This window comes from Hyperoodon ampullatus (assembly GCF_949752795.1).
Source record: "Hyperoodon ampullatus genome assembly, chromosome: 10".
NCBI lineage: Eukaryota > Metazoa > Chordata > Mammalia > Artiodactyla > Ziphiidae > Hyperoodon > Hyperoodon ampullatus.
In genome coordinates, this window is record NC_136923.1 from 41,759,661 (window position 1) to 41,829,471 (window position 69,811).

A 69,811-nucleotide genomic window follows, 5' to 3' on the forward strand; every position below is an offset into this window, starting at 1 on the left:
GGAAACAAGGTTGATCAGAGGCTGGGCGACAAGGTGCCAACACCAGTCCAGGGATTTGGATGTGCCTTCTCCGGCCAGGTTTTGGGGGACAGTCACCCACTTAAGGCACTTGGGGGTACTTCCATGGGACTGGCCACCGTGAAGGCAATGACAGGCCCCGGGATCTGCAGTCATCTTCAAGGAACCCGCACGAGGTGGGGTACCTGCAGAGGAACGTTCAGCGTTCCAGGGGCACCGTCATGGGTCTGCGACGTCATCACGTGCCGGAGGGGCTGTCACGTGCCGGAACTCCGTCACGTGCGTCATGTGCGGGAGACGTAGGCGCGGCGTTCGGGGGTCGTGTGAGCCGTCCCTGCTGCCGCTAGCGGACGCCTCAGGGGCCTCATGGCCGCATCGTTGTCCTGCCTCAGCGCTGGGCCTGCAGCCTCGAGGCCCTCGGGCCTAAGCTGCCACCTCCTGCTGCTGCTGCTGCAGCTGAACTCCGGTGAGGCGGCGCCTGCTCTGCGCCGCTCCCGTTCTGGGTCCTTCTTCCCCGACGCCACCACCCCCCACAAAACCCACACTCGAGGCCAGGACAGGCCCCGCGGCACCCACCCGCAGCCCCTTCTCCTCTGCTACCCCTCGGGGCATCTCCCAGGGCGGTTCTGGGGATACCAGACTCCCGCGCTCTCAGCTTCCGCCCTCAGACCCGCCAGCCCTGTAGCCTCCTGGGGCCTTGTGGTGCGGGGGGCACCCCTGTGTTTCTTCCTGGAGGCGAGGATGTCGCGGCTGAGACCCGAACCACGCTCTTGACGGCATCCTCAGGCCTCTCACCCTCTACACTCCCAGCCCAGCCTCGCTCATCTTCCCACGCAGCAGGGCACTGCTGAAGACCCCGCTCCAGGCAGGCGGTCCGGGCCAAACTCATGGTCTCCGAACACTTAAACGAATGTTCCTCACCTCACTTGCTTCCTAGACCCTCAGCTCCTACCGAGGGTGCCTCACTAGCAGTGGCTTCCTTCCCTCAGGAAACGAATGCCCTCAGGTGCTGTCCCCTTGACTCCCTCAGCCCGGGGGTCCCTCCAAACCTGACAACTCAGTGCCACCCGCTCCCCTTTCCTTAAGAATCAGAGACAGGCCTCCTGTTCAAGGTCAGCCTGCTCACCCCTGCTCTGGACTCTGGGCCTTTCCTGTGCTCTCATCGATCTCTATCCTCTCCCTTTCTATTTGCTGTGTTTCTTCACCCTTCTCTTCCCCTCACTGCCACATTTCTCAAAATAAGTTTTCACTTCATGTTTCCTTCAGGTGCTTCCTCACTTCTTACTTAAACTTTAGCCCATTCCTGGCATGTCTCTGTCCTAACATCCCTAACCTTTCTGCTCCTCCCTCTTTTTTCATTTTCTCTAGTCCCTTGGCTTCTCTCAGGCCATGCCTCCTAATTCTCCTCTACCTCAGGGTGACTCCCTTGCCCTTCTGTGTCCCTCCCAGGCCACCCATGCTCTGTTCATCCCTGACGTAGTGGTGTTCCCTAAGATGCTGTCTGGGTTCCTTCTTCACTGCTCCCTGGGTGAACTCACTTGCTCTGGGCATTGAGCTGCCATGTATGTGATGCTGCCTCACAAAACAAAGTGCATGGATGTGCAGCCACTTACTGGACATCTGTACCTGGATGACCTAGAACCATCTCAACTCCTTGGGTTCCAAAGTTGAGGCCCTCTTCTTCCTGTAAACTGGGTTCTCTTACTCAGTGGATAGTAGTCACTCTTCTCTAAAATCAGAAACTGGGGGGTCATCCTAGACTCAGCCTTCTCCCTCAGTCCCACATCCAGCTCACCAAGTCTGTTCTCACTGCCACTTCTTCATTCAGCCCTCATTTCTTGCCTGGGCTCTGCAGAGCCTACGGTGGGATCTTACTGCGTTCAGTCTTATGACCTTCCTATCTGTTCTCCATACTGCCTTCACAATACAAGTCCGACCATGTCAAACCTCCACTGGCCTCCCTTCTCCCAGAGTGTCTCACTCAGGCTTCTTGGCCTGGCTTATGAAGGCACTTGTGATTGACCCCTGACTTCCTTCCCCTGGCATCATTTCTTGTCATCATGGGCCTTGCCCTTTATCCTCTGGAGTCTCCAGCTTACACCATGGTGTTTCTTTCATAAAGAATGTCGTTGTCATTTTTCATTTCTGTTTTACCTTCTCATCTTTAAGATCTGGCACAATAACCCCTCTTCCTAGAAGCCTCCCTCTCCACCACTTCTTCTGGGCTTACCTGACACCTGTGGCCTTGTCCCCGCATTGATCGCACATGAGTGATTGTGTGTTTACTTATGTCTCCTCTGCTGGGCAACCTGCTCCTCAAGGGCAAATACAGGATGTATCTGTCTGATACACCTCTGTACCCACCCGCTCCCTTCCCCCAGCCCCCTGGCCTTGGGCTCCAGGCTGGGAACAGAGTGGGAGGTGGGGAAATATTTGGTGAATGAATGAATTAACTAATTAATGAAGAATGCACCTCTTCACTGTCACCCTGTTACAACCTCTTACTTCATCTCTGTCCCCCTTTCTCCTCCAGGTTACAAAGGAGACAACACCAAACCAGGTGGGTAAGGTGAGCCCCTGCTTCAAGAAAACCTTGGATCCTGGGAGGGTATGTTCTGAAGAGGGTCACAGAGATAATGTTTCTGGGTCTATATCTAAATGGCCTGCCTTCTAAAGAACAGCCTGTGCTGTTCAGGACGTACAGACTCAACAGTGCACATTAAAAGAGTATTTGGGCCTCCTGTGGGAATGCAGAACCTCTTCAAGTTCAACCCAGGCTGCATCCCATCAGGGAACATGTCCAGGTAGCTGATGCAGATCCTTTTCCACACAGAAACATTTTGAGCTCTAAACTGTTCATTTGCAAATGGAGCCTCTTGGGCCCTGTGGCAGTGTCTGCAGAGCCTGGCTCTTCTGGGGTCTTCCTGTCTTTTTCCTTAGACCTCAGGGGTGGAGGGTTGGGTTGCTCCTGCTTGTTTGCAGGCTTCCTTTGTCACAGGTGCACCCTAATTTGTTATGGATTGTTTGGTTGAGTAAGTTAGTTATTTCTGCTTGTGTCCATGCCCCACCCCTATTCCCCCTCTTCACCCTTCTCCCAGCCTTTCTTGTGTATTTGATGTGTATCTTTCCGTTTGTGTGTGTTTTTATAAAAATACATATTGTGGTTTTGTGTGCATGTATTTCTAACTTAGGCAAATAGTATGTTCTCTAGATCTCTTTCTGTTTCCTCCTCTTTTCATTCAGTCCCATTTAAAAAAACATTTTATTTGGAAATAATTTTAAACTTACAAAAAAGTGCAAAAATAGTACAAGGAACACGCACACACACAAAATTTTTTTCAGAATCAGTTGAGGGTAACATACAGCATGGCTCTTTATCTCTAAATACTCTGGTGTGTGTTTTCTAAGAATATTCTCTTAGATAACCACAGTACAAGTTATCAGTTTAAAAAATTTACATTGGTAGCATATTTTAATCTATTGCCCATATTCCAATTGAGTCAGCCCTCTGCATTCCTACCAGCAGTTTGTGAAGGTGTATATATTGCTACAGACCTCCCACCCCTTGGCATGATCCAGCTTTTACATTTTTTTTTTTTTTTTTTTTTTGTGGTACGCGGGCCTCTCACTGTTGTGGCCTCTCCCGTTGCGGAGCACAGGCTCCGGATGCGCAGGCTCAGCAGCCATGGCTCACGGGCCCAGCCGCTCCGCGGCATATGGGATCCTCCCAGACCGGGGCACGAACCCGTATCCCCTGCATCGGCAGGCGGACTCTCAACCACTGCGCCACCAGGGAGGCCCAGCTTTTACATTTTTGCCTATCTAATAGACAAAAAAATGACTTCTTAGTTTAATTGACATTTTTCTCATTACTAATGAGTTTGAGCATGTCTCAATGTGCTGTTGGCTTCTTGAGTTTCCTCTTCTAATAAATTGACTGTCTTTATCCTTTGCATATTGTCTGTTCTTTTTTCTTGTTGATTTCCTGGACTTCCTTGTATATTCCTAATAAAAAGTCTTATATTGATTTTAGATATTGCAAATATTACCTCCTAATCTGTCATCTGATGGTTAACTTTGTTCCTGGGGTCAAAAATCCTTGATTTTGATGTAATCAAGTTAATCAGTTTAATACTTTATGGATTGTGGTTTGAGGTTTTGTTTAAAGAGTCCTTTCCCATCCCATGCCACATGGTTAGCTGTTAACTTTACGGTTTTACCTTTCACATTTAGGTCTTCAAGTACTACTAGAGAGGAATCCAGTTTTGTTTTTCTTATTTCTTTTATAGTGAGCGAGTTTTCCCAGCACCATCTACTCAACAATCCATCCTTTACTCACTGATTGTGGTGGCTCCTTTATTTACGTTAAGTTCCTGTATTCCCTGAAACAATCTCAAGCTCTCTATTCCTTTTTTTTTTTTTTGGTCCACTTGTCTGTCCTTGTCAATACCACACTGTTTTTGTCACTATGGCTTTGATGTGTGCCTTACTATCTGCTAGGACAAGTGTCCCTTCTTTGCTCTGCTTTGTCAAAGATGGAACTATTTATGGACCTTTGTTTTTCTATTTCAATTTTAGAGTAAGTTTATCAAATTTCTTAAAAATTCTAACTGGGTAAGTGACTTTATAGATTAATTTTGGGAAAAATTACATCTGAAATATTTAGTTATTCTATTTAAAAGCAATGGCTCTTTCTCCATTTATGCCAGTCATTTTCAGTGTCCTTTATTAGAGTTTAAAATGTATTACTGCAAAAATCTTGCTTAGTGTTGGATACTTTAATTCCAAGGTATTTTATAATTTTTAGCTATAAACTGTATCTTATTTTGAATATAGTTGTGCTATACTCAGGTTGGTTGGCATAGAGAAATATTATTGATTTTAAAAGTCAGTTACTGAAGTATTATATACATACACAAAAAAAGTGCACAAATTATGTGTCCAGCTCAAGAAATTATCACACAGTGAACGCACCTGTGCAGTCTCCACCGAGGTCAGAAAGTAGAGCAGTACTAGCACCCAGAAGCTCTCTTATGTCCTCCCAGTTACTTCCTTTGTCCTCCTCCCACAAAGTATCATTATTCCTGGCTTCAGAAAGTATAATTTTTTTGGCCTGTTTCTTTTTTTTTTTTTTTTGCGGTACGCGGGCTTCTCACTGTTGTGACCTCTCCCGTTGCGGAGCACAGGCTCCGGACATGCAGGCTCAGTGGCCATGGCTCACGGGCCCAGCCGCTCCGCGGCATGTGGGATCTTCCCGGACTGGGGCACGAACCCGTGTGCCCTGCATCGGCAGGCGGACTCTCAACCACTGCGGCACCAGGGGAGCCCTGGCCTGTTTCTTAATGTTATATGATGTTTGCTGTAGGTTTGTGGCATATAGTTTGTATAAATAAGTATTTTCTTTCTGTTCCCAGTTTGCTAAGTAAGAGTGTTTTGTTTTTTAGTCGTAAATCTGTGTTGAATTTTTCAAATGCCTTTTTCTGTGTCTATTGAGAAAAGCACAGTTCTTTTAGAGAAAAAGAACTGTTTATGTGGGGAATACACAGAGAGCGCTTCCAATTGTGGGACCACCCTTGTACCCCAGGACAATCTCTACATGATCATGGTGCATTATTTTAAAAAATATAATATTGGCTAATATTTTATTTACAATTTCTGCATCTGTGTTCATATTCATGCAGTCATACAACTTGATTGTTGGAACTACTTGCAAACTGATAGTGTGTAAGTTGTTACACAGAGTGGGAGGCCTCTGTTGGCTCCATGCTGGGACTTTTTCTTGAATGGTCTATGTAAAGACTTCTGACATAGAAGCCTGGAGCTTTTCTTGGCTCTGAGTAGTGTGGGGACAGAGGCCTTCTGCATCTAAGAGATGCAGAAAGCTTTATAGCCTTTCAGGAACGTGGCCTAGGGACTTAACCTGACACAAGAGAATACATTTCCTGTCCTGGGGCTCCTTCTATGCTCCTCCCTTGTTTTGAGGTTCTGTGCTGTTTGCTCCCTGTGTGTCTCAGTATCTCTCTCCTCCTCCTGTCATGTCTCTGTGTTTCTGTCTTGATGCTTTTTATCTCTGTCATTGTCATTTTCTGTCAGCTCAGTGCCTTTGGGCAGGCCACTGCTCTTCTCTCACCTTCATTCTCCCCTTCTTTGAAATGGAAGCAAGTCCCCAAGTTTACAGCCTCATGCAAATTACCCTGGAGGGCATCTTGGTCACAGTCATTCTTATCCTCCTCTATGCGGCCACTGTATCTCCCTGTCATGCTTGTTCCTGAAGCTTGTGGCAAACCCTGGTGGCCGAAGAATTTGGATGTGACAAGCCATTGGCCCTGGGAGGTGAGCCTCCGAGTGGAAAATGAGCATGTGTGTGGAGGGGCCCTCATTGATCTCGACTGGGTGGTGACTGCTGCCCACTGCATCCAAGGGTGAGTGTGGCCCACGGAGACCCAGGGCTGCAGCGGGCCCAGCCTAGACTCCTCATTTCCTCTATGAAACAACGTGGCAGTGGGGGACGTGGGGCGGAGTGGGAAGGGATGTCCAGAACAGGGAAGAGTCATGCTCATGATCTCACAGAGGCTGGGGACTGAGCTTGGGCAGGAGCCCCAAGCAACAAAGACTATATCCTGACCAGGGCAACAGCATACACCCTGTATACACCCCACCCCTCACACACATTAGAACATGCGTGCATGCTAATAGCTGCACACTCGAATACACAGCACATAGACCAGGCCACTTGAATCAGCTTGACTGATGAATGAGGAGGCAGTCATATCTCTGACTCTGAGGGCCCCCTGGCTGGATGAGCAAGATGGAGTGAGCAGGGCAAATGAGGCAGGACTTCTGCTAAGGGGAACGTCCTTGGCGGAGGTAGGAGCATAGTGTTGCTTGATAACCTGACATCTACCAGGTGGGGCTCTGTGTCTCCTGTAGCACAAAAGAGTATTCAGTGATTCTCGGTACCTCCAAGCTGAAGCCCACGGACTCCACGAGGGCCCTCTTGATCCCTGTGAGGGACATCATTATGCACCCCAAGTACTGGGGCCGGAACTTCATCACGAGTGATATTGCCCTCCTCCAGCTTCACACTCCTGTCGTCGTCAGCAAGTACGTGCAGCCCATCTGCCTCCCGGAGCCCAACTACAACCTGAAGGTTGGGACGCAATGCTGGGTGACTGGCTGGGGCCAGGTTAAACAGCGCTTCTCAGGTGAGGAGAATGGGGTCGGGGGTGACGTGTGGTACCCCAGAGGGTACACTCCTTTCCTCTGGGGCCTCTCCTGCTGAGCCCCCTCATGGTGCCTCTCAGGAAGCTTGTGGCTGTTACCTCTGGCCCCTGGTTCTTTGGATGTGTTAGGATTGCTCCTCACATGGGAACTGTTGCCGTGGTTTACACCATTGCATTTGCTATGGGCACTTCATTTAGTCCTAGGAAAACCTGATCATTTGCCTCTTACGGAAGCTCAGAGTCAGGGATTCATAAATTCACTCACTCACTGATTTGTTCACCTGAGAAACTTCGATGTTCAGGCATCTGCCACACGCCAAACCCTTGTCACTGGTAATGCATGCCCTGCCTCTAGGGAACTCATAACTGAGTATGGGTGGAAGCATAGATTAACAAGGAAAGAGGCAAAGACTTTGTCAGGTGATCTTGAGAGCAAGTCGGGAGGGATCTGGGATGATCTCTGGCAGAGAGTCTGCCTGAGATGCCTGAAGGAAGAGCGAATGTCAACCAGGTGGCAGAGGGCACAGCCAGTATAGAGCTCAGAGGCTGGAGAGAAGCAGCATGGGGGTGGGGTCTCAATTTCTGAGTGGTTGCATTGAAACTTGGATTGTAGCCTGCTTGGTTCAGGAGCAAAAGATTCCCAGAGAAAGGGATCCTGAAATAGAGCCTTAGAGGGCAAGGTGCTTGCCCGACATGGTCCACACCACAGGGGGAAGGGCCAGGTGAAGGAGGGCATGGAGGTGTGAAGGGGTGTGGCTGAATCTTGAGGATGGAGGTGACAAGACCCTGGGAATAGGCAGGGCTGAGTAGAGTGAGGAATCAGTTCTCACCCCACTGGACTCCTCCACAGCCAACTCCACGCTGACCCCAGAGTTGCGGGAGGCCGAGGTGTTTATCATGGACAACAAGATGTGTGACCGGATTTACCGCAAGAAGTCCCTCATCCCCCGCGTTGTCCCCCTTGTCCTGGGGGACATGATCTGTGCCACCAATTATGGAGAAAACTTGTGCTATGTGAGTTTCTGGGAAGTTCTGGCAGCTCTCCTTCGGTTGGGATGACCCCAGGTAGGGGGCATTTCCCCAGGGAGAGGTTTGCTTGGCCTCCCTCTTTGTCATCATCATCAGGTAGTGCCCTGCTCCCATCTTCCTTCCCCGTGACTTTGATTTTGCCTGATATTCTGGGATGGGATCCCCAACTGAGGAGTGAAGGAGGGCTCCAGGTAGTGAGATCCTCAAGGAATGAAAGAAGCTTCCAAGCAGAACTCAGAGGGTGGGCATTCTGGGTCCCCCAATCCCTTGCATCCCAGCTGGGTCCAGAGACTCCATCACTCCTCTCTCTTTGCCTAGGGGGACTCTGGGGGTCCGTTGGCTTGTGAAGTCGAGGGCAGATGGATTCTTGCTGGGGTGTTGTCCTGGGAAAAGGCCTGCGCCCAAGTACGTAATCCAGGCGTGTACACTCATATCACCAAATACAGCAAATGGATCAAGAAGCAAATAAGCAATGGGGTTCTCTCAGTCCCCTGCACCTCCTCCTGGCTCCTACTCCTGTCCTGGCTGCTGCAGCCCCAGATGGGCCCCTGATCTCCCTTCTCCTTTCTTCTCCATGCTTTGCCTTTGCCAAATGGGGCCAGATCAAGGTTAGACCAAGGTCATGGGTCTGTATTCAACAAGGGTCAAAGTGGGGAAAGAGTGGCCCCTGGGAGACTGGGTCCTTCTTTGACCTCCTAGTGGGGAGGATGTGGTGGATGACTAGGCCTTGAGTGACCAGGAGAAGGGAAGTGCGGCCTAGAAGGGCTTTGGAATTGGGGACCAGGATAGCAGGGATTAATTAAATCTGTGCAAACATGAGCTGGCTCTGTTCTCTTTTCTGGGTGGCCCTGGGAGTTGGGGGTTGGTGCGTGGGTAAGGCCTCCTGGAATTAATTCTGCTGGGAGGCTCCCCAGAGTGGGGACTGATGGTTTTTGCTATATCACTTGTGCTGGGGCTTTGGGAAAGGGCCTGGGCCTGAGGCATCAGTTTCCTCAACTGTAAATTGGGCATGCTGTAAGAGAGCAGTTGAGACATGCACTGTAGGTGACAGTAGGAAGGACCCACATACTGTGCTCCAAAATCAGGTTTTTTTTTTTAAAAAAAATGGCATTAAAAAAAAAAAACTGATTACAAAAGTTCCCCTCCTACTTTTTTTTTTTTTTTTTTTTTTTTGCGGTACGCAGGCCTCTCACTGTTGTGGCCTCTCCCGTTGCGGAGCACAGGCTCCGGACGCGCAGGCTCAGCGGCCATAGCCCACGGGCCCAGCCGCTCCGCAGCATGTGGGATCTTCCCGGACCGGGGCACGAACCCGTGTCCCCTGCATCGGCAGGCGGACTCTCAACCACTGCGCCACCAGGGAAGCCCCCCTCCTACATTTTTTAAAAATTTAAAACAATTAAAAGCAATGTCTGAATTTTTGTTGTGATTTACCAAAAAAATTCAGAAATACATGTAAAGATTCTCCCTTGCTCATTCACCCCCACCACTAATGCTGCTCCCCTCCCCAGAAGTAATCATTGTTAGCATCCTTAAATAAAATATCTTTATGGTTTTTTAAATAAATAGAATCTTATATATGTATTATTAATAACCTACATTAAAAAAAAAACTATATGGGGGCTTCCCTGGTGGCGCAGTGGTTGAGAGTCCGCCTGCCGATGCAGGGGACACGGGTTCGTACCCCGGTCCGGGAAGATCCCACATGCCGCAGAGCGGCTGGGCCCGTGAACCATGGCTGCTGGGCCTGCGTGTCCGGAGCCTGTGCTCTGCAACGGGAGAGGCCACAACAGTGAGAGGCCCATGTACTGCAAAAAAAAAAACAAAAACAAAAAACAAAAAAAAACCCTATATGCCTTGAAAACCTATGTCAGTACCTAGAGCTAGTCATAATTTTACATTATTGCATGTGTACCGTGTGGATGTAATGTATGTTATTTAACCAGCACCAGGTTTTATGCTGTTTCTGACTTGTCAGCATTGTGACAGTGCTGCCATGAGCATATTGCTGCGTGCTCAGGGGTGGGGTGGGGGAGAGCACAGTCTGAAGCATTTCTGCAGCGGTCTTCCTAGGAGTGGACTCGGGAGGACCATCACAGTAGACACAAATTTAGTAATTTTGGATGAATATAATTTACTCCTCGCAAAAGCTGAACCACTATACATTCACACCTACAGTATACAAGAATGAATGCTTCTTTTTGCTAAAAATGGATATTATTAATCTTCAAAAATTTTGCCCATCTAGTGGTAGAAAGTTATATCATTGCTGTTTTAATTTGCATTTTCTTGATTGGAAAAATGTCTTTTCATGTGTTTATTGAAAAAAAGGTATACCTTTTCACTAGTAAATCCTCCGTTCATATGCTTATTTTAGAAATTAGGTTGTTTATCTTTTTCTCATGGAAGGTCTTTATCTTTTCTGAATATTAAGCTTTTGTCAATTATTTTATAAATACTTTCTCCAGTTGTTGCCACTTATCTTTTACAAATATGTGGAATATATGGGTAATTTTCCTGTAAAGACTTTAAAAATTATTATTGAATGAAGTCAGTCAGTGTTTACTTTCTTTTTTTTTTTTTTTTTTTGCGTTATGTGGGCCTCTCACTGTTGTGGCCTCTCCCGTTGCGGAGCACAGGCTCCGGACGCACAGGCCCAGCGGCCATGGCTCACGGGCCCAGCCACTCCGCGGCATGTGGGATCTTCCCAGACCGGGGCACGAACCCGTGTCCCCTGCATCGGCAGGCGGACTCTCAACCGCTGCGCCACCAGGGAAGCCCCAGTGTTTACTTTCTTTATGGATTTTGTGGCTTGCTTAACTTGGCCTTCTCCATCTCCAGATTATAAAACTATCTTCACATATTTCTTTTAATATTTTGATAAATTTATTTTTTATGTGTAGCTGTAATCCTTTTGAAATTTCTGTTATGTATAGTGTGAGTCAGGCGCTAACTCTGTTTTCAACTGGAGAGCCAACTCGGTTGACATTATTTCTTGTAGAGTCCATCCTTTCCTGCTGATTTGAATGTCCACATTTATAATAACGAAATCCTAATATATTTGTGGGTGTGGTTTTGAAACCTTTATTATTTCCCACTAATCTGTTTGTCTGTCCCTGGGCTAGTGCTGTACTGTTTCAATCAGCTTCATGTTATGTTTTGTTAAATGGTAGCAAAAGCTCTCCTTCTTCTTTAAAAAAAAAATTGCCTAATCTACAGAGTTTGCCTTCCATATAAACCTTAGAATCAGTTTGTTGGTTTTCACTAAAAATGTTATTGATATTTTAACTGAAATTAAATACACAAAATATTTGGGGAGAACTGTCATTTTTACAGTGTTGAGTTCCTAACCAGGAATATGGTATATGTCTCCATTCATTCAGCTCTTCTATTCATGGATGTCTGGAAAACCATTGAGTTTATTTCTAAGTAGTTTACAAATTTTGATTATGTCTGTTATGGGTGGTATCTTTTCCCATTACACCTTTTCTAATTCCGCATATTAGGTATTTTAAAGCTGTTGATGGATTTAAAAAAAAAACAGTGATCTTGATTCCTGGTCGTCTTGCAAAACTGTGTATTAAATTCAGTAGTTTTTCAGTTGATTCTCTTGGCTTATTTTGGGGTAATCACATCACCTATAATGGTGACAGCTCCCTCTTGTCCTTTTTGAAAGTCACACCGTTTATTTCTTTTGCTATCTCATTGCTGGAGACTCCAGCACAATATGAAATAGTAGCAATAATGGTGAGGGTACATGTGCTGACCCTGACTTCATTCTTTCATTCATTCCCCAGATACTTGGAATTTCCTCTGTGTCAGGCACTGTTTTGGGCCCAGGTGACACAGTTGTGAACTGTTAAGATGATTATTCTTATTTAATTTGTGTACTTAGTGAAACACATGACTAGATCTCTGGTAGATTTCTTAGGTAAATCCTGTAATACACTCTGGATTAAATTTCTACCGTTTTGTTTAGAATTTTTGTTCCAATATTGGATTGGCCTACAATTTTCCTTTCTGTTCCACCCTTGGTGCCATTGCTATGCTAGCATCTTAAAACATGTTGAGGAGCTTTCTAGTCTTTTCCTGTGCCCTAGAGCAGTTTATATAACACCAACATTATCTGTTCCTTACGTTTGGTAGATTGTGCACATAAAACTTATTAGGCCTGATGCCTTTTTTTTTTTTTTAATTTTATTTATTTATTTATTCATTCATTCATTCATTCCTTCATTTATTTATGGCTGTGTTGGCTCTTCGTTTCTGTGCGAGGGCTTTCTCTAGTTGCGACAAGTGGGGGCCACTCCTCATCGCGGTGCGCGGGCCTCTCACTATCGTGGCCTCTCTTGTTGCGGAGCACAGGCTCCAGACGCGCAGGCTCAGTAATTGTGGCTCACGGGGCTAGTTGCTCCGCGGCATGTGGGATCTTCCCAGACCAGGGCTCGAACTCGTGTCCCCTGCATTGGCAGGCAGATTTTCAACCACTGCGCCACCAGGGAAGCCCCCTGATGCCTTTTTTAGGGGACAAATCTTTGCCTATTTAAAAAAAAAAACTTGCATAGTTATTAGCTTAGTTGGGTTTCCCACCTCTTTTTGCATTAATTTTAGTAAAACAAATCAATTTAGCTTAGATTTAAAAATTTTAAACTGATACGTAAAATTTGAACCTATGGCTCCTTTCCTATTTTTAATATTATTTACATGTGTACTCTTTCACTTTTCTTAATTATTAAAGATTAAAATTGTCAAATTTTTGTCTATTTCATGGTATTTTCCAAAAAAACACCTGGTGTACTGTTACTGGTTAGCTTTATGGTATCCATCCTTCCCTCATATTACTACAGGTCCTAGTCATTAGTCCACACTGTCTGCCATGTTGCTCATCATCTTCAGGGAGAAGCTGTCATACTCCCAGCTCCCAAGTGGGTGGCTCATTGGCTTGATCTAATTAGCATAGTCCAGTGCCCGGCCACCTGACCCCAGTTAGGTTATCCCAATAAGCATAAGGTATGGTTAGAGGAGAGAAATGCATACTGTCTCTCCTTATTTATTTATTTATTTGTTTGTTTGTTTGTTTGTTTGTTTATTTTTGGCTGCGTTGGGTCCTCGTTGTTGCACGCGGGCTTTCTTTAGTTGTGGTGAGCGGGGGCTACTCTTCCTTGTGGTGCACGGGCTTCTCATTGTGGTGGCTTCTCTTGTTGCAGAACGTGAACTCTAGGCACACAGGCTCAGTAGTTGTGGCACATGGGCTTAGTTGCTCCGCGGCATGTGGGAGTCTTCCCGGACCAGGGCTCGAACCCGTGTCCCCCTGCATTGGCAGGCGGATTCTTAACCACTGTACCACCAGGTAAGTCCCCATACTGTCTCTCTTAATGTGGATGAGGAGGCAGAAGGATGCTGGCAACCATTTTTCAATAAGGGGATCAACTCAGAATGAAGCCACCATCACTGAAGAGAGGAGACAGAAATTTTAAGCCTGTCTGAGTGGAAGTTTCTCTTAACTTGTCAACTCCTAAATGGTACAAACTACCTTTTGATTTTAGTGATCAAATATGCTTCTTTTTGTTTATTTTATTTCTTGAAAGTTCTTTTAGCTTTAGTAATTCAATCTTCTCCTTTGGGGAGATTTACTTTATTGTTCTTTTTCTAACTTCTTGAGTAGTATGCTTAGTTCATTATTATAGACTTTTTTCATTTCTAATATTTTCACTAATTCCATAAAATTTCCTGTGAGTCTCACTTTGGCCGCATTTCACAGGATTTTATATGTACTGACCTCATTGCCATTCATTCTATATTGTTTTTTATTTCACACTGTATTTCTTACTTAACCCAAGAGTACTATATGGGTGTTATTTAATCTCCTGACGGATAGTTTGGGAGAGGGACAGGGGCTTCTCTTTTTTCTCTATTAAAAATTATATCAATATGGATTTAATTATTTCCACATTCTGGAATGTATTGAGGTTTTCTTTGTGCCTAGTATTTGGTCAGTTTTATTGAATATTTCATGTGCGTTTGAAGTAAAAGAGTGTGTTTTGAAACAGAGTTCTAGCTATAACTGACTGGATCAGGCTTGTTGATTGGGTTATTCAAATCCTCTCAACACTTCAAATATTTTATATCTATAAATCTGCTGATTTCTGAGCGGTTTATCATGAGAATTCAGAGTTTGTCTATTTCTTCCTGCAGTTCTAACAATTCTTGCTTCATGTTTGAAAGCTGTGTTGTTAGGAGTGCAAGGTTCATGCCTGCTGCACCATCTTGACGGGTTATACCCTATCAGTGTAAAATATGCCCGTTGTCCTATTTAATATTATTTCTTTTTATAAAGATCCAGATCATAGAGTTCATTCCTAACTCTGCTGTACTAATTGATTAGGGTATAATTTTATATTTTGTACATGTTTCTTACAGATTTTCCTTGGGGTTATTTTGTACCTTTTACGGTTTCTTGCTTTGAACATTTAATTCATTAATTTTCATTCTTTGTTATTCAATAATAAATACCTTTAAGGTTATAGATTTGCCTTGAACACACTCAAAAAGTTTTTTCAATGCATTGCTCTAATTATTAGTATTTTCTAAATAGTTTATAGAATGTTTTTATTTCCTTGAAATAAGTTAACCAACTTTATTTTTAAAATTTTCAAGTCATTTGTTTTATTTCACTTACTCATTCTTATTAAATCTTTGTTTCATTGCATCATGGTAAAAAACGTGGCCCAAACTAGTTCCACTTTTAGGGAAGTTATTGTGGTTTTCTTTTTTTTTTTACAACTTTATTGGAGTATAATTGCTTCACAATGGTGTATTAGTTTCTGCTTAGTAGTCTAGTGTGCAGTTGATTTTTATAGATGTTCAATCCCTCAAAGATAGACAAAGCTGGAGAAGACTCTCCCACTGCAAGTGAGGTTTTTCTATTTCTCATGTGTCACTGTTTGATGTTGTTATTGATGAACAACTTTAATGTTACATAGTCATTATAATTTTTATCTTTTTTCAACAGAAAGTAATTTTATTTTTCTGTTTTGTCCTGAATTACATCTTTAGAGGTTAATATTGTCATTTCTATTTTTGCTTACATATACTTAATATATTTTTGACCATCTTTTACTTTCAACTGCTTCATATCACTTTGTTTTAGGTGAGTCTCTATTGAGTAGCATGTGAGTGGGTTTTTTTCTACCCAATATAAGAATCTCTGACTTGTAAAAGTAGAGGTTTTTCTTTGTATTCACATTGGCAGTGATAACGGATATGCTTGGTCTTTATTCAATTATCTTGGTTTTATTGGTTGATCATTCCCCCGCAAAGCATTACTTTCCACAAAGGCAGAAGAGTAGAGAGAATTTTGCTTCTCTGGATTTTCTTTCTTCTCTCCCTCCCTCTTTCTCCCTCTTTCCCCCAGAGGAAATCTTATTGTGGGAAATCTGATTTTCTACCATGTATCCCTAAAAATAGTTTGTGCTGCCTGTTTTTGAATTTCATGCAATATGTACCATTTGGTGTCTGAATTCTTTCACTCAGCAATATGTTTTATGAGATTCCCATGTCGCTACATGTAGTGGTCTGTTCTCATTGCTCAAGTATTCCATGCATTCATCCTGCCTTTGATGGCAGCTGGGTAGTTTCTAGTTGGGGCTCTACCCAACAGTGCTGCTGCCAACAGTCTCATGTGTCTTTCCTCCTGCATACATGCATGATGTTTCTAGGGCTCACAACCAGGAGTGGAACTGCAGGTTGTGAGGTAGGCACATTTTCTGCTTTGCTAAATGATTCCAAAGTTTTCCACAGTGCTGGCCCCAGTCCATCTCCACTAGCAGTGTAATGAGCAGCAATCTCATTACCCATGATCTTGACAACACTTGACAACGGGGTGGAGCTGAAGTGAGCTGTCCTCATGGACAGTTCCTCAGGGGATTCTTGGGGTGGGGACTTCAATGGAGTGGTGGGGAGGGGTCCCAAAATGTCATTTATTCTGCTGATTCATGAAGACCCAGGCTTGCAAGCTGCTTCCTCTCAGGAATTCACCTCCCAGGCCCAAAACACCTGGCCTCTACCCATGAGCTGTTCTCTTAAAAATGTAGAGTGGGAAAAAGGAAAACTTCAGTTCCAGCTCAATTAATCACAGCAGAAACTAGCTGTCCCCCTCTCAGAGCCTCAGTTTCCATACCTCCGGGGGAGCCATGAGAAGGGCTTCATAACGGAACTTGAACTGGGTACTGGGAGTGCCTCACAGGCCAGGCACTAGGCACTGTCACGAGCCAGATACCTGGCGCTATCACAGACTTAGGGTTAGGGATACAGGGGCCCTGTCAAGGCCAAGGCTGAGCCCAGGAGGCACTGTCTCGGGCCAGACAGCATGTGCTGTCACAGGCTCAGGGCAAGGCATCAGCAGCACCATTCCAGAGAGGTGTCTGGCAGCAGCATCACATCATGGCTCTGGCAGGCCATGACCCAGACCACATTGTCTACTTAGCCTCCTGCTGCTGCCCCAGCTGGGTGAGCCCCCAACCCTGGGGCAGAGACTCACTCCCTGCTGCCCTGCATAAACAAACCATGAGTTCTAGAATTCTCACGGAGATGCCCTGCCCCACCCTGCCTCCAAGTCCCATAATGAGGACCAGTGAGGGCCGTGCAGTTGCTTGCCGTGGCATGTGGGCAGGGAGATCTTCAGGGCCTCGCATCTCCATTTCCTTCTGCCAGGGCTAAGAATAATCTCTATATTGAAGGTAGGGCTTTGGGAACGTGGGAGAGAGGCAGGAGGGCTTTGTTTGCCTGGGTGCCTATATCAACTGTCCTCATGCCTGCACGGCCTCCATTTGTTCCTGATGGGCACCTCCTCATCAGACTGCATGGTGTGCCAAACCTGGGGACCCAGACAGTGTCGAGGCAGTTTCTGTTTGCCAGTGACCACGAGCATGAGGAAAGAGCCTTATTAAAAATGGAAACAAAGTAATATCCATGGAACGGATTTGGGAGGCACAATCTCAGAGAACTGGGACTTGTGATGAGGACGATGTGATATGTGGGTGACTGCTCATCCCACATAAGGCATCATTCACATGGCTTATATCTCAACACCCCTTGAAGTGGGCTTTACCAATATCCGCCTTTCACAATAGGAACCTGAGGCCCAGAGAACTAAGTGCTTGTGGTGCCAGGATTCAATACCAGTTTTCAGTAGACTCTTTGGGGGTAAAAAGTGTGGGACCCCATGTGACAAGGTCTCTGGGCTCCCACCCTAACTGACCACATGTAATTTTGTGGTGGCAGCCCTGATTCAGGTCACCTGCCAGCTGTCCATTCTGCCCCTTGGCAGAAAATTTGCTGGCGTGGCATCTCTTAGTAGGGATGTGTTCCCCAACTTAGGGAATTTGTCCTTTTCCTTCACTGTGTGACTCCCCTTCCCAGACCAGTTCCTTGAGTGAGTGAGTGAATGAATGAGTGCTCTCCTACTCTGTGCTGTCCTCAGGCATCTGTGATGTCTGGGGGTGGCGAGGATGTGCACTGCTCCTTGTAGCTAACTGCTGTGCTGTGATGATGTGGGGGTGAGGGTCTGGGACCTTGTAGGGACGGAGGTCATGAGCCAAGACACACATTCCCATTGCCACGTGTGAGTGCACGGGGTGACGTTGGAATACAGCTTGTGAGTGGGAGTGCTTGCACTCTGGAACTCCAAGAAGGGGAAGAGGTGGTCCGCAGTGGAATCTGTTTGAGCCACTGAGTGTCCCCCGTGTATGGAATGGTATCACTGTGTCTATGACAAGATTGATCCGCAACACCTCATGCTCCCAAATTAATCCATCATGGCTCCCTCCAGATTCAGCTGCTGTTCTTGGTGCTGGCATCTGGTGCTGGCATCTCCAGGCTGAATCCTGCACATCTTGTATAAGGTTTGGGGGAAGGAGATCAGAGTCAACGTTGTCCTGGACGTGAGTTCTGAGGAGTACTGTTCTCTGAAACTGAGGAACCCACTGAGGGTGTGGAGCACAGAAGCAAAGCCCAACCCTACCTCTTAGAGCTGTCACTTTTTAAGTAGCGAAGTTCATTCTGTGGGACCCTGGGTCTCCAGGGCCTAAGCTTTGTGAGAGAGGCAAGGGCAAGGCTTTGGAAGCCCTCTCTTTCCTCCCAAAGTCTCCATTGGAGCAGGCTGTAATCTGAAACAAGATAGCCATAAACCCACCACAGTATATGAGAAGGGCTGGAAATGTGGCTCCCCCTTGGGGGAGACAGAAAATAAGACAGCAAGCCATTGGACAGAAACATGGGCAAGAATGGAGCAATGAGAGGGCAAGGCAGACAAAACTCCATGGAGATGTTGGGGCTTGTGCAGGTGCCTGTGTATCCCTGGGGGGAGCCACTGGTTGAGGGTAAAGGTGACCAGCCATGGGAGTGTGTGGCAAGGGAACCAGCCATCCACATCTGATAGCAGTACCAGGAGCCCTGGGACATGGTGGAACAAGACCAAACATCAATGGTTTGGGACCCTCTGAGGGACTGCTATGAGGCAGAGCCCAGTAGATGTTTCTGCTAGTGTGTATAAGTTGCAATAGATTATTAGCCTGGTCTGTTGATTGTTGTACCCTCTCCACCACCACCACGGAACGCGCCCCTGCCGTCCCCCTTCACCCCCTGCCCCATTCCCAGGCAAGGACGAGCCTTGCTTGCTGCTGCTGAGTCCCTGAAGCTCTGGTTGGCACTGCACACCGAACTGCTGAGGGGAACACTTTCTGGAACCACGTCTGCTTGAGACAGTGTAAATACGTGTCCAACTTTGCCTGTATGAGGAGGTCCATGACCGCCTGTGACAGCTTCTTGGCCAGCCCAAACTTTACAGCAGGCTATACATAAGGAACCTTTTAATTTGTCTTTAATCTTGGTCTCCAACCTTCGCTGTAGAATTTCTCCCTTTCCTGCCCTCGGTGATGTTTAGTTATTAAATACCAGTCCAAGGTGGTCCAGTTCAGAATCTCAATCTCCTATCCAGTTCAATGCAGCCCCCACTGCTCCCATTCCTGCTGTTGGGGCCAGTGAGGGGCAAGGAGGAAATTGACAAGCATCTCTACTCATTTCCTGGTATGGTCACAGAGGGTGCACCTCCAGGGCTGGTGGTCTATGGAGGCAGGCCCTGGAGTTGTACAATGTGACATCACTGTCCATTGCTTTCTGGCTACAACTGACTAGCAGCCCTGCTCATTGCGCCCCATCACTTTGCGCTTACTGACACTCACCCCTCTGATGATTCTCTCTTCTCCTTCACTTGTGTAAACAAGGGCGAAGGGATGAATCCTGAGCTGATGGATTGTAAGAAGCCCTGGAGGGGTTGTCTGGTCCCTGTTGTTTGGAGGCTCTCTTTATAACATGGGGCTCCTGCTGCCTCTGGGCCTTTGGTTGCCACTTTGGGGGTGGTGAGAAAAGCCCCTCCCCACATGTGCATGTGGCAGTGGCTGCTTGTGACGGCTGGAAGTCTGAGGGCTGCCCTTTGCTGCCTGAGAGTCTGCATGGGGCTGTCATGGCCCCCTCTCTACCTTTTTTCTAAGGGTCCTGGTTCCAGGCCTGTGGTCAGACTAACATCTGCTGGAAGAATGTGAAGGGGAAGCTAGTAGAGGCAGGCAAATGGCCATGGCAGGTGAGCATCCTATTCCTGGACACAAACAACTGCAGCGGCTCCCTCATCCACTACCAGTGGGTCCTTACAGCTGTGCACTGCTTTCAGAGGTCAGTCAGGGTGGCCAGCCAGTCTCAGGGGCTTTGCTTTCTGGCCTGGGAGGCCCTGCTGAATCTGGGGATCCGGAAGTAGGGGCCTGGCTGGGTAGCCCTGTGCTCAGCCTGTGTCTCTCCAACCATTCCATATTTGACCTCACTGCTGGTGATCTGCCTCCTACCCGTGACCCTGCAGATCCAAGGACCCCAGATCATACTCCATGAAGATGGGAATTCAACGCCTCTCAGAAAATGGCACCAAACTCTCAGTCACTCGCATCGTGATTCATGAAGATTTCACCAGCCTCATGTCCCAGGATATTGCCCTCCTGAAGCTCAGGGGCTCTGTCTCCTGGTCCCCCGTCATCCAGCCTGTCTGTCTACCTAACCCTAAACTCAAGCCATCTCTTGGATCCATGTGCTGGATGATTGGGTGAGGACAAACATATACTCGAGGTAAGTGAAGGCAGGCCAAGGTCCCAAGACACCTGCCTCTTCAGAACATAACTCCACCACGGGCTCCTCCACCCATTCCTTTATTCACTCATTCACTCCATCAGCAAATATTTCCTGAGCACCTACACGTGCTGCACATTGCCCTGAACTCTGTTGATAGGAGGATATACACAGTGCCCTGGTGTAAAAGACACTCATGGCGTGTATGAACCTCAGTTCCCAAAGTTAAGTTAACTCCACTGTCAAGCTCTTACTTTGCAGCCTGGAAGGATATTAATCTTTGGCTATGAATTGGATTTCCTGTCTGCAGGTGGCACAAGGGCTGTGGTCTCAGGTGGGTACCTAGGCATTGGGTAGCCATTGTACACACTTGTTACCTTGAGCACCAATAATTCCTGTCCCTTGTTGGTGTCATTCTGAGGTCCTAGAATTGAGGAGCCTTTGTGGGGTCCTACCCTCCAGGGGGCGGCTCACTCTGGGCTCTAGGGTCTTGCCACATTGGCAGGTAGCCATGGAGCAGTGCCCAGCCATTCACCCTCATGGAACGTGAATTACTGGGGTAATCTCTTCTTGGTTTCATTCAGTGCCTGGATGTTGGTCTGAGCCCCTTGGGAGACTTTTTAATGAGCTCGGGCTTTTTCAAAAGTCAGATTGTGGTTTGGGGCCTTTATACATCACTATCCCAGGAAATGGCCCTACATCCCACATTACGAATCTGGATAGCTCCAAGATGGAGATGTGCCAAAGAACTGAAGGGATGACGAGGCAGGATCTCTCTCTCTCTTCAGAGACCCCACAGCCCTCCTACAGTCTTCAGGAGGTGGCTGTCAAGATTGTAAACAACGAGATCTGCAATCAACAGTACAAGTTCCTCTTCTTGAAAGACCAGAAAAAGTTAAACGGGAATGACATGATTTGTGCCAACTTACAGTGGGGCATGGACACCTGTCAGGTGTGCAGTGTCTAGACCCGGGCAAGAAGATGACTTTCAGTGGTCATGCATTCCTTTCCACATGGCACTGGGAGACCTTACGAAAATCTCCTTTCCCTGGGCTTCAGTTTCCCAATATGTAAAATAAGGGTGAAAATACTTTTCACTCCTCTCCACAATTATGGTTAATAATGGCAGTACTTCTCAGGTTATTTGAGCACTTCTGAACATCAGTCACATGCCCAGATCTGGGCCAGATGCTGGCAGAACGAGTTTAGCATACATGGCATCATTCTGTAAGCAAGCTTCTGCTTCTTGCATCTTCTAGTCAACATTGTTTTTGAGATTTATCCATATTGATACATGCCTCTGTAATTCATTAACAGCTCTATCTACAATATTCTCTTTTGTGAATATTCCACAGTTTATTCATTCTCTTGTTTATAAACATTGAGGTAGCTTCTAATGTTTTTCATATCGCATACTCTGCTGCTCTGAATATTCTTACACACATCTCCCTATTTACATGTTCCAGAATTTCTCCATATGGTGCATCCTGCAAGGAACTGATGGGTCATAGGCTGTGCATACTTTAATAGTCATTGCCAAATTGTTTTCCAAAGTGATTGTATTAATCTATATTCTTACAGCAGTGTTTGAGAATTCCATTGTTCCATATCCTTGCCAACTTTTAGTATTGGTCAGACTGTAAAATGTTTTCCATTCTGAGGATGAGAACTAGAGAAATAGTATCCCTTTGTGGTTGCATGTACCTGTCCCAGTTACTAATGCAACTGTGCATCCTTTTCATATTTTTATTCACCATTCATAATTCTTTTTCTGTGAATCACTTGTTCAGATAGTTTACACATTTTTCTATTGTTTGCCATTTTCTTTTTATATATATATATATATATATATATATATATATATATATATATATATTTTGGCTGTACGCAGGCCTCTCACTGTTGTGGCCTCTCCCGTTGTGGAGCACAGGCTCTGGAGGCGCAGGCTCAGTGGCCATGGCTCACGGGCCCAGCCACTCCGTGGCATGTGGGATCTTCCCAGACCAGGGCACGAACCCGTGTCCCCTGCATCGGCAGGCGGACTCTCAACCACTGCGCCACCAGGGAAGCCCCGTTTTTATTATATTTTTATGTTTTGGATACTGATTTTATGTTCATTGTGTATATTGCAAATATTTTCTTTCTTTTTGATCATTTTGTATATACTCTGCTCAACAGCAATTTAGATTTTTTAAAACAAATTTTTATTGGAGTATAGTTGACATAATGTATTAGCAATTTAGATTTTATTTCAATCAAACATATCTTTTTTTTTTCCTTTTTGGTTTATGCTTATTTAAGAAATCCTTCATTTTCCTGAGGTTATAAGGACATTTTCCTACGTTTTCTTTTTCCTAAAAGTTTGGGAATTTTGGTTTCCACATTTGCGTCTTGAATCCATGTGCATTCATTTTGTGAACGGTGTAATTTAGGGGTCTATTTTTATTTATTTTGTGTATGGACTACCAATTGTCCCAGTGTCATTCGCTGAAAAAACCATTTCCTGTACTGGGTGTCACCACTTCTCTCATAAATCAAATTTCTATATACACAGGATAATTTCTTGAGTTGGACACCTTCAAAAAATTTTTTTCATTTTTAAGACAAGTATTTCTTGTGGTTTTTAAAATTGAAGTATAGTTGATTTATTGTGTTAGTTTCAGGTGTATAGCATAGTGATTCAGTGTTTTTGCAGATTATATTCCATTATAGGTTATTACAAGATAATCAGTATAATTCTCTGTGCTCTACAATATATCCTTGTTGCCTATCTATTTTATATATATTGAATAATAGTTTGTATCTGTTAATCCCATACCCCTAATTTGTCCCTCCCTGCTTCCCTCTTCCCTTTGATAACCACAAGATTGTTTTCTATATCCGTGACTCTGTTTCTGTTTTGCATATACATTCATTTGTATTATTTTTTGGATTCCACATATAAGTGATATCATGTAGTATTTGTCTTTATCTGACTTATTTCACTAAGCATAATATTCTCTAGGTTCATCCATGTTGCAGATGGCAGTATTTCATTCTTTTTATGACTGAGTTATATTCCATTGTTATATATCTCTCACATCTTCTTAAGCCAATTGTCTGTGGATGGGCACTTGGGTTGTTTCCATGTCTTGGCTATTGTAAATAGTGCTGCTATGAATATTGGGGATGCATGTATATTTTTAAATTAGTGTTTTTGTTTTTTCCAAGTATATACCCAGGAGTGGAATTACTGGATTATATGGTAGCTCTATTTTTAGTTTCTTAAGGAACTTCCATATTATTTTCTGTAATGGCTGCACCAATTTACATTCCGACCAACAGTGTACAAGGGTTCTCTTTTCTCTACATCCTCTCTAACATTGGTTATTCATAGATTTTTTTGATGATAGCCTTGCTGACAGGTGTGAGGTGATACCTCATTGTGGTTTTGATTTGTGTTTCTCTAATAATTAGCAATGTTGAGCATCTCTTCATGTGCCTGTTGGCCTGTCTTCTTTGGAAAAATGCCTAGTCAGGTCTTCTGCCCATTTTGATTGGATTATTTGTTTTTGTGATATTGAGTTGTATGAGCTCTTTGTATATTTTGGATATTAACCCTTTGTCAGTCACATCTTTTGCAAATATTTTCTCCCATTCCATAGGTTATCTTTTTGTTTTGTCAAGGTTTCCTTTGCTGTGTAAAAGTTTTTAAGTTTAATAAGGTTCCATTTATTTATTTTTGCTTTTATTTCTTTTGCCTTAGGAGACTGATGCAAGAAAAAAATTGCTCTGATTTATGTCAAAGAGTGTTTCACCTATGTTCTCTTCTAGGAGTTTTATGATTTCATGTCTTACATTTAGGTCTTTAAATCATTTTGAATTTATTCTTCTATATGATGTGAGGGAATGTTCTAACTTCATTGTTTTACATGTGGCTGTCCAGTTTTCGCAGTACCACTTGTTGAAGAGAATGTGTTTTCTCCATTGTATATTCTTGCCTCCTTTGTCATAGATTGACTGTAGTTTTGTGGGTTTCTCTCTGGGCTCTGTTTCTGTTCCATTGATCTCTGTGTCCATTTTTGTGCCAATACCATGCTGTTTTGATTACTGTAGCTTTGTAGTATCGTCTGAAGTCTGGGAGAGTTATATCTCCAGTTTTTTTCTTTTTTCTCAGGATTGCTTTGGCAATTTGATATCTTTTGTGGTTCCATATAAGTTTTAGGATTATTTATTCTAGTTCTGTGAAAAATTTCCTGTTTTTTTTTTTTTTTTTTTTTGCGGTACACGGGCCTCTCACTGTTGTGGCCTCTCCCGTTGCAGAGCACAGGCTCTGGACATGCAGGCCCAGCAGCCATGGCTCACAGGCCCAGCCACTCCGCGGCATGTGGGATCTTCCCAGACCGGGGCACGAACCTGTGTCCCCTGCATCAGCAGGCGAGCTGTCAACCACTGTGCCACCAGGGAAGCCCTCCTGGGTATTTTTAATCCTGGCACTTTTTTTTTCTTTTTTTTCTGCGGTATGTGGGCCTCTCCCGTTGCGGAGCATAGGCTCCGGACGCGCAGGCCCAGCGGCCATGGCTCACGGGCCCAGCCACTCCGCAGCATGTGGGATCTTCCTGGACCGGAGCATGAACCTGTGTCCCCTGCATCGGCAGGTGGACTCTCAACCACTGTGCCACCAGGGAAGCCCTCCTGGGTATTTTTATAGGGAGTGCATTAAATCTGTAGATTGCTTTGAATAGTATGGCCATCTTAATAATATTAATTTTGAAATCTAATAGGACAGGATATCTTTACATTTCTTTCAGTCTTCAGTTTCCTTCATTAATGTTTTACAGTTCTCAGTGTATAGATCTTTCACCTCCTTGGTTAAGATTAACCCTAGTTTTTTTGTTTGTTTGTTTGTTTTTGACACTATTTTAAACAGGATTTTTAAAAACTTTCTCTTTCAGGTATTTCATTATTAGAGTATAAAAATGCAACAAATTTCTGTATATTAAACTTGTATCCTGCAAACTTACTGAATTCATTTATTAGTTCTAATAGTTTTGGATGGAAACTTTAGGGTTCTCTATATAGAGTATCATGTCATCTGCAAATGTGACAGTTTTACCTCTCCTCTTTCAATTTGGATACCTTTTATTTATTTTTCTTGTCTAATTGTTGTGGCTAGGACTTCCAATACTATGTTAAATAGCAGTGACAAGAGTGGGCATCCTTGTCTTGTTTCTGAATTTAGGAGGAAGGCTTTCAGCTTTTCACTGTTGAATATTATGTTGGCCCTGGGTTTGTTATAAATGGACTTTATTATGTTGAGGTATGTTCCCATATGTTGTTGAGATACCCACTTTGATGAGGGTTTTTATCATGAACGGATGTTGAATTTTATTAAAGGCTTTTTCTGTGTCTACTGAGATGATCGTATGGTTTTTGTCTTTCCTTTTGTTAATGTGGTGTATCACATTGATTGATTTGTGTATGTTAAACCATCCGTGGGGCCCTGGAATAAATCCAAGTTGATCATGGTGTATGATCCTTTTTATGTATTGTTGGATTCAGTTTGCTAATATTTTGTTGAGGATGTTTGCATCTATATTCATCAAAGATATTGGCCTGTAATTTTCTTTTTTGGTAGTGTCTTTTTCTGGCTTTGGTATCAGGGTAATGGTGGCCTCATAGAATGAATTTGGGAGTGTCCTCTCCACTTCAATTTTTGGAATAGTTTGAGGATAGGTGTAACTTGTTTTTCCTATGCTTGGTAGAATTCCCCAGTGAAGCTGTCCAGACCTAGACTTGTGTTTGCAGGGAGTTTGTTTGTTTGTTTGTTTATTTGTTTTACAGATTCTATTTCACTTGTAGTGATCAGTCTGTTCAACTTGTCTGTTTCTTCTTGACTTAGTCTTGGCAGGCTATATGTTTCTAGAAATTTGTCCATTTCCTCTGTATTGTCCAATTTGTTAGCATATAACTGTTCATAGTATTCTCTTTTGATTTTTTTGTATCTCTGTGATATTGGTTGTTATTTCTCCTCTTTCTTTCTTATTTTGTTTATTTGGGTCCTCTTTTCTTCTTTGTGAGCCTGGATAAAGGTTTATCAATTTCATTTATCTTTTCAAAAAAACAGCTCTTGGTTTCATCATTCATATATATATATATATATATATATATATCTTTTAAATCTCTATTTTACTTATTTCCTTTCTGGTTTTTATGATTTCCTTCCTTCTGCCGACTTTGGGCTTTCTTTGGGTTTTTTTTTCTAATTCTTTTAGGTGATAGGTTAGGTGGTTTATATGAGATTTTTCTTTTTTTCTTGAGGAAGGCCTGTATCACTATAAACTTCCCTCTTAGAACTCTTTTGCTACATCCTGAAGATTTTGGAAAGTTGTGTTTTCATTTTCATTTGTCTTGAGGTATTTTCTGATTTCCTTGTTGATTTCATCATTGACCCATTGTTTTTTTAGTAGCATGTTGTTTAGTCTCCACGTGTTTGTTCTTTTCCTATTTTTCTTTCTATAGTTGATTCCTAGTTTTACATCATTGTGGTCAGAAACATGCTTGATGTAATTTCTATCCTATTAAATTTGTTGAGGCTGGTTTTGTGACCTAGTGTGTGATCTAACCTGGAGAATATTTCATGCGCACTTGAAAAGAGTGTGTATTCTACTTTTTTTTTTTCTTTTTTGGATGTAGTGTTCTGCAGATATCAATTAAGTCCAACTGGTGTTTGGTGTCACTTATGAACTCTGTTGCCTTACTGTTTTTCTTTCTGGATGATCTGTCCATTGAGGTCAGTAGGGTGTTAAAGTCTCCTACTATTATTGTATTATTGTTAATTTCTCCCTTTATGTCTGCTAGTATTTGCTTTATATATTTAGTTGCTCCTGTATTGAGTGTATATGTTAACAAGTGTAATATCCTCTTCTTGTATTGATCCCTTTATCATTATATAATATGCTTCTTTGTCTTTCATTATGGTCTTTGTTTTAATGTCTATTTTGTCTGGTATGAGTATTGCTACCCCCACCTTCTTGTCATTTACATTTGCATGAAATATCTTTTTCTATCCCCTCACTTTCAGTCTGTGTGTGTCTTTTGCCCTGAAGTGAGTCCCTTGTAGCCAGCATAGTGAAGGGTCGTGTTTTGTTTTGTTTGTATCCAATCAGTCACCCTATGTCTTTTGATCAGAGGATTTAGTCCATTGACACTTAAAGTAATTATTGACAGGTATGTACTTATTGCCATTTTATTCCTTGCTTTCCAGTGTTTTTGTAGTTCTTATTTTTTCCTTTCCTCTTCTTTTTGTTTTTCCCATTGTGGTTTGATTATTTTCTTTTATAGTATTCTTGAGGTCCTTTCTTTTTGGTTTTTGTGTATACAAAACCTACAATAGGTAGGTTTTTGATTTGTGGTTACCATGGGGTTTATATATATTGACCCTTAATTATATCTATTTGCTTTAAACTGAAGTCATTCAAGTTCAAATACATTCTAAAAGATCTACATTTTTTACTCCCCTCCTCCAGATTTTGTGTTTTAGATGTCATATTTTGTATCTTCATGCTTATCCCTTTACTGTTTATTGTAGTTATAGTTGCTTTTACAATATTTTTTGTTTTTTTATTCTGTGTACTGGCTTACTTAAGTTATCTTCAATCCTTACTATATATTTGTTTTTCCTATTGGGATTTTCCCTTTCCTACAGATTCTTTCTTCTTTTCCATTTAGAGAATATCCTTCAACATTTTTTTTAGGGTAGATTTGGTATTGCTGAATTCTTTTAGTTTTGCTTGTCTGAGAAATTATTTCTCTCTCTTTCTGTTCTAAATTATAATCTTGTTGGGTAGAGTATCCTAGGTTTCAGGTTTTTCCTTTTCATGAGTTTGAGTATATCATGCCACTCCCTTCTGGTCTGCAAAGTTTTTGCGGAGAAATCAGTTGATAGCTTTATGGGGGTTCCCTTGTACATGACTCTGTTTTTCTCTTGCTGCTTTTAGGAGTCTCTCTTTATCTTTAACTTTTGACATTTTAACTATGATATGTCTTGGTGTGGGCCTGTTTGGATTCATCTTGTTTGGGACCCTCTGTTCTTTCTGTACCTTGATATCTGTTTCCTCCTTTAGGCTTAGGAAGTTTTCAGTCATAATTTCTTCAAATACATTTTCAATCCCCTTCTCTCTCCCTTCTCCTTCCAGAACCCCTACTATGCATATGTTGGCACATTTTATATTATCCCATAGATCTCATATTTTGCTTTCTTTTTTTTTTTTCCATTTGTCTGTCTGTCTGCTGTTCTGATTGGGTTATTTCCATTATTCTATCTTCCAGATCTCTTATGTGTTCTTCTTTGTCATTTAGTTGACTATTCATTGCTTCTGAGTGCTTTTTATCTCAGAAATTGAATTATCTACTTTTGATTAGGTCTTCTTTATAGTTTCTAGTTCCTTGTTAAAAAGCATCTGTGTTTATATTGATACTCTTTCTTAATTCACTTAGCTTTTTTTTTTTTTTTTTTTTGCGGTACGCGGGCCTCTCACTGTTGTGGCCTCTCCCGTTGCAGAGCACAGGCTCCAGACGCTCAAGCTCAGTGGCCATGACTCACGGGCCCAGCCACTCCGTGGCATGTGAGATCTTCCCAGACTGGGGCACGAACCCGTGTCCCCTGCATCAGCAGGCAGACTCTCAACCACTGTGCCACCAGGTAAGCCCCACTTAACATTTTTATTAGCAACTTTTTTTTTTTTGAAATTTCCCCCTTTTCTTTTTTTTAAAATAAATTATTTTATTTATTTATTTTTGGCTGCATTGGGTCTTCGTTGCTGCATGCGGGTTTTCTCTAGTTGCGGTGAGCAGGGGCTACTCTTCGTTGCGGTGCACAGGATTCTTATTGCAGTGGCTTCTTTTGTTGCTGAGCACAGGCTCTAGGCATGCGGGCTTCAGTAGTTGTGGCACGTGGGTATTAGCAACTTTTTGAAGTCAGCATCTGGTAGACTGATTATCTGTTTCATTATTTGGTTTTTCAAGGGTTTTCTTTTGCTCTTTCAGCTGGGAGTAGTTCCTCTTTCTTTTCATTTTACTTAACTTTCTCTGTTTCTGTGAATTTAGGTGAAACAGTTATCTATTGTGGTCTTGAAGTGGTGTTTTTATGTGGGAGTGTCCCTACATAGACTGTGTGTGCCCAGTGTCTTTGGTATGAGGGCCGGATTTGATGCGGATGCCAGCCACATCTTTCCTCATGGTGTGCTGGCCACTATCCCCTTGATAGAGGGTGTGGCTGGTGATGGAGGAGCTAGAGCCTGCACAGGGTGTGAGGTGGGACTTCCTCTCTGCTCCCTGGCTGTGGCCGCCCTGTCAGGGGTGGAGTCTGCTCTCACATTGCTAGAGCAGAAACTCTGAGGTCGGGCTTGAGCCAGCTCTGTTCCCTTTAAGTGTGTGTTTTTCCTTCTCCCCCACTGGGGCTTTTGCCCCAGAGGAGGAGAGTGCTGAAGTAAATGGGGCTGAATTGGAATGTAGTTGATTTATAGTGTTGTGTTGGTTTCAGGTGTACAGCAAAGTGAATCAGTTATCTACATCTATATATCTATATCTCCACTCTTTTTTAGATTCTTTTCCCATATAGGCCATTGCAGAATATTGAGTAGAGTTCCCTGTGCTATACAGTAGGTCCTAATTAGTTATCTATTGAGAAGTTTGACTTTAAATCAGGTCTAGCTTTGTGATTATTGCGTGGCTATGGATATTCTGATTTCTGTACTGAGATGTTTATGTGACAGTGTAATCATACTGATTATGATTACATTGTCACAGTGAGCAAAACGTTCTGACTCTGCCCAGTTTTTACCCAGGATCAGGGAAAGAACTCACCCCTTAAATACATTTTAAAGGGACAAAGGGGGTTCCAATGAAGATGCCTGTTGTGTTCAATGTACCATTTACACTTTTCCCTGTCCTTTGCCCATGTTTTTCTGTTAAACTGCTTTTCTTTTTATTGATTTGTAAAAACTGTAGATATTATATGCTGTGATAATTGGTAAAGGAACATCATGTCTTTTTCAACTTAATTTTAAGTGGTTCATAAGTATAGGTGTATACATACACACATACTTATGGAGAGAGAGAGAAGATAAAACAAATATGGTTAAACATTAAATTAGTGAGTCTGGGTAAAAATATTATACTTGTATCTTTTCTGTAAGTCTTAAATTAATTCAAAATAAAAAGTTAAAAAAAAAACTTTAGGAACCGGAAGTTTTAACCCTTTGTGAAATGCTTTACAATATTTTACGCTACTTGTCCATGATTTACCTTTTTTTGGTGTGGATTTCTTCCCATAGAGTTAATTATTAAAATTTTCATATGTTCATATTTATTGTTATTTCCCTTAATGATTATAGTTTTTGTGCTGTGCTTAGAAATACCTTGCCTACCCTAAGATTATAAAATTCTTTACTCATACATGTTCTTAATTCTTTTCTTTAAATATTTTAATTTTGATTCATCTAGAAGGGTGAGAGAGGAAACCAGTTTTATTTTTCTCCAAATGTAGCCAGTTATGTCAATAATTTTTATTGAATACTTTTTTTGGCAGTGAATTAGAAATGCCCTCTTTATTATATCATACATTCCCATCTTATTTTTGTGTATTTCTGCCCTTTGCAGTCTCATTCGTGCGCCACCACTCTTTTTAAATTATTGTAGCTTTATAGTTCCTTTTTGTATGTGGTAAGGCAAGTCCTCCTTCATTATTCTTCTTTTAAGGAATTTACCTTGCTCTTCTCCCATGTTCATTCTAATTGAACAATCTTTGTCTCGAGGTATTTTCTGATTTTTTCTTTGATTTCACTGTTGACCCATTGGTGTTTTTTTTTTAATTAATTAATTTTTTACTGCATTGGGTCTTTGTTGCTGTGCGTGGGCTTTCTCTAGCTGCGGCGAGCGGGGGCTACTCTTCATTGCAGTGCATGGGGTTCTCATTTCAGTGGCTTCTCTTGTTGAGGAGCACAGGCTCTAGGCATGCGGGCTTCAGTAGTTGTGGCGCACGGGCTTAGGTGCTCCACGGCATGTGGGATCTTCCCCAGCCAGGGCTGGAACCCATGTCCCCTGCATTGGCAGGCAGATTCTTAACCACTGTGCCACCAGGAAAGCCCGACCCATTGGTTTTTTAGTAGCATGTTGTTTAGTCTCCAGGTGTTTGGGTTTTTTTCCCATTTTCTTTTGAACAATCTCAGTATAATACTAAAAGGAAAATCATGTGGTCATTTTGGGAAAATAGACTCTATTTTGCTCTATTTTATTTGTGTCCCTAGAGCAGGAGTTTATATAGCTTTCTCCATATAATTACTGTATGCTGCTTCTTAACGTTATTCCTAGATATTTTATATTACATCTCTATTGTAATATAAAATGTTTTTTTCAGTGTATTTTCCGTTTGTATTATATATTGATTTTTTGTGTATTTACTTTGTAATAAGCAAAATTCCTAGATATAGTGGATATAATGGATTCTCTTTAATTTTGAGACATACCATCTGCAAACAATGGTAAATTTGTCTCCTACTTTTCAATATGTATGCCTCTTACTTCTTTTTCTTGTTTATTGCAATGTCAAGAATCATATTCCAGAACAATTGCTCTGTCTTCCAGGAGACACTGTGTTATCTTGTTTTAGGTATGTCTCTTAATAAACAGTATAATGCTCAGTGCTATATTTTTCAACACATTTGAGAGGCTTTCCTTTAATCCATTTACCAAGAAGAATGTTTCTTTTTATCCCCCTACTTTATGTATTGGTTTGATTTTTTTTTTCCACTCCACTTTTCCCCTGTAGTGGTTTATAAGTTGTCATATCTCAATGTCATTCTACTACAAATATTTTCCACACACATATTTAAACTTGACTTAACACCTAGAGTTAATCAATGTCTACTGCTTCCTCCTTAGCAGGACAAGAGCCTTCCTTCCTTTTCACTTGCCTCATTTCCATCCCCCAGACTGATCTTGTTGAAAACATCTGGGAGTTCAGCTCACTGAACCCTTCTATTATATCCAAGAGTTTTTAGTTGACTCTCTTGGGCTTTCCAGGTCTATGCCCATATGAGCTACAATTAGTGATGATTTTGCCTCTTTGGTTTTCATGATTTTTACTTTTTTCATTATTTTGGGTACTGCTCCCCAAAAGCAGCCTGGAATTGTAGCTCTACTTTTTCTTGTTGCTTACCTTCCTGGAAGTCCTTCCCACACTTCATCATGAAGCATGTTGCTAACATGGCATATCATCTGTCGAGGAGAGAGCCATTCCTTTGTTTCACTGTGGCATTTTATTTCAGGAATGAATGCTATGCTTCGTAAAATGTGTTTCCTGCAGCTATCGCGATGACTCTACACTGTAACTGAGCTAGAGTGAGTTAGAGATACGGTTGACTGGACTCCATATCTAAAGTGCTGAGTCGGTTCCATGAACAGATTCTTCATGTCCATTTACCCTGCCTGCCAGGATTAGCCCTCCCTGGTCATGGTGTGCTTTGGTTTCATTCATCTGTTGGATTCAGATTTATAATATCTTTTTTTAGAATACATTTAATTTATTTGTTCATCCAACAAGACACCCCATGCTGGGCTCTAGGCCAAGCACAGGATAGTGTTGGTGCATGGCCCAGGAAAGGTACTGGCCCTGGAACAGCAGTCCTGTGAGACACCATCCACGCAGCCTTTGCGTTTTGTTTTGTCTTCCTCCAGTGAGGCTGGGCTCCACTGAAGGTGTGTTGAGGAAGGCACCCCCTTTGTCAAGTTATAGAATCACGAATATGCTTCACTTGAAAGCACAGTCTATCTTCTGGAACATTTGAAATAACATAAATTATCTGCTCCTTGAATGCTGGATAGAAGTTGCTTGCGAAACCACATAGGCCTGTTTTCCTTTGAAGGGGTAGTTCTTGAGCAATAAGTTGTTTTGTCCATTATTATTGGATTTTCTTAGAAATTATTCATTTCATCCAGATTTTAGATCCATAAAGAGAAAGTTATAAATAGTCTTCAGATACTAGAAAGTGTATTTTCCCTGGATCTGATTCTAGTCTCTTTTCTACTTACACTGCAAAGTATTTGAATTTTCCTTCTCTTTGAGTTTTTCTTGGTAGGACTTACAATATATTTATTTTGTTGTTTTTTAAGTACAATTTATTGATTTTATTCCTCAAATCTATGATTTTTTTGCTTTCTAATGCACGACATCTGCTTTTTGTCTTTATTAATTCCTTTTCAAGTGTCTTCAGCTGAATGTGCAGTGATAAATTATTGATGATGATAATAAATAATTTATTTTCATTCTCTCTTGTTTGGTATTAAAGTATTTAGACTAAGACTCTTCTGTGTGAAATTCAGGCCCACACCCCATGGGCTTTGCAATGTATGGCCTTCTTATCTTTCTACACTCTAACTGTAGGTTTTAATTCTGTTTTTACTTTAACGTTTTTGAAAGTTAATTTTTTTTTCTTTGATGGGGGTGGTTCACATTTTGTTACTGGATTCTGGCTTCATTTCACTATGGTAAGAGAATGTCCACATACAAGATCTTTCTCTCTCTCTTCTATTTTCTCTCTCTCCCTCTGAGTTCTCTTTTTCTCTGGATTGCCAGAGTCCAGTCAACCATATCTCTATCACTAGCTTGATTATCACTGGCTTGATTTTCCCCTTCATCTTCCATTTTCTCTCTCCACAAAAGGCCCCTACTGAAATCTGTTTAATACATGTCTTTAAAGAAGTCTGTATCTTTGAAAAATGCGTAGTGTTGCTATATGTGTATTTTACTTTGCATAAATGATGTTGTGCTACAGTCCCCTCCTGTATTTGTTTGTTGACGAATCTCAATTTGTTCGAGAATCCACATTAAATAGTTTTATTCTTTCCAGTCATTGCCCCCATATGCCCTGTGTCAAATCTTCCTCCCTTCTCCAAACATCATTTTGGGCAGAGCCCATAATTTTCAGTTACTTTCAGTTATTAAATACCTTGTCCTATTATAAGTCTCAATTTAAAAATCAATTTGAGGGCTTCCCTGGTGGCGCAGTGGTTGAGAGTCCACCTGCCGATGCAGGGGACACGGGTTTGTGCCCCGGTCCGGGAGGATCCCACATGCCGCGGAGCGGCTGGTCCCGTGAGCCATGGCCGCTGAGCCTGCGCGTCCAGAGCCTGTGCTCCGCAACGGGAGAGGCCACAACAGTGAGAGGCCCGCGTACAGCAAAAAAAAAAAAAAAAAAAAAAAAAAAATCAATTTGATTGGAACTTCCCTGGTGGCACAGTGGTTAAGAATCTGCCTGCCAATGCAGGGGACACGGGTTTGAGCCCTGCTCCAGGAAGACCCCACATGCCGCGGAGCAACTAAGTCTGTGCGCCACAACTACTGAGCCTGCACTCTAGAGCATGCGAGCTAAAACTACTGAGCCTGTGTGCCACAACTACTGAAGCCCACGCGCCTAGAGCTGATGCTCTGCAGCAAGAGAAGCCACCTCAATAAGAAGCCCAGGCACCACAACGAAGCATGGCCCCTGCTCGCGGCAACTAGAGAAAGCCCATGTGCAGCAATGAAGACCCAACGCAACCAAAAAATAAATAAATAAATAAAAGTCAATTTGATTTAAACTTCGCCAAGCCCTACTCCATCTCCCTCCTCTGGAGCATGGGGGTCTGGACACTGGGAGCTGACAAATGGGTCAGCCTAGACATGGAAACCTTCAAGTCTTCCTCAACTCACTTTCTCTGCTTGTTAATTTTCAGGGTTTCCCTAGATATGCTAAAATTGACGTCTAGTTGGTTTTAGACAGAGAAAATGCCCTATCTTAATTCGTCATCTATCTTCAATGAGATTTGGTGTCTTTCATTGAACAGATGGTCTTAACTTTGATGTAATTAAGCCTAACACATTTGCCCTCTTCAGGTTTGTGGGGTTTTATCTTATTTTAAAATATGTGCTTCATCCCAAGTCATAAAGTCATGGCCCTACATTTTTAATTAGCTTTATCTTTCTAACTTTTCACATTTAGAGTTTTATTTCCTCTGGAGTTTTGTTATGGCAGGGTCCAACTTCATTTTTCTCCATCAGTTTCTCCACCATCTACAGCAGAGACCTCCTTTCTCACAGTCATGACACTTGCTGGAGCGTGTGCCAAGTTTCCTCCACCTGCAGGCATCTGGCTGGCTCTCCATTGCCCCATTGGTCTATTTTTCAGTTTCTATGCTAGTACCGTGGTTTCTATAATTATAGCTTTGAAATATATCTAACTCTGTTTAGATATTTCTCCAGTCCCCAGCCTCTCCAATTTGCTCTTTTTTTCTCAAACCTGTCATAGAATTCATGGACTATTATCCTTCAATATCAACTCTAGAATCAGATTGTCAAGGTCCTGAAAAAATCCTGCTGACATTTTATTTGGAATCGCTTGAACTTTAGAGGTCAACATAAGGAGAACTGACATTGTTATAATTTTTGACTCTTTCACTCTCTGTTGAATACAGATAAAAGAATATTTATAAAATGTGTATGGAGAATAAAGAATAACACAACCAACACCCATACCCTCAGCACCAAGCCTATAAAATAGTGCATTACCAGAAGCTTTGAGGCTTCCATGTGATGATTACTGAATCTCAGACCATGAAGGCTCTGATGCTGCTTTGGTTTTTTTCTGCTGGCTGGCATTTGCTCTTGGTGCCTCAGCTTCCCTGTGTGCAGGGTGATGTTTTAAGAGTGAGGACATGTTCTTTAGAGTGTTTTTTTGTGGGAGTTCGCTGAAGCATGGCTTGAAAGTGGGTTCCTTCAGTCAGAATCTATATTTGCTTCTGCCAGATACCTGGACATAAAACCAACCCAGGACCTCTTTAAATGACGTTCTTGGCTCAAGTTTTTTTAACCACCCAGACAGTGTGAATTCAAGTTGCAAGTTCACATGAGGGCAGGTGTTCCTAGTTTATCATCACTCTGAAGGTGTGGTCCTTTCTGGGAGGTATAGTTTTTTGCAGGAGGTTTCCTCTTAGGCTCCCCTCCTTGGGAAGGCCCTGGGTTTTGCCTTTTGTCTTCTGCACCCACAAATGAGGCTGTGAAAACCAAAGTTCAGTTTCACTGGGTTTGGCCTATGGCTTTGGGGCAAAAGTCATCTTCTGGGCTTTGCTGATGGCTCTGTGTTTCAGCCCTCCCTTGGGTTTTGCTCTCTGAGGAGTCTTTATTTTCTTGCCAGCTCACCCATGCATTTAAAATCTCACAGGTTTAGTTATCTTCAGCAAGGTGGGAAAGGGGATCTCGTCTTCCATACTGCAGGAAGCCACATATTGAGAACTGACTTTTTTTTTTTTTTTTTTGGGTACACGGGCCTCTCACTGCTGTGGCCTCTCTCCCGTTGCGGAGCACAGACTCCGGACGCGCAGGCTCAGCGGCCATGGCTCACGGGCCCAGCCGCTCCGCGGCACGTGGGATCCTCCCGGACAGGGGCACGAACCTGTGTCCCCTGCATCGGCAGGCGGACTCTCAACCACTGCGCCACCAGGGAAGCCCGAGAACTGACTTTTTTACATTGTTTTAAGTTGCCTCATCTAAGAACAACGGTATATCTGTACATTAATGTAGGTCTTTTGTGTTCTTAAGTACAGTTTTATTATTTTTTCCTTACACGTCTTATGCACTCTTCATTAGATTATGTCTTATAAATCTTGGTTTACACTACATTAAAAAATATACATATATGTGGGGGAGGGAGGGAGAGCATGAGCTGTTTTTCAGATTTATAAAGCTTTTCAACAATACAGAAGAATGTAAGAAAGTTTTAAGAAAATCATAAACCCACCATCAGCAGAAATAACAGCTACTACTTTTTGATGTACGCTGTTGTAAACATTATTCTTATACATGCACCTGCTTTGCACAAAGAGAGAAGGGGGCAGGTTTGCATTTCAAATGGCTCATTCTGTAAGCAGGACTGTAGGAAAGAAGAAAGTCAAGGGCAACACCTTGGAGGCCCACCACGATTTAAAGAGAAGGCAGAGGAGGGGACCAGTAGTTATGGTCAGAGAGTTAGCAGGGGAATGCAGAGAGAGGCCATTGTGATCCTGAGCTTGGGCCCCAGTGCAGTACTTCCATGTCACAGAGCAGGTTCATAGCCATGCCTCGATATCAGGGACAGCACGGGCCTAACACAGCTCGTGCTAAGGATATGGCCTGGGAAGGTGCAAGTTTATTTGTCCAGGACTTGCAAGGAGGCCTTCCTGCTGCCTCCTTTATGCCTCCCTTCCTCCCCTCCACAGGGTAACTCTGGCAGTTCCCTTGTCTGCCAAGTGAACCACACCTGGATTCAGATGGGGGTGCTGAACTGGAGCTTTAGCTGCAGCCGGCACCGCTTCCTGGGCATCTACACCAGCACCTCCCACTTCACCGACTGGATCAAGAAACAGATCAGTGAGGTGAGGTTCGTCAGTAGGGCCGGGCCAGGCTTCCTGAGCCTGGTCTTCCTCACTGGCTACATTCTGCTGGTTTCCTTGGGCTCCCTGTGGCTCCTGTGAGTGATGTTACCAGGGCAGTCCCTCCCGGAGGCCACTTCTTCCTCCCCTCTGTCTGTCCTCAGGAGAAGTGGAGGCTGGAGGAGCACAGGACATCAGGGCAGAGTACTCTGGGGGAGGGTCCCTTTGTGTCACTGAAGTCATCATCTTTCTTCTTGATTATGGCCAGACCCTTCAAGGCCTCCCCTCCCCCAAGAGGCCTGGCTGTCTTCTCAAGGGGAGCCTCCCTGATAGTCCTCCTTGTGGGCTAGTTTCCTCTTCTGCCAAATGTGGAGCTGGACTTTGTGATCTCACTCCCTGCTTAGTCATCCCAGCATTCCAGCAATCCCCAGGTCCCCAAGCCTCTCCTGGGTCTCTGACCCAACAGTTTTCCCTCAGGCCTTACTGTGAGGGTTGGCCTCTTCCCAAGAAACTCACAATGACCAGACCTCCACTTATGGACCTGGTTCTAGAACGTGTGGGTCTCTCCCAAGCCCTCATATCACCCTAGGAGTTTACAGAACCTGACTGGTTCCTCCTCCCTCCCTGGCAGGGATGGGTGATGATGGGGGGCAGGGAGGGGCAAGGCAGAGTGCCTGCTTAGGGGATTGTGTGAGGTGACTGCACCCTGAGCTCCTGAGCTGCCTTAGTGACCTCCATCATACTCTGAAGAAGAAGGACAGGCGCAATCTAGCCAGTCTGAGAGGGCAGAGCTCTGCCACCCTTGTGGAAGGTAGCATGGGGCCCCCCTCAGACCTGGTAGGCCTCAGGTTCACAGTATCCAGCTACCCTTGCCCTTGGGGTCCAGAGTGTAGTAGGTGTGGTTTGCAGGAGATTGGAGTACTGAATGGCCAGCCCTATTGTCTCTCCCAAGACAGCAGGACCTGGCAAATGTTAGATTGTCCTGGCTTGATTTAACTTTCAAGTTATCTTTTATTAGGCTAGAATTTTCCAACAGCTTTGAACCAAAGCTTCTCATAGGATTTCCCCAGACTACTTTTTAATTGTATTATCCATCTGTGTCACTGAGCCATCAAAATGTTCCCCAAATTCCAACATACCAAGTGGCCTTCTGCTCCCAGAAGGGCCCAATGGTTACTATCCCTCTTTCTCTGTTTATGGAAACCTCACCTGTGTCATCTTTCTAAGCAGATGGATCTGTAAGGGAAGGGCATTTGCTGAATGGCGACAATGCTTAAAATTATGCACTCTTGAAAAATTATTATTGAAAACATTTCAATCTGCTTAATTTCAGTGCCCTGGGGCAAGGCTCCACCGTAATTACCAGGCTGGAGGGCAGGTGGGACCGCTTGGAAATCCCGGATGCCAGCCCCAGGGGTTGGGCCTTCATCTCACCAGGTAGGGATGGAAGTGGGCTGCCGGAGGAGGAGGTGCAAGAACCGGCCGCGGTGAGGTTAAGGGACTCCAGGAAACTGCTGGGCCAGGCCGACTGGGAGACACGGGGTCCCAGGAGGGCAGAGGCGTGGCCAGAAGCCAGGCAGGCCTGAGCACCAGCAAGCCAGACAGAGGGCGGCTGGGACACCAGGAGCACCATAGCGGGGGGGCCACTGGGGGGCGTCGCGCGGACGGGGGTCGGGAGCGCCCGCGCCCACCACACCAAAGAAGCTGCCGCTGGCTGCCAATGGGGGGCGCCGTCGTGGGGCGAGCCCTGGGAGTGGCGTCGCGAGAGGAGCGCCGCGACTTATTCGCTGCTTCTCGGGGATGGAGCTCTGGTATGGGGCGCTAGCCCGCAGGCGCAGCCCCCCGCAGCCCCCGGACTTCCGCCCTTGCCCACCCCGGGCTCCTGCTGATGCTACTGCTGTTACTGCTGCTGCTGCTGCGGCCCAGGGGTGAGCCCCGCCCCCGCCCCTCCTCCCACAGGCCTGGCCTCCACCTCTGATCCTCTGCGTCCTTCCACAGGTTGCTTGGGCGCTGGTGAAGTGCCGGGGGCACTGTCCACGGATGCCCCCGCCGACCTTGGCGCCCCCTGTGCCCCCAGTGCCACCTGTCCCTCGGGCGGACGTCGCTTCCCCTGGCAGGCTGCCACTAGCCAGCCGCCCAGGATCCTGCAGTACTCTGCTTCTAAAGCCGATGAGGATGAGTTCCTTCCCCGTGAGTACTGTGACCTCCACGCAGGAGGAGGGTGCCCAAGCAGCCTTGAGGACCTTAACGGACAGCGGAAGAAGGGGCACGGAGAGTGAGAGGGGACCTTCCTTTTACCAGTGCTTATTGAGCACCTATTGTGGGCCAGGCCTCCCATGCTGTTGAGGTAGGAGGCAAGGAATGTGGGGGGAGCCTGGGGTGTGCTCACGTCCTGCCTCCCTGAATGGTCTATGGGGACAGCGCCTCTCCATCCGGCCCAGTCCCTGATCCAGGCTCCCAGCCAAGGCCTTTGGGGGTCTCCAGCATGGCTTTCAGGGAGTCTTCCCTTGTGTGTCTCGGGGCACACCCACAAGACATTCTCTCCAGCAGTGGCTTCCAAGCATGTTGAAGTAAGACCCACATAAGAAATACTTCTCATCCTGGAACTGAGTGCACAGAATTTAACTGTCACAGAAAGTCACACACAGGACCCAGCTGCACCCTGCTGTGCATGCTACTATTCCCTCTCCTGTGTTAGCCTTTACAGCCGCTGGTGACAGCCCACTTACAGTGATCTCACAATCCTCTAGTCCATTTGGAACACGTAGGAGCGGGACTGCAGTGGTGTTGGATATGTGCATCTTCAGTTTAGAGAACTTTTTCCATAAAAGCTTTTCCAAAGTGGCTGCACCCACTGACCCTCCCTCCAGCAGTGAGTGAGCCGTCTGGGGCCGTGCTCCTCACCAACACTTGTTATCAGGGACATTTAGTTTTGCCTGGCAGGTGGTGGTGAGCAGAACCTCACTGTGATTTAAGTCCACACTTCCCTGAGGACTAATGGGGCTGAAGAGCTTCTGCATTTGTTTGCTATTGGGGTTTCATCCTCAGATGTATGTGTTCATGCACACTACCCATTTTTCTCTTAGGTCACCTGCCTTTCTCTCACTGAATCACAGGAGAAGGATCCTAGAGGAGGGAGAGGGGTCTTCCTTGGCTGAAGTAAGGAAACCAGATGGAAACACAGATGGGTTTGTGAAGGGCCTGGCCAGAGCTGATGTCTGATTGACCAGGACAAAGGAGCTAGTGGTGCACCAGGCTGGTCAGCTGGGAACGCCTTGGGGCCTAAGCTGTGGGACCAGCGAGAGGGATACCTGGGGAGTGCTGAGGCCCTTCTGAGGCTGGAGACCCCAGTCCTCATGTGAACAACATCATTATGTGACGACCAATGAAGAAGGAGAATCATTGGATGGGTGCAGGCCAGCTAGAGAGGTGGGAGATCAGGCTGAGTGGAGGGAGGAGGGAGAGGTGCTGTGGGATGTGGCTGGAAGGGCCCATTCGTTACCAAGCTCCTTTCGTTTTCCTCCTTAGCCTGTGGCTTCTCCTATGAGCGGGACACCACCCTCAGGGATCCGGAGGCCATGGCTCGGCAGTGGCCATGGATGGTCATTGTGTGGGCCAGTGGCACACATATCTGTGCAGGCACCCTCATTGCCTCCGAGTGGGTGCTGACCGTGGCCCACTGCATGATCCAGTGAGTCGGGGCCTAGATGGATAGGTGGAAAGTCATTGGAGCCACCAGGGCCCCAGTCATCTTGCCAGCTGGCCCATCAGTGGCAGACACCATAGTCCTAGCCCCACCTCACCCTAGCTCTGAGCAGGTGGGGGATGAATCCTGCAGATTCCTTTCTGGGAGCTGGGGGTTTCCTCCCCTCACCTGGCCCCCTCCAGTCCTGTGCAGTCATTCCATAGATAGGAAACAGAGGCTTGCAGCCACTGTCTAGGCCTCCCTCCTCCTATCTGCAGAAAGAATGTCCTAATTCTTCTGCTCCACACCCTTTGTTTCACTTACTCATTCCTTCCTTCATTCAACCAACAGCCTTGGCACTCTTTGAAGCCAGGCCTGGCCTGGGCACTGGGGGCAGAAAAGGGCTGCACCACTCCTCTCAGGTTGCTGGGGAAGACAGACAAGAAGATAGATGCTCACAGGGGAGTCTGGTCAGTGTGGGGATGAGAGAGTGGGCATGCCCATGTTCTGGGGCCAGGGAGCGGCCTGAGGGTCACATCTGGCCATGAGGGCTGACCAGTGGAAAAGCGAGCTCCAAGCCTAAGGGACACACTGAGAAAGGAGGCTGGAGGGCAAGGCAGGGCTGATTGCACAAGGTCTCTGTCACTTCCAGGGCCCAGCATGGGATGCTGGACAGAGTCCAGAGTTTGGAACCAGGGAAAACTGGGTCCACGTCCCAGCTCCACACTTCTTAGCTGTGTAGCCTTGAGTCAGTCACTTGAGCCCCATTTCCCTCTCCATAAAATGAAGGGTTGTTGTGAGGACTGGACCACACAGTGTGTGTGCAGAGCCCCATTCACATCTGTTGTGAGGAGTGGGCTCTGGGGCTTGAAGCAGGTGGGTGGCCTACCTGGATTTGCTCAGGGTGCAACAGTGTGGTGGAGGGTAGGGGGTGCAGGCTGGGGTGGGGTTCTTGGAGCTGATGGAGAACTCTCCTCGCTGCTCCCGTAGGAGTGATGTTACCTATTCAGTGCGGGTGGGGAGTCCATGGGTTGACCAGATATCTAAGTCTACTGTCGACGTCCTGGCACAGCATGTCATCGTGAACAGCCATTATCAGTCCCATCAGTACTGGTCCGGGGTCGGCCGGGCCAATGACATTGCCCTCCTTAAGCTTGAGCGGCCACTCAAGTACAACAAGTATGTCTGGCCCATCTGCCTGCCTGGCTTGGACTATGCGCTAAAGGACCATGCCCTCTGCACTGTGACAGGCTGGGGACTCCCCAGGGTTGATGGTAAGTTGGAGCCTCCCCACAGCAGGGTCGGTGGTGTGGGAGAGGACCTGGGTGCAGGCCAGGGTCTACCATGGGCAGATATTTCCGAGACACCTCCCCCAGGGACCCCATCCCCACCCCTGTCAGATTCTCATCTCTGAGGTCTCTTTCCCTTTGAGGGTCTGAGCAGTGAATGTATCATGGCCATTTAGGCCTTAGGGGACCCAGATTGCCCTTGAACCCTCAGACCCAGGCCAGGGTTGTAAATAGGACTTCCTTGAAGGTAGAGGGGGCACAGAGTAGTATCTTACTGTCTGCACACAATCCCAGGGCATCCATGTCTTGAAGCAGAACAGCCAAGGTGAGAGGAGCAGGGTTCTGTGTCTGTAAAAGGCTCCCCAGAAGATCCCATGTGGCTGGCTAAGAGCAATCTTCACCCAGAAGGTGGGAGTCACTGAGGGTCCACTCATGGCTCCCTCCCCCAGGAGTGGCCCTCAATCCCTCATCATCCCAATTTAGGAGCCCAAAGAGCAGGAGTGTTGTCCCAGGGCCGTCCAAGGGACCATTTCCTTATGAGCCCTAGGAATGTCCATTTCCTTCAGGGAACCCCTATTCTTTTCCCACAAGAGAGGCGCCCTTCCCTGTGGCCTCATAGAGCCAGCTTGCCTGAAAGCACCCACAGGGTCTCCAGCCTGGGGTTGGGTGGCTTTTTGTCATGCCTGCCATGGCCTATCTGAGGAATAGCTGGGAATGGTTGGAAGTCACCTGTCCCCTAGGAGCTCAGACTAGGGACAGAGACACAATTGAGAGAGCAGGGAGGAGAGTAAAGAGTGCCTGAGACCCATGGAGGGGAGTCTAGGGAAGCTTAGAGAAGGAAGAGGCCTTTGGGGAAAGCTTGAAGAAAAGGCAGGATTTGGACCTTAGATGGGCCTGCTGGCTTTGGGGATAGAAGGAATGCAAGAGCCAAGATGCTGAGATCAGAATGGACTCAATGGATAGTACTCTGCAGGGTGTGAGACCAGGTCCAACAAGGCCAGATCATGGGTAGCCTGCTCCCAAGGTCTCTATGTCAAGGGGCCCTTGGGAAGCATCAGCTGGAGTGGTGGGTGGCCTATGCCTGGAGAGATCTCCAGAGCTGCTGTGTGGCAAGGAGAAGAGGCTGGAGGAGTGGCGAAGAACAAAGGGAGGATGGACACAAAGCTGGTGGCAGTGGGCAGGAGTGAAACCACCAAGACTGAATGGGGGCCCCTGTCCCACAGGTGTGTGGCCCCAGTTCAGGACCATCCAGGAGAAGGAAGTCACTATCCTGAACAGCATGGAGTGTGAAAGCCTCTACCACAGGTTCTCCAAAATCCCCTCTCTGATTCAGATCATCAACTTCCAGATGATATGTGCAAAGGACGTCAACAGGAACAGTTTTGCTATGTGAGCATCTCTCCCCCTTGCTCACTTGCCTCCAAGGGCACCTGGCCAGGAATGGGGCTGGGGGCACAGGGAAGCCAGGACCTGCGGGGAGGTGAGGAAGGGGATGGGGATGAGCCGGGGTGACTGAGGGGGAAGATAGGAAGATGGGGGAGGGGAGATTTGATGAGGAACGGAGATTGGGAGGAAAGAGATGAAGGTTGGGGTGAGAGAGATGGGGAGAGGGGATGGAGGTTGGAGATGAGGGAGAAGAATGGGAAGTAGTGGGAAGATGGAGGGTGGGTGTTAGAGACGGGGGATGGAGAACTGGCGAGAGAGATGGGAGGTGGAGCCCTTTGAGGAAGGTCTCCTGGGTCAGGACCTCAAGGGCACCCCTCAGCTATGTGACACTCAGGGGCTGTAGGGAAGTTCTGATGTGAGGGTACCCTGCTTCTTCCTGAGCTGTATTAAGTCTCCCTTGGACCACATCTGGCCTCCTTTTTTGTTTCCCCCACCCCTCCCCACAGGAGATAAGTGGTGAGCCCTTGGCCTGTCCTGTGGAGAGCATATGGTACCTGGTGGGAATGGTGAGCTGGGGCCCAGGCTGCAAGAAGAGCAAGGCCCTGCCCATCTACCTACACATCTCCTCCTGCCAGCAGTGGGAACACCTCAATGGGCAGACCTGCCAGCCCCATCCAGGGCCCTGCTCCTGGCACTCCTGCTGCCCCTCAACCTCCTTGCTGTCCTCTGACACTCGTGCCGTTGTCTCTGGGCGCACCCTCCCTTGCCCAGGCCCCTCCTCACCCTCTGTGCCTAGAATGCTACGGGTGCAGCTCTCACAGCCCCACAAGGCAGGGCAGAGACTAGGTGCTCAATTAAATGTTTCTCTTCCCTATGCCTCCTCCTTCCTGGGCCTGCTCCAGTGGGAGATGAGAGAACCAGACAGGGGAGGGATGGGTGACTCCAGGCAGTTTATACTGAAAAGTACAGAGCCCCAGGATCTGCCTCCATCCAAAGGTTCAGGGTGGCTCCCACAGAAGGTGGAGGGAGTGTGTAGGGATGATATTGGGGTCCGATGATGGAGGGTCAGGCTGAAGCTGGAGCTGCCAGGACACAATGTGAGGCTGGGCATAAGGGTGCAGCTGTGTCTGGGCCGGGGAGGTAAGTGTGTTCTCCTTGACTTTGACCCATCTTCTGGCTGGTGGCTAGAACATACCCTGTTAATGCCCTGAAGCACTGTAGTGGACTTTGACCTTCCAGCCCTGTCCCCTGTCTGGAGAGTGGGGCAGATGCCCACTGGGATCAGATATTATCCCCACCATCAGCGGACATGCCTGTCCATAAAGGGCTAGTGGAGGCCCAGGTCAGAGGTCAGGGAGGCAGCTGGCAGGGCAGATGTAGCCCGGGCCTGGACTTACCCCAGGCATTACCAGCTGCTTCTCTGACTTATAGTGGCCCCTGCTCCTCTGCGCTTCTGCTGCCCAGCCAACAGGAGGGCTCTGGCTTGTATGAGTAGAATGATCTTTGCCATAGCCATATGTATGAGAAGCCCATAGGCTGGAGCCCAAGGGCAGAGTCAGGGTTCCCACTTGGTGGTGCAGTGAGTACTCAGCTTCCATAGCAGGGCCTTCTGTAATCTCTCTGCCCCCTCATGGCTCTAAGACCCCATGCTCCTTCCCCCATGTCAGCCTGGTTCCCTCTTGTGTAATAATGGTCCAGATCCAGGTCCAGGTCAGAATCCAGGTTTGACTCCTCTGTGTCCCAAGCACCCACTCATTGAAACCCAGGGTGTGGAGCAGAGGCAAGTGGAGAGCAGGCAGCTTCCTCCCTGGTCCTGCTGCCCTGCCTCAGGGCTAGGCCCCACTGGCTGCAGCTGACCCTCTGCCTCTTGGCCACCACCTCTCCCTCCAGCTCATCCGAATTCAGACTGGGAGAAAAGTCAGGAGAGGGAACGTCAGCCTGGCCTACACCACCTATCACTGATCACTGCATCACCCTCCACGTAAATGCTCCAGGGATGGGGCATCCTGAGGGATCATCTCAGGTCACTCGGGTATGAGAAGGCACTCAGCTTTATTTACAAATCTCTGCAGGCTGCAGAGGCAGCGTGAGCTTTGCCAGCAGCTCCCCCTGGCTCGGAAATCTCCGGTGTCTCCTTAGTCTCCAGGCCCAGGTCTGAGTACCTCAGTTGATGTTTGCTGCCATCTAGAAACCCCTCTCTGCATCTCCCCTCCCCAAGGATTCACTCCCCAGGTCAAGTTTGAGCCTTCACCTTCTGGCTAGCAGTGCTTCTTTTAGGCACCGTTGTTAAGAATGGAAGAGGAAGCTCTGTGCTGTTATATTCAGCACGTGGAAGGCTGGTTGCTGCCTCAATCCCTAACTGCCCCCTGCGGTGATCTCCTGGGGCCCTGACACCTGCTACCACAGCTGAGCCTAGAAAGGGCCAGCAGAAATACCCTAAGTCCCCCTTGGCTCCTCAAATTTTCCCTGGATTCCCAAGATGGGGCCCTTCTCTCTCTGGCCCATTGGCCTCAGCCTTCTGCACCCCTGCAGCCCCTAGCCCTGAGCCCATGGGCCTCATGCTAGGCCCTCCAGCAGCCTCAGCTGCATCACAGCGTGTAAGACAAGTGTACCCATTGCTTAGAGCTTGGTATCTGCTATGCTGGGGGTTCCGCTTCTGGTCTCCCTCTGCTCACTGCCCTGGGCCAGAACCCCTGCCAGGCTTGGGGCAGCCCCCTCACCACTTAGCTGCTATCCAGCTAAGTCTGAGAACCTTCTGCTGCCCCTGCTTCCCCCAGTGACCCTCTCCCTCCTCATGGCCAGCCTGGTGTGGCCTCACATCTATCCCATCCAGGTCAGCCACCCCCTTCCAGAAGGAAACCCACATCCCATTACCCCTTTAGCCACTGCTGTTCGTGGCAGAAGAGGGGACAGAGGCATGTCTGGGTGGGTAGAGGCCACTTTGGATCTACAGAGGGACAGTGGCCCAAGACCACCTCTGCTGAGCGACCACGTGGATGGCGTGAAAGGAGTGGAGTCCAGGCTGGGAGGCAGCACACCTGGTGCAGTCATATCCTTGCCCCAGTAGGCTCTAGGACAGGGTCCTGGGCCTCAGCAACCCCCTCTGAGCAGGGAGAGGGTGTTCTGCAACCTCTATGGTCCATGTATGAGCTTGGAGTCTAAGATGTCTGGACTCTGGCCAGGACTATGAGCCCCAGGGCCGGCTAGCCCCAGCCTCCACCTCCAGGAAGCTCTCCTCATTTCTCTTCTTTCTTCTTCTTGGCCTCATTCTTCTCATCCTCCTCTACCTTGATGGCCACTGTATCCACACTGTCCTTCTTCTTCTTCTTCTTCTTATCGTCTGTGGAGCAGAGGAAAAAGGGTGCAACATGAGTGAGACAGGGTCCTAGGGCCTGCACCACAGCCTCCCAGTCCAGCCCTTCATTCCTTCTTCCTTCCAATCCTCTCCTACCTGCAGAATAGCTCCTTGTTTTCCCTGCCTCACTCTGACCCATTTCTTTGCTCTGGTCTCCAGAAACATGGCTGGATCCCCTCCCTGAACCAGGTGGAGGGGAGGAATAGGGCAACTCTGGGTGGCAGGATTGAGGAACTGGCCAGCGTGGCAGGGTCAGAGGGTGGCGGGGCTGGGGGCCAGGCCTGCTCACCTCCAGGGATTTCTGTGAGCTCATTGAGGGGTGGCACAGTCTCTAGTTTGTCCGTGTACATCTTGGCTGCCTTTCGCTGTAGGTACCGGGCTTCAATCTCCTTCCGGGTCCGTGGCACGCGGCAGTTGAAGACACAGCAAAGAGTGATAACTACGGGGAGGACAGAGCAGGCTTGGCAAGAGCCAGAGCTCAGACACCCCAGGAATGGTTCCCAAATTTCAGGCCTGTCTCCGTCTACCTATGTGTGTCCTACCCAAGAGACCCTCTCAGGAGGCTCCACATTTTGACAAAACCCCTGTGGGATCTGGGATTTTCAAAATATCTTTCCTGAGCCGGGCTGGCTTCACATAGTAGGCCCACTTTCAGGAGGGCCTTGTGCTTGGTTTGTTATTCTGCTGTCACTTTCTTGAAATTCTTAATAATTTTTGAACAGAGGGGCTCACAATTTCATTTTGCACTGGCCCCGTATATTGTGTTACCAGTCCTGGTTCTGGGGGGTCTTTCTGACTAGACTGAGAGGTCCTGGAGGGCAGGCAGTGGGCTGGACCATGACTCAAGCTACAGCCTCCTGGAGGATGTCCTGTGCTTCTAACTCAGACCTCTGGGCTCCTGTGCATCCTAGTTTCTCCTCCCCAGGCTTCTGAGAGCACCTCAGACCCTGGAGGACATGGCTGCATCCTCCTCAACCTCCCTGAGGACAAGCCAGGGCTGCTCCTGGCTGTGAGAGCATGAAAGAGGGCACAGACCTTGCCCCGGCGTGTTCACCTCAGACAGAGTTATTCCAGGAGTGGTTTTCTGGCTCAGGGCAGCTGTGCCCACGCAAGCTGGGCCAGGACATGGAGCTGGCCTGTCTAGGGATGGGCAGGGCAGGGCTGCCAGGACCCGGCTGGACTGAGTTTATTTTTCTAAGGCCCCTACAGTCTGACCACCTTGGCCCCAGCCTCAGGGGAGGGGATGGAGCTGCTTCCTATTATAAATCAGATGACCAGACATAACTTCCTGACAGACTCCTAGGGGCAGGAGGGCCAGGCAGGACGAGTCAGGCCTATTTTGGGGAAGGTGTATCAGACCCATGTGGCCTGGGCTGGAGCACCCCTTGAGGTCATGTTGTGTAACCCCTTCAGCCAATGTTGTGGTCCCACTGAGTCTCCCCCAGACTCACAGAATGAAAGAAAACGAATGAGATGGTTTCAAAGCATTTGTGGCTGAGGACAGGACTGGGCTCCTGAATAAATGGATGGGGTGTCAACAGCATCCAGGAACACATGGTGGCGGGTTAGTTGTGCAAGGGTCCCAGCAGTAGGTCTGCCTTTCTTACCCAAAGAACTGGGTTCTGGTCCTCTCCAGACCCCTGTATGCCAGAGGTCCAAGGTTGGACCTCCACCCTACTGGCTTGGACCACCTCTTCCAGCTACCCCACCAGGTGCCTCCTCAGGACCATGCCCATGCTCTCTGCAAAGGCTGGAGGCCTGGGCTTTAAAGGGAGCTCAGCCACAGCTTTTGGCAGTCAGAGCAGGACTCAAGCACCGCCCCTCACTCCAGGCCTGCCCCACCCAGCCTGGCCTGTTTGCTTCTCTTCAAAGAGGAGAGAAAATTCCTTGGATCGAGTTCCAGGCCCAGGCAGGGGCTTGGGATAGGAGTCCCCAGGCTGGAGGGGACCCCGAACAGGTACCCCATCCAACTCCAGCTCTCTCCACAAGGTTCTGGGGGTGATGCTCCACAAACAGCTGTACCACCTAGGCCCAAGCAGACAGGGAAGTGGGAAAGATGTTTCCTCCCCAGGAGATAGCGTTTCCTACTCCCTAGAGCCCTGCATAGAGGGTAACAAATGCTAACCTATTGCTCAGAGGCCTTTGGGACTATCCCTTACCTTTCTCTAGGAAATGGGTTTAGGAGTGGAAGTCAGTCTGTGTGGTTGAGGTCCAAGTGCCTTTTGGGGCCTGACACTGCAACTTTCCTATGTGGCCCCAGGTACTTCTACCATCTAGGGCCAAGCAGAGCCCTGGAGAAACCATTGTGTGCCTTGAGGCCCCATGGTGCCCTTATCCCTGCTTCTTGGGGTACCCCAGAGCTGCTTCTTGGACCTGCACCCTGGATTGCTCCTGTGGCCCCTGCAGGGCAGATACCTCCCCCAACCCTACCTCTTGGTACTGGGGGTTATTCTCCTCTCTGGACGCCTGAGCTGGGGCTGCAGCCGCAGCTGTTTTTCTGTGGGGCCTCCACTCAGAAGCCTGACTGATCATTGGCCTTGGCTAGGAACAAAATGCAGGCTCTTGCTCAGATCTTGCTCCCACTCCAGCCGGGAAGACATGGGGGCGTGGAAGGGCACTTCTGGTGCCAGGAGAAGCACATGCAAATTAGAGGTCCTTGTCTCCCCTGGAGCCTCCGCATCTGGATGGGCCCTTGTGATCAGCCCTGCCCCCAGGATAGCTCCAGCTAGAACTTAAATGCTCCTTTAGCCCCTGACCCGGGGGCACTCAGTAAATGTCTTATAGGGGTTATCTGAGACCTGTGTGGAGGCCATTTCCTTGCACCTCTGCCCACACTCTGGTACACTCAGGTACACTCTGCCTGTAATACCTTTCCAGCTGCCTAACACAAAGCCACTCATCCATCCTACCGATCTGCAGCTTGGAGGACCCCTCCTCCATGAACCCTTTGCTGGGGGAGTGTGTTTTCTTTCTCTTTACTGCCTGTGCCCCACTCCTCCCTTTGGCCTGTAGGAACCTCTGTCAGACTCTGCTTTGTACCCTGGCGGCCTCTGCCATCCAGTCGGCATTTCTCGGCCCCCTTTTCCCCAACTCCAGACCCCAACTCTGGAAGGACAACTGAAGGGAGCATGCCAAACCGGCTTCTGTTGTGACTTCGCATCAAGCAACTCCCAGGTCCAAGAGAGGAAGGGGTCTCCTGCTTTTGACTGAGGTGGGTGTGAGTCATTCCAGGGAAGTGGTATTTGACAATGCAGGGTTTGCAGCCTGGGAGCCACATTTGCTGGGCGTCTGGGGAGCCTTTGGGCTGAGCTGCAGCCAAGGGTGGCCTTGCTGGGGCCCCTGGGTGTGGGTGTTTTAAGCTGGCAAAACTGCAGAAAAAGCATGAGGAGGCCAACGATAGGGAAAAATGACACGTCTTCGTCCTGGTTCAGTGGAGTCCCCTGTAATTACCATAATTGCCATGTGGCTGCATCGCCGGTCGGGCAGAATACTTCAGGTCACCACCAGCCTGTCAGCCCTCCACAGGGACTTTGTGTGGATCAGGAGGTGCCAGAAACCACAGCGGGCCTCCTGTGGGCGCCTGGCCTGCCTGCACTGCCCGGAATTGCTGCTCTGAGCCTCTGGGGGTGGAGCGGGGGGGTGGGGGGTGATGAGGTGGTGCCGGGCTCCCACTGTGTTGTGGCACTGGCAGGGGGCGGTGATGGGGGGAGCAGCTACTCACTGATGGACAACACGAAGAGCGAGAAGATGCCCACCACGTGCCACAGGCGCATATCCCAGAACACCACCGTCTCCTTGGTCAGCGGGGGCGGCTTGGGCTTGGGTGGGGCCGTGCTGGGCTGTGGGTTAGGAGAGAGTGGAATGAGCCAGGCAGAGGCCAGGGGCTGGGACGGGGCCGAGAGAGGCCCAGGTCTCAGCAATCACTCAGTCCAAACATTTCAGAATCTCCTAGAATCAAGTGTCTTAGACATTCATAAACAATGCCTCAGACCTTGGGAAGTTCCAGATTTAGAACGGGAAGAGGGTAAGGCCCCAGAACCATGGAGCTGGGAACTTGGAGTGCAAGGGTGGTTGATGCTTGAGGAAACCAAAGCCCAAGGGGAAAAGGTGGATGGCTTGTTCCAATCAGGTTCAAGGCTCCTTCTCTCCTCCTGCTCCAGCCCTGGGCTCCTCCACACAGGCAGACGGGGTCTCAGGACCAAGGCCAGAGACAAGGCGAGTCCTGTCCTGTGGGACTTTGTTCACATGTACCTCCAGTGTGGGGTGCGGTGTGGAACTGGAGTCAGGGCCCCGTGACTCTGTTACTTGACCAGGACTCCCACCAGGTGGCCTCAGCAGTCACCTGTCCTACCTGAGTCACCGCCTCTGACCAGAAGGCTGGGCCAGAATCCTCACAAAACGGGTCTAGATAATTTGTCTGAAATGCAGTAGCGACACCTGGAGGCCAAAAGCTGTAAGCACGGCTGGAGCAATCGTGAGCAGAGCACAGCGCACCACTTCCCACCTTCCCAGTAGGACACCACCCTGTCCTGGGGGTCTGAGGGGACATGGCCCTGCTCTGGTGGGTGGGAGCAAGACCTATCCCTGATCTGTGGGGCTGAGAGGGATATGACCCTATCTCTGTCACCAAGTTTGGCTGAGGGGTGTGGATGGGGGTTAGTACTTGGAGGGAGAGGGGATCCTGGGGCATCTGTGCAGTGCCTTGTCCCCTGATTAACCAAATAAGGACAGACATGAGGAGTCTCTTCCAGCTCTCTGGGAAGGAAAAGCAACCCACAGCTCAACCATCTGTCCAGTCTTTCCTCTGGTCCCTAAGCATGGATGGGGCACCTACCAAAAGCCAGGTACTTCTTCATCCAATGGACACCACCCTTCAGCATGTATTGGGGACACTTGGAGAGGATCAGCAACCTGTCCCAGGTAACCCAGAGGATCTGTGTGCCCAGGAGTGGTATATGATTCCTGGCTTTTTTCTCTTAACCAAGGCAGACTGGGGTAGGAGACTTCTTTTCTCTAGGCCTCGGTTTCTCCATCTGTTAACTTGAGTGGGATGGTTCCAGTGGTCTCTGGGAAGCTCTCTACACAACCTGAGTGGTAAAACTGACAAGATATCCTTCCTTAGCATCATCCCAGGGCCCTGGACCCATTTGCGGGCTCAGACACATGTCTGTGGGGTCTGGCCCATGTGTGTGGGGTTGGGGCACACATATGGGGTTAGGGCTGGGCACTGTGGGTATAGAGCACGTGAGGTTGGATACACATGCATATGGTTGGGCACCCATCTGTAGAGTCAGGGCCAAGGTCTGGGCAGTGGCAGGGTTCCCTGAAACTAAAGCTCAGTGGGTTGGCCTAGTTGGGTTGTATAACTGGAAGATTCTGAGGGCCACGGTAAAGATCTCAGATTCAGAGCCTGGGCAGCCAAGAGCTCACTTCTTACACATTCTTGTTCCAGCTTTGTTCAAGACACCCTGATAGGGGTCTTGGGTAGAGGGAAACAGGTAACAGTCGGGCATCTCCTTGTGGGCACTGCTGGGGGTCTGAACGCAAGCTTGGAGTCCTGGCCTCCATCAGAACCTCACAGGCTGATGGAGGGTGATGCCTGTGGGTGGGGTGGGTGGTGTCATGGACCCCAGCCCTGCACATCTTTCTGGTGCTTCCCTGGATCGCCTGGACTCAGCCAGGCCCTCGTTCAGGCTGTAGGCAGATGGCAGGCAGATGGACTTGAAATGCAGTTTCCCTTGATGGGCTGGGAGAAGATGTTTTCCTGGGGGCTGAGGGAAGAATCCTTGGCTCAGAAGTGAGTTGACCCCCATGCTCAGGCTTCTCCTACACCCAGACCAGCTCAGTTTCTGTGCCTGAGGCCTCAGGGCAGCTGGTGAGGGGACCAAGTACACTCCATGGGGCTCAAGCCAGCCTGGCTCCCCTTACAGGGACACTAGAGCTGACATCTGACTCCAGCCCAGCCTTCTGATCACACCCCCTGGTCAGCAGCAGGAACAGGGGGTGCAGGGCTCTGTCTCCATGTACCTCAGACCCACCAGTTCAGGGCTGTGTCCCCTCAGACCCCACGGATAAGGCCCTGTCCTCCCTCTCCCATCTTGTCCCCCAGCACCTGCCCCTTGAGGGCTCTCCTGGATGCTTGGCTGTCTCTTACACTTCTGTTTCCCTGCTGTCTCCACTCTGCCACTGCCTACAAGGCTCCGACCCCACTCCTCCCTTGTCCTGCCTCTTGGGCCTTCTCCCTCCAGCCTAATGCTCCAGAATTTTGGGTCTGGTCAGCCTCTTTGACTCCCCTTCCTGGCTCAGCAGGAATGGGGTACAGAGGGGCCTGCAGATGGCCCCCACTCTTCCCTCCCTGGCCCAGCCAGGCTCCTGGCCAACCCCCCAGCCATCCTCTTCACCTCTTCCTGGGCAATCTTAGCAGCCCTTACAGTCCTCCCAACTGTGTGCCCTCTTCTGATTTATTCTCCTTCCAAACCGGGACTCATGACTCTTGCCCGCTCAGAAACGTTTGCTAGCTCCCAGTTATCACCAGGAGCAATTAAGACCCTGAGTCCTTGGGCCCTGCCCTGCTTGCCCCTCCCCTCCAGGGCCTAGTGTGCAGCATGGAGTCTAACTCAACACATGGCTGCTCTAGGAAGGGTGTCCTCACCCTCCTGCCTCCCACCCACCACCTTCGACCTCACTAGACCAAAGATTAGAATATAGGGGCTGAGTGTCCCCCATCAGACACTCGCTGATGCCCGGCTGTATCTCCAATCAGACCGGGAATCCCTCAGGTCAGGGTGAGTCTCCCCCGTCAGAATAATGTTCCTGAAATCAGAGGCTGTGCCTTCCCATCCGACCAAGGACACTAAGATTGGAGGCTGGGTCTCCTCCACAGCCTGGAAGCACTTGGGATAGAGCTGTGTCTCCCCATTAAGTGAGGTCCTCTAGGGCAAGAGGAAGGGAAAAACCAGCTCCTGGTCAGAAAGGCGCCCCCAACCCTCTGCCTGGAGGGTGACAGCCACCCCGAGCCCCTCCGCGCCGCCCCGCCTCACCTCCACCAGCTGCCCGGCGACCCCCGCGAGGCAAACCCCCAGGGCGGCGCCGCCCAGCGCCCAGAGCGGCCCCGCGCCTAGCCGCTGACCCGCCATCTTCGCGCGCTCCGCGCAGCTCGGCAGCAGGTCAGGGGAGCCGAGGGATGCCTGCCGGGCCGCCTTGGCCCGGTGACTGCCCCCTGGCCAGCCGGCGCTCGGCGGTGGCGATCTGGTCGCAGGCAGGCTGCGAGTGGGCATCATTTATTCATTGTCGGTGTCTGGTTCCTGTGCTGCCCGCTCCCGCACCACTCTGGGTGGAGGGCCCGCCCCTCTCCGGAGATCACACTCCAGACTCCGCACTCCCCTAACCCGACCGAGACCGACATAGGGCCGGGAGTGGGTGGGAGGGAGGACAGGCTGGGGTCAGGTCCTTGAACAACAGGTCCCACCTTCCCTTCCCCACTCCGGCCTCAGTTTATTCATTTGGGACAAAAGGGAGGGGCTGGAATCTGCTGATCTAGGAGGCCCTTCCCATTCTGACGTTCTGAATTTGAAAAACTGTAGTGGACCGGATTGGGGGGGTTGGGAATGGCATGGCAGGCAGGTTGCCATGGTGACAGCTGCTCGGGGATGTCCTGGGCTTTCTGGGCTGGCTTCCTGCCCAGAGGCAGCTCTGGTCACCCTGGACACCGGATCAGGGGGGAGGGAGAGGGGGAACAGGGGATGGCATGGTCACAGTAGCCAGCTGCGGGTGTGATGGAAGGTTCCTGAAGGAGCCAGCATCTGTGACCCCACAGGACAGGGTGGGCTCCCCCTGGAAGGGCTGGAGGACCATGTTCTGTTTCTGATTGATCCTCAGCCTCTGCCCCAGCCTGAGCTCTGACTCTCACTCCAGTCTGAGCCATGACCCTGACCTCACACTGAACCTGGCCCACACTGCACTCTGGTCCTGACCTCAGAGTGAGCCTTGACAACCCAGGGACTGAGGGAGGGAGGCTCGGAGGAGCTGTGGAGACCTGGGGAGGACTTTGGAAGAGGAGTGGGGAGGCCTGCAATAGGGAGACTCCTCTGATCCATCCTCCCCCTCTCTCCTTTCCTTCCTTCCTTCCATTATTATTAATCTGAGAAGCAGCCCAGGTGTTGGACCCCTGCATTCCTCATCACCAAGGGCACCAGTGGAGACCTGTGCAGGCTGGGGTGCTTTGGGCCTTGGGCCTCCCCTCAGAACTGGGGACCCTGTAGATCTAGAGTCTTTTGCGGCTCCTGCCTGGCGGTGCCATAGATGGGCAAAAGGACCAAGGCAGGCTGCAGCAGAGAGCAGAGGGCCAGCTGTGGATACCTACAGGCGTCAGGGCTAGGAGATGACAGGGCAGGCAGGAAAATGAGAAAACCACTGGCAAAGGACAGCTGGTCCATCGAGAAGACCCTTGACAGTGGGTAGAAAAGTCTGGGGACTGGGTGGGCTGGGCCACCCCACACTCCCCAGGCTTGCCCTCGTCAGGCAAACAAGAATTTCACTGAAGCCCAAATCACTTGCTGCAGCTCTCTGCCCACCATTTCTTCAAGCCATCTGTTATGAAAGCCACACTGACCAGCCAGGGAGGTCACCCTTGGGACAATGGGGTCAGAGAAGCCTTGGCTGGACTGGGCTGAGGTTAGTGAGCCTGACAGTGGCCTTGAGTAAACCATTACTCCTCTCTGCTTTGATGTCCTCATCTATGGAATGGAGAGGGCAAGACTCTCATCACAGGGCTGATGGGAGGATTATATGATCTAACAATTATGGGAGTGATGAGTACAAGCTGGCTCTCCTTGATGGGACAGCTCAGCCCGGGAGGGGAGGGTGTCATTGCTTCTTTCCATCCAAAAGGTAGGGAAAGCCCAGTGAAGAAATCTGAAAGGGAATACAATCATGTGGGTCCCCAGTGTCCCTTGATATGGCCTCTGCTCCAAGTGGGCTTTACCTCTCAGCAGGCTGTTGAACACAGCTGAAATCTCACTGTATGCTATTTATCATATACCTTTTTCCCAGAACAACATCCTAGATCCCCACATGCCCCAAACACAGTGTCAATACTGTCATGCAGGCTTTGGAGTCAAACTGACTTAAAATAACAAGATGGCCCAAAAGGCTTAGTGCAGTTTTAAGCTTTAATAACCTCAGAAGTATAAAGCTGCAAACTTACAAGAGACACCATTTGAAAGTTTAATTATTTAAATTTCCTTTTTTGCCCTTTGAAGATGGCAAAACTTGACAGAAAAAAATTAAAGTTATCCAAAATTCACGATGAAATTAGCATAAAGAAAATATAAGGAATGAAACTTTCAAATTACGTTTCTTGTAAATTTGTACTTTTATACTTTATAACTTCTGAAGTTATTAAAGCTGAAAGTGAAGACTTATGGGTCATGGTCACATTGACAGCTGTGAGCTCTCAGTGGGCTACTGAACCTCTCCAAGCTTCAATCCCTCATCTCTAAAATGGGTATAACTACAGTATCATGGCACCTGCACATTACAAGCCTTCAGTAAATGCAAGTCGTTATGATTATTGCTGTCACTGTTGTTAAAGGCAGTGTGAAATTACATTGTATAAAACCCAACTATACTTTGTTCAATCAATTCCTTATTCTCGAATATTTGCATGTTTCCAGTTTTCCAGTGTTAAACACCATAGTGAGAGGGACATCCTGGAAGCTAAAGCCTTTTCCACCTTTTTATTCCTCCCCCCATTTACTTGTAAAGAATTGAGGCCCAGAGAGGGGTTGTGTCCTACCTAAGGTCACTCAGGAACTGGGGCCTCAAACTCAGTTTTCAGCTCCTAACCCAGAGCTCTGCTCACTGTCCAGTACTGTTTCTACTTCTTATGAGGGTCCCCATATATTCCTGCACCCCACTCCCAGTTGGGCCCATCAGGTCTGGGGTGGCGGAGCTCTGGACCCCCATGCTCTCCAGCCTGGCTTCCCTGGAAGATAGTGTTCCCTCCATGCATGGTGGCATGAATGCTGGCCTGCAGAATCCTGTTTGTCCCTTGTGTATTATTTTTAGCTCCTATGGGTTTCCTGTAGGGATCCAGTCCAGGCTCCAGGGCCTCTGGGTTGGAAGCTGTGGGCAGAGTCATTTGGCAGGGGCCAGGGGACCATGTGGACATTCTCTTCTGGAGCCTGAAACCCCAGAGCTCAAGGTTCAGCTCTGGGGAAGCAGGGGGGTAGGGAGCGAGGATCCCCCTAGTCACAGAGCCAGGCTGAGATCCAGTGCATCTTGGACTCAGCCTGGGCTGGGGGTGGGGGCTGGGTGGCCTAGGCCTGTGACACAGTGGCTGGGGCCTGTTGGGAGCTGGCAGTCTCTGACCTTGTTGGCCTCGGGCCTGGCCCAGAATAGCTCTGGGGCTGAGCTGGGCCTGGATGAGACCTGTGTGTTCATCAGCATGCGTTTATGTCCCAGGGCACTCAAGTACGTGGGAATACACATGCACTCCGCACTGGCCTCTCTGCATGCCTGGGTCTCTCAGTGCGCATTCCATGGAGCAGTGTGTGAGTCTGCACACGTGCACATGTACAGAGCTGCCACCCAAGTTATGCAATATGGAGGCCCTGCCAGTGGGTTCAATAGCAGATGGGTCCGTGTGACACAGGTAAGTGTACACACCACCACATTCCCGTGACTGTGGAGTCATGTATGTGTGCAGGGGGTGTAGGAGAGGTGCAGGTGGGTGTGTGCACATCTGTGGTGGGGTTGTAAGGGCCCTGGGCTGTACTGCAGGGGGCCAAGGGTCTTTTGGGCACTACCGGGCACTACAAATTACCAACAACGCTGGGAGAGAGGCTGGGCAGGTCTTGCCCCATTTATCAGGTGTAAAACTGGGCTTGGCAATGGCTGTGACGCTACCCAGTGAGTGGGGAATGAGTGAGGGAAGACCAGCCCCCAGCCTTCCAATTCCCCTAGATGTGGCTGAACAGGAAATCTAGGCTCTGAGGAGGAAGTCAACAAGGTGCTTCTCTTCCTGCTTGAGCCCAGGCAGCACTGCCTTCCCTCAGCTACAGGTACAGATAAGGAAACTGAGGCCCAGAGAGGGGGAAGGGCTGGCCCAGAGACACCCAGCACAAGATTAGATCCCTCCTGCTCAGGGCCTGGCCTGCCTGCCCTGTTTGTTGCCAAGTGGTGGGACCATACGCTCCTGGATCACCTTGCTCTCTCCACATGTGGCTATGGCCACTCTTCAGCCCTTGGCCCTTCCTCCCAAGGCCCAGAGACCTCTTGCCTGCCCACCACAATGTGCCAGGCCACTCACAAACCCGCCAAGACCCTGCTCATCTGTGAAGGAACGCTTGCAACCCGCCATGTACTCCACTCCACTGGGGATCTCTCTTCAGCCTGGCAGGACGGGGCATGCCTCCCACCAGCTCAGACTTGAGTAGAGCATTGGTGGGCCATCCTTTCTGCATTTCCACTGCCTGTCTCTGGATGGGGCCTCTCGGCCTCAGTGTTGTCAGCCGTGAAAGGGGCAGTGATGTGGGTCATTCCCTGGAATCTGCGTGCCTCGGTAAGTGAATGGAGAACCGGAGGCAGACAGCAGACTCCTTTGTTACAGGCTTGAACCGTGGGCCCTCCCCCTGCCGGGAGGTCCGCTGGAACAACGCTTCCCCGCCACCCTTTCCAAGGTCGCAGGCCCTGGCGCGCAGACAACCGCTGGCTTCACGCTCTACCGAGCCATGTTGAGACTCAGGAGTGCGGGCAGGGGACTTCCCCAAGGTCATTCAGGAGTGGCCGCTGGCCACGGACACCCTGCCCACCGGGGGCAGCCTCGGTTTACCCTACTATCGGCCACAGATTTCACGAACCCACCTGGTGCTCCTCTCGTGCCGGCCCCTGTGACTGGTGCGGGCGGAGGAAGGTCACCGGGCTGCACCTAGGCCCGCAGGGAGTCAGAATGAGGGCGGAGGGGAGGGGAGGTGAGGGGGATTGGAAAAGACCCCGCCGGGACGAGGAAACCAAGACTGCTTCCTAGACACACCCCGGCTCTCCTGGGCGTGAGCAAGAGCGTGTGCGTGTGCGTGTTGAGGGGAGCGAGGGGCGGGTCAAGCTCCCACCTCCTCTCCTCCTTCTCCCCCCCCCCCCCCCCCCCACTGTGTCCCAGGAGGCTTCAGACCCTGGAAGACAGCAGATTGAGACTTCAGGAGAGCCCTAGTGCGCGAGGCAGATGGACGCCAAGCCCCGCCTACTTCCAGGCAGGTCCCCGCCCTCGACTCGGAGCGGTACCCTGAGGCGAGGCGGGGACTGGGGGGGGTGGGGGGGGTGGAGTGGCCTTCGGGGGCGGGGCCGACGTGGGGCGGGCGTCCACGAGAGAGCGACCGCGGCGGCTTTCCCGGCGTGAGCTCCTGCGCCGCACAGGTAAGGGAGGGGTGGAGGTCGCGCATCTGGGGTAGAGCCCTTCTGCTCCCCGCCCCTCCTCGCTCCAGGTGGGACTTTAGTCTCCGCTCCCCCTCGGGCCGCCGCGCGCCGCCCCTCCACGACTCCTCGGTCCCCGGCAGCACTCACACCCGGGCCGTCCGAGTTTGTCCGAAGGTCCCTCCCTCCCAGCGGGGTTCAGCTTCGTCCTCCCTGCCCCTTGGTCATCCTGTCACCACAGGACAGCCTCCCTGGGCCCGTGCCTGACACGAGGGCAGACACACGTGGGCAGTGCCCAGGGGGCTTGGCCTGGGCTGTGGGGCTACCCCGCGGGGCCTCACCCAGCCTGAGAGACTGCCAGGAGGAGGTGACGCCGGCTAGTGTTGCTTGCAGTGAGAACGGCGTGGGCAAATGCCTGGTGGTGGGAACTGGATCCCATGTTTGGGAAATTCCAGTGACTGCGTGTACCTGGCCAGGAAGAGGAAGGAAAGCTGTGAAAAAAGCGACCAGAGAGATTGGGAAGGTGGGGGGTGGGGGATGGGGTCTAGGACAAGAAGCCTGAAGCCACGGAAGGGCAGAGGAAGGTTGTGGGGGTAGGGTGGGGGGAGAGGCCCAGGTGGAGGCTGGGACCCGTCAGCTGTGACAGTTCAGCGCCCCCTCCCTTGGGCAGCTCCTCCCTCCTCTGCCTACCACTGAGTTTGCTGGATGATCAAAGGGGGTTCCAAGGCAGCCCAGGAAAAAGCCTCCACAGCAAGCAGCACTTCCTTGCCTGTCCAGACCAGGAACTAACAGAGTGAGTACCATGACAGGGTGTGGCCCAGGGGCCTGAGGGGCCAGGCCTTGGAGGAGGCAAGGGAGAGAGGGGACCAGCATGGACAGAGATCAAGAATGCGAGAGAGAGAGAGAGAGAGAGAGAGAGAGAGAGAGAGAGAGAGAGAGAGAAAGAGAGAAAGAGAGAGCGAAGGTCTGGCTGCTGGTTAGATTACCACGGGGACTGGCAGCTGACTCACCTGGACACGCCAAGACTAGCCAGTCTGTCCTCACCCCGCCCCATGGTGAACATGAAGGCTGCCTGGGAAGCCTAGGTACTTGCTGTGTGCCCTAAGGTGAGTCGCCCAGCCTTTCAGGTGAGCTTGGTGGGACTGGGAGCCAGAGGCCTGGGTCTGAGCCCTGTACATGCTCTACAGTTAGTGTCCCTGGGCCCTCCCATTCCTTTCTGGGCCTGTTTCCACATAAGTACATCATGTGCAGTCTGCTACTAAGGAACCTTACAGCTGGATGGAGTGAGAGGGTAAGGAGGCCATGCCCTTAACCAGAGAGGAGTGGGTTGGAGGTGGGACTGGGGTTTGAAAGGGGAGACTCCTGCCGGGTGCCTGTGGTGTTAGGTTCAGCACCTCTTCCTCCTCTCTTGCCAGTGTACACACTCAGGCACACTCACGCCTGGCCTGCTCCCTGCCCTCACACTCCCCTCATTGCCTTCGGGATGAAGCCCCAGAACTCCCTAGCCTGGGAGCAGAGGCTCTCGGGACCACTCTCTAGCCTCAGCTGCAGTCTCCTCCCCACCCACCGTCTCACCAGCCATGTTTAACCTCTGGCCTTTCCTCTGGGCAGTGTGACTCGGTTTCCTAGGGTTAGAGATCCTTTTGGGGCCACAGACCTAGAAGGGTCCCAGAGTAGTGTTGCCAGTTTGTGTCGGTAAGACTCATCCTTAGGGGCCCCAGGCTGCACTGAGAGATAAGGGAGACTGAAGAGCAGGTCCCCATACCCAGAGGAGCTCCCCTCCACCGGTTTATCCTTTCTAGGGAGGACTAAAATAGTTTGAAAAGCTGTGATTTAGTCAGACCTCCATTTCACAGAGGAGGTGATTGAAGCCCAGAGAAGAGCAGGGCTCTGGATAAGCTGGGGCATGGCCAGGGCCGAATAGCTGGGCAGAGGTCAGGAGGGGGTCCTGTGGGAGCTGCTGAGGTGTGAGCCAGGGGTCCAGGGTAGGGGAGCTTCTGCCAGCCCCATGGGGGCAAGGGGAGGAAACCTAAGGGGGATGGCAGCGCCCTGGGTGTGGCATTGGTTGGGGTGGGCCCCAGGTAAGTGTCGGGGATCTGATGTGCAAGGCCTCGCAACAGTGAGTTATCTGCTGCAGGTCCCCAGCTCACCCTGATCTGGTTCCTAGTCTGTACCTCCCATCCTGGCTGCACCCTCCCCCCCTCCATCTTTAGCTGGTGTCCTCACCTCTCAGCTCAGATCCCGACAGACTGCCAGCTGAGGGTGGAAAGGTCACTTCCCAAAGGGTCTTTCCATTCCACCAGTTTCTGGAGATACGGGTGAGGGTCAGATGGGCCCAGGCCGCACTTGCTGTACCCCTGACTCCTTGGCTGTGTTGTCCTGGTATGTCTGAGCTGACTTGGAGCAACCCTCCCCCAGTCCTCCACAGGGGGCTGGGGCTGCTGCAGGGGGCCAGCAGAAAGAGAAGGCTGCAGTTGGGTGTCCAGCCATTTCTCCTTCCTGCTTCTCCCTCCCAAGGCCTCGCCCTCCTGAAGCAACAACAGCAGGAAAGGTGGGGCAGGAATGCCTGGGCCTGGGCCCTTGGCCAGAGTTCTGAGGTACTCATCTCACTCTGCCCCAGAGCCAGTTCCCTGGGAATTGTAGTCTCTGTCAGGGGCCTGGAATGCCCTCTGGTGTCTTTGGGGTTGGGTGGGGAGGGATGAGACCCCTTCCCATTTGGTCCTTTGGGTCTGTCTGTATCACCTCATATTATGTCTACAGCCCCACCCAGGTCAACCAACTCAGAGCCTCAGAGTGTCACAGTCGGAGAGAGGCTGAGTCTGAGGGTCTGGGGTTAAAAGACTCTCTAATTCTCAACCCTGAGATGTACAGTCACGTAATCTGGGCAGATGACCTCCTTTGCCAGGTCTGGTAGGAGAGGGCTGTGTCTGATTGGAGGATGCAGCCTGGCTATGGGGGTGGGTTTGAACCCAGGCCCCTTGCTCCCCCTCCCTCCAGTCAGGAGGCTGCGTTCTCAGGTGATCCTGCTTTCTTGGAGGGTCCCGCTTTCCAGGGCAGGAGGTCCAAAGACCTGCCCACCCCCATGGCCCCCACGCCTGGAGTAGAACCTGTCCTGCAGGTTGCAGGGGGCCATGAAGTGTCTGGCTCCTGCCCACACTCACCTCACCCTCTCATGGCTTGGAATCATCTCCTCTGAAACTGTCACCAAGTCCGTGTCCCCAAGTCTGACTTTGAATCCCATCACTCCCCCACTCTGAGGCGCTCCATGGCTCCTCTGTTAGCCACTTAGGCAGCTCTTGGTGGGCCATCTGCAGAGCCTGGGCCTTCATGCCCATGAGCCTTTGCTCTCATGGTTCCCCCACCTGCATGCCTTGTCCTCCTCTCTGCCTCTTTATTTCTTGCCCATCCTTCATGGCTCCAGCAGGAAATTTCCCACTTCCCCCAGACCTCTCCTACATAGCCCTATTGGGTGACAGGGGGTCCTGAGCCATGGCCTTGAGATAAAGGCTGTGCTCCTCCGAGAGTATGTCCTTGTTTCCAGAGAGTCAGTGGAGAGAGGGCTAGGTCGGAGCACTACTAGATGTTACTCTGAGCCCTTGAGAGCCATGGTGGGTGTTTGAGCAGAGGAATGAGCAGGTCAGAGGGCTTAAGGAGCATCTGCCTTTTTGGTAAAAAATAGATGCTTCCCTTGGCAGTTCTGAGCCCTCTTTCCCACTCCTTCAGGCTCCCCTCAGCTGGGCCCAAGTGGAGCATGAGCAGGGGTCACTGGCCAATTCAGAAACTCCCCTTTGGGGTGACATGGGCTCCTTGCTCAGTTCTGAGGTAGGGTGGTCATGGGCCTTGCTTTTGGGCATATGGCCTGAGAGGGCACCCTGCTCCCATGGCTGCTATTCGCTCTAATCTGTGCTTGGTTCTCAGGCCCTGAGTCTGGCACCCTGGCCATGTGCAGCCCTGAGGAGGCAGCCCTGCTGCGGCTGGAGGAGGTCTTCTCAGCCACACTCGCACGCATCAACAGCTTTGTCCTCCAGCCCCTTCTGGAGGCCGGTGAGTTGAGGGGAGGGTGGGGGCTGCAGGAACCGTCCTAGGGACAGGAGTCCTCCCTTGTTGGACCTTCTGAGCTACAGCTTTCTCAGCTGCAAATGGGAGCGGTGACATTTGGTGTGGGTGTCTTCGGATGGATCCAGGGCCCTCACCCCCAGTTGCTGGCTGCTTCCTTCTCAAAGGGACCCCAGGGAACCAGGCTGTGAACCCCATTCTAGCCCAGACCTGCTGTGAATGGAGACGATGTTCCATCTCTCCCAGGGCACAGGCCTGGATTCTCTGCCTGAATTCTCATCTTGCTTTCACCCAGGGCATGACTGGAAGGCAGGCTGCCCGGTTTACAAAATGACCTTGGGCAGGTGCCTTCCTCTTGGGGGCTGTGTTGGTGCATCTGTGAATGGCAGGAGACTACAGGACCCTATGGACTCCACATTCTGGACCTGAGGAAGCTCTGAAACTCAGGGGGAATTCTTGTACTTGGTGGCCCTAGGTCATCAGTGCTGTCCCTGTTTAGTGAGGAGGTGGACACGTGCCCCTGTTGAATCCACAAGGGTGCTGCCCACTGCTGTAGCCTGCCCATCCCTTGCTGAGCTCAAGGGGGCACATGGGCTTCCAGTTCTGTCCCAAGGACCCCAGGGATGTGGGACCCTAGCTGCAGCTCCAGGGCTAGGGGTGCTGCTGCCCCTCGGGTGACCACCCAGGGCCTCTGCGTGCTGCCTGGAAGGCGGAGCGGCCCTGTTCCCCTCACAGTGTGCTTGTGCTCCTGCCCCAGCTCCAGAGCCCTCAGATCCCTGGGGCAGAGAGTGCCTACAGCTCCTGCAGCAGCTGCACAGGAGCTCCCAGCAGCTGTGGGGGGTGACGGAGGAAAGCCTGCACTCACTGCAGGAGAGGCTGCGCCACCCAGACTCCATCAGTCTGGAATCCCTGCTGCTGCTGCACAGCGCTGAGCGTGTCCTGCAAGTCCACGTGGAGTAAGATAGCCGAGGCGGGGCTGGGGCTGGCACTGGGACTCACCTGGGTCAGGGCTTTGGCAAAGGTCTGGGTTCAGCCCTGGGTTTGGGAGTTAGCCTGGTGGCAGGCTCAGGCACCCCAGATCTGAGCCTGGTGGCCTCCCAGGGAAAAGAGACTTTGAGTTAGAATTGTCTACTTGGGTCAGTTAAGACTCAAGGTAACCAGTGCCCAGAGCCAGGCCCTCAGGGCTGCAGCCACTCAGTGGGTGGGATCTGGGGACACCAGAAGGGCAGGGGTTTGGGTCTGGAGCTGAGGGTTGGGCTTGCTGGGTGTCCCCTGTGCTACCTACAGGTACATCAAGTCCTACACAAGCTGCGTGGCAGTGCAGGCCTTTCAGAAGGCAGTAAAGAGGAGGAGGTGAGCACGGAGTGCTGCAGTGGGCCTCTGAGTTGGGGGTGTCTGGGAGGGAGGGCTTGGGGAAGCCTCGTCCCCAGAGCAGTGAGTGTCACAGCCCGGGACTCATCCTGAGCAATCCTGGCTCTAGCAATTACACGCTGATCCACACTGAAGAGAGGGAGGGAAGCCTAGTGAGGCTGTGAGCAGAATCCATATACCAACTAACAGGAGTGACCCTGGGGTGAGGAAGCATTCCTAATTGCTACTCAGGGTGGGCTTTAATCTCTGAGATACTGCTACCAAATCTCCAAGAGGGTCACTCAGCCACTGTTTTTCTGATGGGAGAGAGGTTTGGGGTCTGGGACTGGTCCTGGGATCTGGGGGATTAGCCAGGGCAAGGGGGCAATGGTGGCAGGTGTGGGAACAGAGGAGAGAGTGAAGGGATGTGCGGCCCTCCCTCCACTCAGCGAGTACTGGCAGGGCCAGCGGAAGGCGCTGCGGCAGCTCCTGTCGGGCATGAGCTCAGAGGGCTCGGTGGGCACAGTGCTGGTCCAGGCTCTCCGCCAGCCACTCGCCCATCATGTGCAGCAGTGCGTGCTCCTCCTGCTGAGCCTCGGGGACACTGTCGGGGAGGTAGGTAGCAGGGGTGATGGGGAGTGGGGGGCAATTGCTGGTTATCAGGCCTGTCTCCCATGGGGAAGCGGAGGGATGGGAGAAATGGGCCTCTGGCTCAGGGAACCTGCCTACTCAGGAACCCTGGTTTGAGAAGGACCTGGCCATGCCTTGGGGACATGGTCTTGTTCTGGGGGGTTTGAAGGGACATGTCCTTGCCCTGGGGTATCTGAGGTACATGGCCCTGCCCTGGTGGAGCCAGCAGAGACCCAGAGAACAGATGTAGAATCATGTACTGGGTGTGAGGACACATGGCCCAGCCCCAGCTGGGGGAGTCATCGAATGGTCCTAAATCCCCTGGAAGCATCCTCCTACTACCAGAGGAGGGGCCGGCAGGGAGAAAAGGGAAAACTTAGACCCAGACCTCCTGACCTGCTGGGGCCAGGCCAGGGCTGGGGCAGTCATCACAGGCTGGGAGAGGATTCTGATAATACCCCACCCCAGCTGCTCTGTCCCCCTGCAGCGTCACCCCACCCGGGAGCTGTTGGTGCACGCAGCCACCGTCTTTGGGAACTTGCAGTCCTTCATGAGGCAGGAGCTGGACCAGGCCATGGCCACGCAGGCCCTCTGGCACACTCTGAGCAGTCGGCTGCGGGTGAGTTCGAGGCCTGAGGGGCAGTGAAGGAAGGGGTTGCCGTCCGGCAGGGGCCCGTTGGGTAGCTTGAGCTGCCTGCTGCATGCTCCATGCCTCAGCTTCCCCACCTGGGTTGGGGGGCAGTGGCTAAAGCAGGTGTCTGTGATGTTCCCCTGTCCAGCCATCCTCGCCCATTTGCTGAGCACCTCCTGGGCTGGGATGTGAGCTTCTGGCTCTGGGGAAGAGTGGTCAGCAGAACCGACCCTCTCTCCTGGGATGTCACTGAATGATTGCACCCCCGAGTCACTGCCTGTATTGCCCCTGCAGGAGGGAAAGTCCCCTGTGCTCTGACAGGGCGTGACAGGCTTGGGGCCCAGTGCAGCAGAGAATTAGGAGGACAAGTGAAGGGGACAGGAATTGCCAGAGAGAGGCAGGGATTGTAGAACCCTGGGTGAGAGTTGATGGGGGCTTGGCTGGGGCCGTGGCCTGAGATGGGGTGGAGGAGGACAAAGTAAGGCTTCAAGAGAAGTTGTGCTGTTCTGCTGGGTATAGCCAGGAACGAACCCCCCCACCTTGGAGCCCCAGTGCCCATCACTGACCTGGGAGCCTCCAGGAGATGCTCAGAGTGTTGGGGGAGGTGCCTGGGGCAGAGGCGGGCAGTGGACTGGCCAGCAGCATCCAGGACAGAGGTCCCTGAGCCTTGCACCTCCCTCCTCGCCTCACCAGGATGTGCTCTGTACCCCCGCTCACCGGCTCTTGCAAGACAGCCAGGACATACCTGTGACGGTCACCCCGCTGAGGGCAGAGCGTGTGCTGCTCTTTGATGATGCCCTTGTCCTGCTACAGGTAGGGTGGGGCTGGCCAGAGGTCTTGGGGTCACAGTGGGGGTCTGGGGGCTGGTTGAAAAAAGGAGTAGGAAAGAGACATGTGGCTGGGAGCAAGAACTTGGGCCTGGGGAGGTGATGGGGGCGGAAAGGCAGAGTGCTAGGGTGGGGGCAGCAGGTGGAGCCGTCCCTGAAGGAGTGTGGGCTATGGAGAAGGGCTCTTCCAGTCTCAACTCTCCACAGCTGGTATCCCTGTTGAATGTCTTCACCTCAGTTTCCTTATCTGTAAAGTGGGACAGTTGTCAGTTTGTCCTTCTGCAGATGGCAGACAACTCCTAGTTCTCTTCCTCCAATAGGAGAGGAACCTCAGACAACGGTCATAGGTGGCCCATAGTGGCTGAGGAGGGCTGCGTGAACCATTCAGGGCACATGCAAGGCTTCTAGAGAGGAGTTCCATGTAGCAGCAGTGCCCGGGCTCTCGGCATTACAGAAGTCAGGAGGGAGCCAGTACTAGGGTTTGGGATTTGTTATGTGGCCCATAACCTTGGCTGTGCCTAGTTCCCCCGAACTTGTATTGCCCTTGTGATAGCCAGAGCACTGTCTTCTCTATCCCCCTAGAGTGTCAGCCTGGAACTCCCCTGCAGATAGGGAGGCTGAGGCCTAGAAGGGATGCTACTTGCCCGTCCAAACCTGTGTCTCCTGAAGCCTGGTTTTGGGGTTTAGATTCAGTTTGAGTTTCCCTCCACTCCCGATTTCACCCTCTGTGCTCCAGGTGCACTGACAAGTTACTGTCGCTAAAAGGTGCTGAGCCCTTTCCCACCTCGGGACCTTGGCACGTCCTGTTGTCTGTGCTGGACCCTCTCTTGTCCTGACCCATGTCTGGCACACTCCTCCTCCCCTTCAGGCCTGGGCCTGGTGCCGCTTCCACCTGTGTCTGTTGCCAGGCGAAAGGTCACTCTGCAAAATCTTCCAGAGGAAGGGAGGTTTGGTCTGTCTCTCAGAGCAGGGATGACATTCCAAGTAGAAGGAACAGCACATGCAAAGGTTCAGGCTGAGGAGAATTTGTGGCAAACTGGAGGAGGCCCGGGCAGTGGAGGGGAGTGGTCTGTGTGATCTCAGGTGTCAGGCTCAGCCGTAGGGACCTTAGGGAGGTTTCCAGCAGGGGCTAACAAGATCCACGCTGCATTTCCAGAAGACCCCTCTGAGGGCCCTGATGGAGCAGAATGTAGGGGTGCGGGAGGCTGGTCCTGGGTTTGTGGCCAGGCCCTCGGGTGGGAAGGGAGGTGGAGGAGCTGCCCTGGAGATGGGGAGCCGGCAGGGGTGGTGTGGGACTCAGTGCTGGGCGTACCGCACTGAGCATGCTGGGGACACCCAGCGGTGTGCCAGCGAGCTGCTGCTTGGGAGCAAGGCCAGACCAGAGAATAGGTGAGCGTCTTGCCCACCTGTTCCCCCTCTTCTTCCAGGGCCACAGTGTCCACACCTTTGATCTGAAGCTGGTGTGGGTGGAACCTGGGCAGGACGGGTGAGCACCCCCATCCAGTGACACCCCAGGCCTTCCCTCCCTCTACCCCATGTAACCTGCCCACCCCAGGGCTCTGACTTGGGCCCGCCCTCAGCACCCTCCTGGACAGAGCTGGAGCCTACTCATCAACTCCATCTGTCTAGGTGCATGTTTCACCTCCTCACTCCTGAGGAAGAGTTCTCCTTGTGCTCCAAGGACCCGCAGGGCCGGGTGAGTGTGGGCGGACTGTGAATTCGGGGAGTGGGGTCAGGGGAGTGAGGGAAGGCGACAGGAAGGTAAGGGGAGGGCACAAGTATACAACCCTGGAGGCTCGTTGGGAACGTCAAGCCTCTGGAGTCATGGTCAGAGTGAGTCAGGGGTCAGCCTGGGCTCAGGCCTCAGAATGCCGAAGAGAACAGGTGTTTTTCTCTGTGAAGCCAGAGTTGGGGCCTGTTTGAAGGTTCTGTTTGGCCTCTCTGGGCAGGCCCGAAGCTGCAAACAAGTATTCAGGTCTGGATGATGCCCCAGGGAGCAGTACAGGAGCTGTTGGAGGTCCCCACAAGTGATAAGAGTGGGGTGTGGGTAGGGTGATACCTGATGCCGCCCCAGGAGGCTTCCTAGAGGGGCTGCCTCCAGCAGCAGTGGCCTGTCCTGTGTTTCCCTGTCCCCCCGCAGGTGGTCTGGCAGTGGAAGGTCACCCAGGCTGTGTGCCAGACCTTGCGTGGGAAGAAGGACTTCCCGGTGCTGGGGGCGGGCCTGGAGCCTTCTGAACCCCCCACCTGCCGCTGTGGAGCATACACCTTCCGTGCGGAGGGCCGCTTCAGCCAGGCCACCTATGAGGGCGAGTGGTACTGGGGCAGGCCCCATGGC

The 69,811-nt window shown here is 49.8% G+C and overlaps 5 protein-coding genes across 5 annotated transcripts in view; 4 read left to right on the forward strand and 1 right to left on the reverse strand.

Annotated features, from left to right (window-relative positions):
* Positions 1-384: 384 nt before the first annotated feature.
* On the forward strand, positions 385-8,822 carry LOC307059819 (serine protease 45-like; the record flags this gene model as incomplete). The annotated part of the gene is made up of 7 exons (XM_079714054.1): positions 385-720; positions 1,468-1,546; positions 2,552-2,578; positions 6,293-6,440; positions 6,949-7,223; positions 8,092-8,255; positions 8,589-8,822. 7 exons carry the CDS (start codon positions 385-387, stop codon positions 8,820-8,822), a joined length of 1,263 nt encoding a protein of 420 aa, XP_079570180.1.
* A 7,887-nt stretch (positions 8,823-16,709) lies between these two features.
* LOC307059820 (putative serine protease 46) lies at positions 16,710-37,961 on the forward strand (the record flags this gene model as incomplete). The annotated part of the gene is given in 7 exon segments (XM_079714055.1): positions 16,710-16,775; positions 16,915-17,005; positions 19,817-19,994; positions 20,176-20,413; positions 20,417-20,435; positions 21,224-21,387; positions 37,707-37,961. Coding segments are annotated over 7 exon segments (1,011 nt in total).
* A 1,786-nt stretch (positions 37,962-39,747) lies between these two features.
* On the forward strand, positions 39,748-44,949 carry LOC307059821 (putative threonine protease PRSS50; the record flags this gene model as incomplete). Its single annotated transcript, XM_079714056.1, is given in 7 exon segments — positions 39,748-39,787; positions 39,858-40,049; positions 41,388-41,550; positions 42,535-42,818; positions 44,057-44,199; positions 44,726-44,876; positions 44,879-44,949. Coding segments are annotated over 7 exon segments (1,044 nt in total).
* Positions 44,950-47,381: 2,432 nt separating this feature from the next.
* Positions 47,382-54,710, reverse strand: TMIE (transmembrane inner ear; the record flags this gene model as incomplete). The annotated part of the gene is made up of 4 exons (XM_079713787.1): positions 47,382-47,559; positions 47,864-48,013; positions 51,296-51,413; positions 54,615-54,710. 4 exons carry the CDS (start codon positions 54,708-54,710, stop codon positions 47,456-47,458), a joined length of 468 nt encoding a protein of 155 aa, XP_079569913.1. The 3' UTR covers positions 47,382-47,455.
* A 9,207-nt stretch (positions 54,711-63,917) lies between these two features.
* The window catches only part of ALS2CL (ALS2 C-terminal like), an 18,275-nt gene continuing 12,381 nt past the window's right edge, over positions 63,918-69,811 (forward strand). The window contains exons 1-9 of the mRNA XM_079712282.1: positions 63,918-64,026; positions 64,796-64,994; positions 65,326-65,391; positions 65,838-66,003; positions 66,506-66,637; positions 67,343-67,462; positions 68,904-68,962; positions 69,106-69,172; positions 69,617-69,811. The exon at positions 69,617-69,811 is cut by the window's right edge and continues 2 nt beyond it. Coding sequence (XP_079568408.1) covers positions 63,924-64,026; positions 64,796-64,994; positions 65,326-65,391; positions 65,838-66,003; positions 66,506-66,637; positions 67,343-67,462; positions 68,904-68,962; positions 69,106-69,172; positions 69,617-69,811 — 1,107 coding nt within the window. The 5' untranslated portion in view covers positions 63,918-63,923. The remainder of the gene's footprint in view (positions 64,027-64,795; positions 64,995-65,325; positions 65,392-65,837; positions 66,004-66,505; positions 66,638-67,342; positions 67,463-68,903; positions 68,963-69,105; positions 69,173-69,616) is intronic.